The sequence below is a fragment of the Periplaneta americana genome, chromosome 1 (assembly GCF_040183065.1).
Source record: "Periplaneta americana isolate PAMFEO1 chromosome 1, P.americana_PAMFEO1_priV1, whole genome shotgun sequence".
Lineage (NCBI taxonomy): Eukaryota > Metazoa > Arthropoda > Insecta > Blattodea > Blattidae > Periplaneta > Periplaneta americana.
This window is the reverse complement of record NC_091117.1, coordinates 111,773,012-111,843,889: the sequence shown is the minus strand read 5'-3', so window position 1 is coordinate 111,843,889 and position 70,878 is coordinate 111,773,012. Positions and strand designations below refer to the sequence as shown.

General features: G+C 35.2%; 1 protein-coding gene and 1 pseudogene across 1 annotated transcript; one reads left to right on the top strand and one right to left on the bottom strand.

Moving 5' to 3' along the window:
• Positions 1 to 12,323: 12,323 nt before the first annotated feature.
• On the bottom strand, positions 12,324 to 67,624 carry LOC138706575 (coiled-coil domain-containing protein 170-like). The gene is made up of 3 exons (XM_069836479.1): positions 67,502 to 67,624; positions 31,657 to 31,776; positions 12,324 to 12,503 (listed from the first exon to the last, which is right to left on the bottom strand). Exons 1-3 carry the CDS (start codon positions 67,622 to 67,624, stop codon positions 12,324 to 12,326), a joined length of 423 nt encoding a protein of 140 aa, XP_069692580.1.
• LOC138708834 (uncharacterized) lies at positions 54,497 to 56,435 on the top strand (annotated as a pseudogene).
• Positions 67,625 to 70,878: the final 3,254 nt, after the last annotated feature.

The following is a 70,878-nucleotide window of genomic DNA, read 5'->3' as shown; positions in this document are numbered from 1 at the left end:
ACTTTTCCATCATTAAATAAATATAACGTGTTCAATTACACGTCTTATACGCTGCTCTTACACACAACTAATACTGCCACTGTACTGCCACTACCAGCCTAGCAACGCAGCGCCACGAACTATATCGAAATAATCACTACGATCTTAAGAAATATTGTTTGTTATACACACATCGACCTCGTATACAATAGTAATTATCTACACATCTGAATCATTATCCTCTGTGATAATGTGACTCTGTTACGAAGTGGACAGGGCAGAGGGTCCTTTTGCAGTACAAACATTTCACAACTGCTAGTTCCTCATATACAGGTGTTTCACAAATACTGTTTCCAGTGCTCAGAATTATTTGGAGAATTTTACTGAAATTGTTTATCTTCTTTTCTATCACATATCGACATTTCTACCAGGCATAGGGTAAGGTTGCCTATATCGTACCACTTTAGCATTTATAATTTTTATTGAACAATACAATTTTATTTTCTACATTCCTTTACAGAAATACATTCCCAGAACATTTACCTTTCATGTAAAAAGGAATCTTTGAATTTGATTTAATATTTTTGAAGTAGAATGACATTTTCGAAACACTTGTCAGTGGTGCCATTTAGGCAACTAGTTTCCTAAATAGTACCTGCAGTTTCTTAAATCGCACCTCTTTAACTGCAGGGAACACGATGAAGGGAAGCTTTTAATATTGAACATATTGAACAGTGTTTAATATGAATAATGTAATAAATGCAAATTACAAGTTTATTGAAATTAATGAAAGAGAGTAACACATCTTCAAATGAAATTGAAAAAATAGAGCGTAAATTATCTAACATTTAAACTTCCTGAATGCATTTTTTATTGTTACACATTTGCCATGTGCTTCACCAGGCAGTTCAAACTGTAAACTGCGTCACCTATTCTCCACGATTATCTCAAAACCTCCTAAGAATTGCTTCATGATTTAGCTGTCTGAAATGGTTTGAAGATAGAAACATCCAAAGGCTGGGCCTCTGAGTATTATGACGAGGAAGGAGCACATATTTTTCCCGAGATAATCTAGCTTCTAAATTTTTGGAATGATTCGTATAGGTGGACATACAGAAGCAGCACTTTTTTCTATGGCAGGTTTATGTGGCAAATAAAATGTTTGAGCTATTCGACAAATAGTTCACTGTTGATGTAACCTGAATCAGAGCAAACAAATAACGATCCTGGAAGAACACCAGCTGATAATGTAGGATGCACTGTTTGACGTTTAAAAATTATCGTAGGTGGCACAAAATATCTGGTGCGCTTGTACAACACACACTTGTATTAACGCCCTTTTACCACTTGATATTGTACCCACCTGATGCATTCCTCGTTCAGTTAAAATGTATGGGCCTTCTTTTGTACGGCTAGAATTGCTACAGTTGCTCATATCGCACAGGTGCGAATTAGGCACCTACAAAGTGATGCGAATCGAGAAACTACGTCATAAGTTATTATTTCCTTCATTCTAGCCTATAATCACCACTTGTTCGAAAATCCTACTAAGTTAAATGTTCTTTAATATTTCTTTAAACCAATAACTTCTTAAGATTATGGATTCCTTTGCATACAAATCCGTTATTTAGTTACAAAATGTTAGCTAAATATACATTCACCCGGGCGATTATATTAAATACACTATCATCACGCTGCTGACACAAAGAAGTGGCAGAAATTAAGTGACATGGCGGAAGTTCATGTGGTAGATTGTAACAATATCACTAGATCCAACACTACTACAGTAACTTGTTTTAAACTACCAGTGGTGCCATTTAGGAAGCGGTGCGAATTATGCTATTCTACCCTATATCAGCATGTCTCGGAGTTCGGGTGAACAGAACTGATAATACACAACAGAATGCATTTTTAGAACAAAGTCTACCATGTAAATTTCCTGCCGATTCCTGAGTAATTAATTTGGACCTCATATAATCTTCTACTCTACGAATCACAAGTACCAGACTCTGAAGATGATCTTTGCCATGTGAAGAACAATTTTTTTTAAGAAAAGTATCAAGAATATAATATGTCCAATTGACCAGCATTTGCGGCTATATTTGTAGGCAAGCGTGGTTGTTATATTGTCTAAAAATATACATCTAATGACTGTATATACGGCGTTGTTTTGGGTGGTATAATTTCCATTCGTATAGTTTTTCCAGCCAGCATGCGATTATTTTCTCATTTATAAATATATTTATATGTTTATCCACTCAGGGAATCTAAAGGTAGTACATCTGTACATCAGGAATGGAAACTTTCTTGAACCAAGTTTTTACATGGAGTTTAGACAGTTTACCCTGAGAAGCAAGCTTTACTCTGGGATCAAATTCTCCTTCGGTTCTTGAAAACGTATACCAAATCGCGAACCTAACACACCAGTAGAAGACACATGAATTTGGATAGTATAAGAATGTGTTGTGGATTAGAGGACTGCAAGCGTGTTTTTCAACTTGATGAGAGTGTGTTCTGCCAGAAGTCGTCTCATTCAAAACGAGATTGATCTGTGTTAAACACAATGTCGGAACTGTAATCCTTTTCATTGATGATTTTATTATTAACATATTTTACGAATTCATTGGCTTTGTCAATGATTCCGATTCATTTTCAATTTCTTTACAAGTTTTAAAAACATCCATAATTTCTTTTTTATGGTTGACAACAAATGATGTTTAGGAGGTTTCTTAAAATAATCTGCTGCATTATATACAAAATCAGTGGTACATCTAATTTTTTTTTGCAGTTGATAGTATATTAGGCCTATATACTTTTTAATTCTTATTCTGTTCAGTTTTTCTACGTAATCTTTAATTTTTCTCTATTTATTGATTACATCATCGGTTAAAGTGATTGTCTGCGCCATAATATTTCATACTCACTTGTTGATGGAGATTTGTATGTGTCATCGGGATTTACAGGTTCCACACTGCTTTCACTGTCAGATGCACTGCCTACATCTAATGAGCCATACATCACAACTGCATTTCTACATTGATATTTATTCTGAATCGGGTCAGACAGATCATAAGCGAAAGACTAATCATCAATACCGTCCTCCTGCAGTTCACTCTATTTTGAATTGACTCACATTAACTGAATTAATAGATCTCATTTTATCAAACTAATATAGTGAAAATAAAAGCAAATAATTTCAAATACCCACTATCCACAAACATAATAATAATTCTTATAGAAGTTTCCAAATTAAATTTAATGCCTATCACCTTTGGTATTATTCAAAACTTACTGACATTATATGAAAGTCAGGAGCTCTGCACTCTGGTGGTCGTATACCGGTACGTACAGATATGGAATTAAGACTTGGAGCGAGTCTTGACAGGAGTCCACCTGTATGTAGGCAACAATTTCACATGACTGTCCACAAGTAGCATATATACAGGGGCTCTTGTTTACTGCACATGCGCAATGTGTTATAAGCAAAACTTATATAAGGGAGCTACAATTTTATTTCCGTTTCTTTACACTACGAACGAATTCATAGCATACTGCGTAGAATGTGCTGATTGTGTGCAAGACAGGCGTATAAGACGTGTAATTACACACGTTGTATTTCTTTAATGAGAGACAAGCTAGATGAATGACTATTACCAGATTATTATTTACCGACGAAACTTAGGAATTGTGATAATTTTTATTGAAATCGCAGTTCATAGGTACATAATTCTCTCTTGTCAGAAAACTATTCCGTGAAAATGTTAAAATGAAAACTAAACATTTAATTTCTTAATAGGTATAGCCTACCTCTTAGCTGGCATATGGATGCTTCTTGTGAAGCAATGTTGTCTGTAGCAGAGCCCAGGCTCCTGTTGGTGTTGGCCAGTTTGTCTCTCAATTCCATCAAATCTCTTTCTGCAACTCTCTGTTGCATCTCCAGACATTCTTTTTCCTGTCTCAGTCGGTCTAGTTCTAATAGATGAGATGCTGTTTGTCTCTGCAACGAGTCTCTGTCTGCGACTGCTCTCTCCAAGGCCTCCCTGCAACTCCTGAGTTCTGTCTCTACAGCTGACAACGTGTCAGTTACAGTGGATGATCGAGTTCTAAGACGAGAAGTCTCCTGTCAAAAATGTGTTATTAAAATCATTTCGGAAAAAAATTAACAAAATGATCTTCCACATATGTATTCATAATATTGTAAGCCTCTTTAACAATTTCTCTTATTATGAACGTACAAGGTATAAACGATATAAACTGTCAAAATTATATACATAGATACATACCGATGTGTTCGACAAAATGTCTAGTGAAATTTAATTATTTCATGTAATTTTATATTTAAGTTTTTGAGATTAATAATGGTCTAATATTTGTTTACATTTCTACTGAATTGAACGCCATTTCCAATGACATTGCGCCCAACACATAACAGAGTAAAAAATTACTGCTCCAGCGTATGTATCGGGCAAAGTAAATAATGATTGTCTAGTCCCATTTTCAAAAAAGTTAGACTCACAAAACCCTTTTTTTCCGGGAAAACCTTGCCAGTTACAAAAAAATGTTATTTCACTTTTCATTTAGTTATTTATTGCTCTATGACAAATATTTTTTCAGAGTTGATATCGTTTACACCCTGTGTTTTGAGAAAATGTGATGCGCCATTATACTTCAATTCCGTAAATGTTAACACTCCAAATATGATAACTTTAATATAATAACTATTTAGACAAAGAGCTAGAAGTGTAATCCTAGACTACTTTTTTCGTTCAAAATGTGCTCTGTAACTCTAAGTAAAGTTAAAAAAAATCGCATAGACTGACCAATTCAGTGTGTAAATTGTATACACGGAAAATTGAAGCAATATAAGCTAAAAGCACAGGCATTTAATTGTCGTCAATGAGGCGGAGTACGCATCGAAAGCACACAAGTTCGATATTTCAAAAGTTTTAAATGGCTTTGAAAGCACACTGTTTCCAAAGTTTTAGATATTTTTTAAAGTGCACTATATTAAGATTCAACTTTTCAGAAAGTGCACCTGTGTTGGTGTCTATCTCGCTGAGTTTTTGTGTACAGTTGCCAGTGTGTTGTCAGTGGTCTTGCACTCTACCCTGCTCGGCCTTTGCTTACAGTTTGTTGTCAGTGGTCTTGCACTTTATCCTGCTCGGCCTTTGCTTACAGTGTGTTGTCAGTGGTCTTGCACTTTATCCTGCTCGGACTTTGCTTACAGTGTGTTGTCAGTGGTGTTGCACTCTATCCTGCTCGGCCTTTGCTTACAGTGTGTTTACAATGAGTTCACTATTACGGACTGTTACCAATAATGGTATCGAATGCGTTGTGTACAGTACTTTTAATACAGAAAGTTCCGTAAGCAAAGAGGCGATAATATATTTTGGAGATGTACATCTCGGAACTGCCCTGCTCGATAAACACGGGATCAAATGTAAGTACTGTTCTATCAGAAAGTAATTCGCATAGCCATGTCAACATGGAGGACAATGACATACTTACTTACTTACAAATGGCTTTTAAGGAACCCGAAGGTTCATTGCCGCCCTCACATAAGCCCGCCATCGATCCCTATCCTGTGCAAGATTAATCCAGTCTCTATCATCATATCCCACCTCCCTCAAATTCATTTTTATATTATCCTCCCATCTACGTCTCGGCCTCCCTAAAGGTCTTTTTCCCTCTGGTCTCCCAACTAACACTCTATATGCATTTCTGGATTCGCCCATACGTGCTACATGCCCTGCCCATCTCAAACGTCTGTATTTAATGACATAGAAAAACATATTATTCGTTATGTTTGCAAAAGAAAAGCGTGAGAAGACTTGGACCTCAGACCTCTTAAAATAATTAGAACAGACCTAGTGAACTAAGACAATTCTAATATGACACATTGTCACATTAACAACATAAGACAAACTATTTACTCTGAACGTAGAAAGACTTTACCGAAAAATCCTAGTTCATTTAAAAAGTTTTGAATCGATTTAAATGAAGTGAATACTGTTACCAGTAGGGAAGAGCGGTTTGTTTTCATTTTAATGACAGTAATCCTAACATGTGAAACAAATCTGCAGTTTTTAGTGAAATATGGAAAATTTGTTGTAATAGATGGCACATTTTATACTAGTCCGCAGTATTTCAAGCAATTCTACACCTTTCATGTGATACGTTTTATCAGGCTGTTTTCTGTTTACTAACGACAAATTCAACTGCATGCTATGAAAACATATGGAAACGCATTTACTCTTTATATAATGAATAGTTTGATCCTGATATATTATCCTACATTTTGAGTAACCAGAACAGTACAGTATTTCGGAACGCTACGCTTTATTGTTGCCACTTTCATCTAGGAGAAAGCTGGTACCGTCAAATTGCTGAGTTAGAATAAGCTCGTTTATACAAAAGTGAAGGTGAACCCATGAATTGCTGTTTAAATTGAATCGGTGAGATGAATAACTATTCAAGTCCAATTCTGGCCATTCATTTGAAATTAAATTTTGGATATTTCCACAAGTGTTACGACTTTAAAAGTTGGTACAGGGTAAACATTGGTAATTTCGTGGCAGTGGTTATATCGTGATACTTTTTTTTTGCCCTTTCGTGAACTAACCAATGGTGTTACGAGATTCAAATTTCCGCCAAGGGATTGCATATGTTGTCCAGTTTCCAGAAACATACAAGCTACGCTTTGTGTGACTATTGTCGCTGCTTCAGTGAGCTTTTATGTTTGGAGGGAGCAAGTTAACGTCGACTTCTCAGGAGTACAAATTTTGTGGATGTTTGTAATTACATTACAGGCTTCTTACTAAAGATAAGCATATGATATTTGGTACAAGGATTTTTTATATCTTCATGAAATTTTAGGAAATATTTTTGGAATTTTAGATACAGCTGTAGTCGCCATATAGGCTTAGCTTTACTGATAGAAATCTTAGCTGTTTGAGGCGAAATTTTGTTGAGCATTAAGTGTTACAATTTTTAAAATAGTATAAAATGTATTACAATAGGAATTTTAGAAATCTGAAGACAAGATGTGATAACAAAAAAGAAAACGGTGACGCAGTGAGTTCAGTGTAGATTCTGTTTGATTTGTTATCATGCTAAGTGCCAATGATAAGTGCTAGATGACTTACTTGCAAGAATTGTGACAGAAGATGAAACATGGCTCCACCATTTTGGACCAGAGACAAAGGCAGACAATGGAGTGGCATCATGCAAATTCACCAAAGAAATAGAAATTCAAAAGTACACCTTCGGCAGGAAAAGTTATGGCTACTGTGTTTTTCGATTCAGAAGGACTCTTGCTTGTGGACATCATGCCACACGGAACCACCATTAATTCTGACGGGTATGTTGCAACTCTCAAGAAACTTCAAGCTCGACTGAGTAGCGTTCGACGACATCGGGAGAAGCTGGATATTCTGCTATTGCACGACAACGTACAGCCATATGTCAGTCACAAGACCACAGACCAGATCAGAAAATTCGGATAGACAACACTGAAACATCCGCCTTACAGTCCTGAACTGGCACCGTGCGATTACCATCTCTTTGGTAAACTGAAGGATCCCTTCGCGGAACGAGGTTAGAAGATGATTCCCTTGTGCACGCTGCTAAAGAGTGGCTCAGACGTGTTGGTCCAGACTTTTACCGTGCTGGTCTACAGGCCCTCGTCCCTAGGTTACGTAAGACAGTTGAAAGGAACGGAGATTATGTAGAAAAGTGACATTTTGTTCCTAAAGGATGTATCTACATTCTGTGAAAATAGCAAAGCTGTAGGATAAAACTATAATTTTTAAACAAATGTTTTGCATTACTTTTGGAGTTACCCTAGTAATATAGGCTATAGTAAAGTCCGTAATAAAAGTGTTCACCCTTTCAGGGCAAAGAAGATCCCTTTTCAATTTCAATTTTTACTTTGATTTCATTCTTATTATTTGTTGCTATTTCTATGTTTTCTTGCTATGAATATTAGACGGAATTACTATGTTTGAAGTCTTGTAACAATAAATGAGAATTTCATTTGACTTTAATGAATTTTTCCACAATTCTTCTACCTCTCACGAAATTATCAATGTAATATCACGAAATTACCAAGGTTATCACGAAATAACCAACCTTTCAGCTTAAGTTGTAAAAGTGGTTTTTGGCAGATATTCAAGAACGTATCCAATCTTTTATGCCTCCAGATTTGTACAGCAAATCATCGTCTTTTAGATGAAAAAATCGGGAATAAAGATATATTTACACATTTGTATTTTAAATTAATTTTCATGAAATTATCACGAAATTACCAATGTTTACCCTACTACTTTGTCTTTATCTCTAAAACAACCAGGAATATTACGTGCAAAAATAATAATTAGGTAAGGAATAAACAAAGTTGTCTTGCATTTTTCTCGAAACTTGTGTAAATGGACTTAAATGGTTATTGATCTCACTGCTTCAATTGTTCTTTGGGTTGCCTAATTTGAGTTCAGATGAAATTGAAGAAGCCTTTGTAGACCTTATTAGTGAGCAGTTTATGTGACTATATTCTTGAAACTTACGTGTCCGAAAACAGTAGGCCTACCTTTCCTTTTCACTGTGGGCTTCTACTTCTGGTATCCACGCACAACCAACGGAGCAGTCATTTCATAAAGATTTTAAAGATAATTTTTATAAGTCACATCCATCAATCCACTTGGCCATAGATGTCTTCATAAAAGCTCAAACAGAAATCTGTTTGAAAATTCGATGAACAGCGCAAAACAAAGAATGGGGAAACATATGCCTACATTAGAAATTATCAGGAAAAGTATAACAGAAGCGATATTACCAGACCGAAATTTTTAAAGAAGACCAGTTTATTTAACTCACAAACACGTTGAAGCTAATAACGCAATTGAAACTAATTTTAACTATGATAGATTAATTAATTTGTCCTACAGAATAATATCTGTAATATTCAAAATTAATATTTGAGGAGAAAAATTCGCTCCGGCGCCGGGGATCGAACCCGGGTCCTTGGTTCTACGTACCAAATGCTATGACCACTGAGCTACGCCGAATTCAATCCACAGTACCGGACCTAATCCTCCTCCTTCAATGTTTCCCTTTGTGGCCTGACTCCTTGTTAGGCATATATTATGTTGACGTATAATATGTCCAATGTCAACTGCCATTATACTAGGAGCGCACTCAGCTGAGTGACTTGTTTGGCCGGGATTCCGCAGTTACGTGCACAGTAATCTATACAAATATATGCACTGCAGCTATGAGAATAATATAGATTTATTAATTTGTCCTACAGAATAATATCTGTAATATTCACAATTAATATTTGAGAAGAAAAATTCGCTCCTGTGCCGGGGATCGATCCCGGGTCCTTGGTTCTACAAACCAAGCGCTCTGACCACTGAGCTACACCGAATTCAATCCACAGTACCGGACCGAACCCTCCTCCTTCAATGTTTCCCTTTGTGGCCTGACTCCATGTTAGGGATATATGTTGACGTATATGTCCAATGTCAACTGCCATTATATTAGGAGCGGACTCAACTGAGTGACTTGTTTGGCCGGGATTCCGCAGTTACTTGCACAATAATCTGTACAAATATATACACTGCAGCTATGAGAATATTATAGATTTATTAATTTGTCCAACAGAATAATATTTGTAATATTGCCAATTAATATTTGAGGAGAAAAATTCGCTCCGGCGCCGAGGATCGAACCCGGGTCCTTGGTTCTACGTACCAAGCGCTCTGACTACTGAGCTACGGCGAATTCAATCCACAGTACAGGAATGAACCCTCCTCCTCAAATATTATTTGTCAATATTACAGATATTATTATGCGCTCAGTAACGCTGAGGGCTGATTTCGAGGTGTGAAGCAAGAGCGAGGGAAAGCAAAATTCTCAAATATATATCCGACAATAATTTGGTCTCCAAGATTGTTTTGAAGACATTTTAAAGTCAATAAAGGAGTCAATAGGTCTACTATGTTCGGAAATTCGATTACGGTGGGAAAAATACTGAAGAAATTAGAAAAAAAATATATTTATTAAAATACAATGCACTATGGTTGGGCCAGGATGTAAAATTTGAGAATGAAACGAGTAATGATTTACCATATACTACAAAACATAGAGTTTGAGTTTGAGTCTGCCAGTAAAAGCAGTCGAGTATGTCCAGGTAAACGTTTCGGAGAACTGAGCGAAAGATCAAAAAGTAGAAAAAATGGAACAATTTTTGAAGAAAGGTCGCCAGAAGAATAACTTTCTGCTAATCAGATGAATCTTAGAGCTTCTGGGAAAAGAGATGCGGCCAATATTGTAGGAAAACTTTCACTTGCATCATTTCAACTTGCGACAAAATGAAAAAAATAAATAAAGAAAGAAACAGCGAAAATTTATTTTGCAGGAAAGAACAACAATGCCACATAATAAGGCTCTGGCTTGATTATTGATTTACAATTGTCCCCTAATCGGTATTAAGAATTAAGAGGAAATGCAAAATTTTATAACAATAACTTACATCGACCATAATATATAGTGAGAAAAATAGGATGAGTTCAAGCAGGAAATGGGACTACTTGTTGACATGCTAAATAAAAGCAGATGCAACAGAAACGATGGAAAAACAGCAAGAAAAGTTTTCAGGAAAGTTTTCACTTCCAGAGATATTACGGGAATAGATATAAATCTAATAAGCTATCTACATGTAATATTATAAGTCCTTTCTTGTGAGTTTGCAATTGATAAACAGATATTTGGTATGTCGCACCTTGGTAAGAATAGGGCCACAAGTGCAAAAATGTCATGTATTGAGATAACACTGCTGCCTAATGCAAAAAAACTTTATCTCTTTGTTTCTACATGACCAAAAGCCGTAGGTTAAAATTTGTAGGCAGGGCGAAATTGTGTTCGTATGGAAGTACTGTAAATCAAATGGACCTATTACACATGAAACTTCAAATATCTCATTAGTATGGTTTTGCACTTGTAGTCGTCTTCTTTCCAAGGTGCGATGTAAGCAAGGGACACAAGGTAATTTTATTTACCCACGTACAGATGGTATTACAGTATATGCCTGCAACCTTTTATAAACTCTTCGTTCATGGAGAGCAGAATCCTATAAATTCAAAATCCCTTAGATCCACTTTCACAAATTAAAGGATTTTGACAGTAAGTGGTGGCAAATAGAGGAAATTTTCAACCTAACAGTGACTTTTAACAAGCCTTTTGCTTTAAATTCAGTGGCTTTTTTTAATTCAAACTATATAAATCATTAGACTTCATTGTTAGAAAGCAATATGTGGGCATAATTCAATTATGACCAAAATGGTTTTTAGAGGGTATTGAATATAGAGGATTCAGCAGATCATAGGACAGTGTATTATACATATTGGTCAGCTATCTGTGGAATACCAAGAATAATAACAGACGTTTCAGAGAAGTCTTCACAAGAAAAATATCAAGAAAAAACACAAATATCGATCTTTTCCACAAGCTACTTATGTCTTCTGACACTTATATTACCGCTTAGGGAAATTGATGAGGGAAAATCGTGGCGGTTTTCAAGAGAAGTGCTGCAGTTACTCTTCGAGCTTCCATTACTCGGTGCTGCCGAAGAACAGACTGGCAGCGAGGATACAGATTCTTATGGGGATGCATCTGACTTGTGAATGAGTATCGTAAATAAGAATATTCCCTCGTTTTACTCTTTCAATTTTAGGTGCCCGTCACATTATGAATATTAATTTCTTTTCTCACTGAAATCGAAAAAAAAATTACAATAATTGCTAGTTTTATTTTTTTTTGAATTAAGACCTGTTTTCATTCACATTGTGTAAAATTTACTTACTATCAATAATTGAAGATAGATAAAAAATTGTATGAAAATTGAGCAGTTAGTTTTCGAGCAATAATTTTTGGCCTGCTAGACTCTTTAAATTACCACTGTGGCATGTTGGATTATCTCTACTATAGATGACGTCGTTAAATAATATAGTAGTACTCAAGTACAATATCAAGAGATCAGGGCGTTGGCTATCACTGTGACGAATTTTCTATCGTCATAATGAAAACCTCAGAAAAAAAACTCAACCTGGTAACTTGTCCCAACCAGGATTTGAACCCGGGTCCGCTTGTTATACGGTCAGACGTGCTAACAGTTTCTCCATAACGGTGGACTCAACAAGTTATACTGAACGCTTTGCATTTTGAATTCCTGCATTTTTAACATTACTGCTCGAAAATAAAGACAGACACAAACTATTGAATCAGAAATTAGCCTACTCTAAGATACTACACTGTAATATTACTAAAAACTGATACTCTGCTGCAACCTAACTAACCTGTACCAGTTCAGATGCTTTATGTATAAGGCCATCCGGAGATGACAACATGGCTTCACTGTATTCGGTGCCCAGGGCTGAGGACAGTCTGCGAACTAGATCTTGCATTGCCTTCCGCTGAGCCTCTTTCATAGCTTCCTCAGAATTGCATTCCAGTTCCAGAGTGCGTACCTGTGGTCAGTTTGTAATTATTTATTCTTACCAGCATAATTGAAAAGAGTTATCTGATATTTCAACAACGTTATAGTATCCCGCATATATGAAACAAGTTATTAGAAAGCACGAATGAAGAACGTGTTTACACTATTAGTGCGAAAGTACTAATTCTGAAAAACTCATTTTCAAATTTTCACGAAAATATATGTATTCAACATTCCAAACACTAAAAATTCTACAGAGGCACAGCTTTTCTATGCTGCATACTGTATCTTTACGCAGAAATTAAGTGTGGGTAATGCGAGAAATGAAACAAGGACAATAAAAGGAATACAAGAATAACAAGGGGAATACAATGGGAATAAGGGGAATACAAAGAGAACAAGAGAAATACAAGACGAAGGAGGGAAGATAAAGAGAGAAAGGGCAAGAAAAAGGGAACCTGAGGAAAGGAAGGAGAAAAAGAGTATAACAAAGAAAACAGTGTAAATGCAAGGACAATAAGGGTAAGACAAGAGTATCAAGGGCAATACAAGAAGAACAAGGCGACTACAAGAAGAACGAAAGAAATGTGAGGGCGATGAGAAAGAAGGAAAGCAAAAAGAAAACAATGAGAACAAGGGAAATGTAAAGAAAGCAAAGGGAAGTGAAGAGAAATTAGAGAATAAAAGAAGAATGAAATGTACAAAGAGAACGAGCAAAAGACAAGGAGAACAAGGCGGACTACATGGATAACAAGTGAAGAAAAGGAGCACAAGAAGGAATGAAAGAGGAGATTAGCAATGGGAATACAAGGAGAAAAAGTGAAATAGAGAGAGAATGAGAAGAAAAGTAGATCAAGGAGAATACATGAAAAACAAGGAAGATACAAGAAGAACAAGAACAATACACGGAGAATAAGGGAATACAGGGAGGAAGAGGAAAATGCAAGGAAAAAGTGAAGGATACAAGGAGAACATGAGAGATACTGAATACAAGAAGGCCAAGAGGACGAGAAGAAGAACAAGGGAATAGACCTGAAAGGATAAAAAAGGAATACAATGACAAAATGGAGGATACAAGGAGAAAAAGAGGAATGCAAAAAGGGCAAGAAGATGAGAAGGAGAATAAGGGGAATACAAGGAGAGAAAGAAAAATACAGGGAGAACAAAGATAATACAAGTAAACGAGGGGAATAGAAAGAACATTTACGTGAACTTACTTACACTCAATACACAGATATTCAAATGTTCTGTCGAACCAATCTGTCAATATATTATGTCTATCATGCATATTTCTAGAACAAGGTGGATACGAGAACTAGGAGGACAAGGTGAATACTACGTGGTGAACAATGAAGGGGGGTTGCAGTTTTACGTGTCTCAATTCTCAAGTCACTTCCATTCCTAGTGAGGAAAAAGACGTAGACGTAATTCTACGTCAAAAGAATTTTGACTCTTCTTGTATCTCTGTTTCCATTCCCTGGCATTGCCACCTTTATACGATGGGAACTAGTACATTTTGATGATCCTAAAGATGTAACTAATTGAAACTTCGACTCATAACATAAGTAGTTATCCATCTTAATACGGTGAACTAAGTGAAGTCAGACTGAAGAAAAGTTAGCGTGTCCTTTTTTAAGGCTACAACTCCATCAACAGAATAGCTGAAAGCTGATAATAATTAAATCAGCTTATGTTTCCTATCAAAGAATCATTATAAATGCAGTCAGAAAGAAAATATGAACGACGACTTTGGGCTTTAAACCTAAGACAATATTTGAAGCTTTAAATTTTCTTGCAGCGTGAAATGTACAAATAGAAACCGACATGCTGAATCACAAGAGCGCACGTATAGACAACAGTGAAACTCGTTGAACTCCAATACGAATGTATTATGTAGAAATATAGAGGACGCACTGTATTGAAAACATAAGTTGACTGCACAGTAAAATGAATATTACAAAACTAGGCAAGAACTGAAGCACTTTTAAACTTGTGTACAGTCTTAGCAATGCCTTCGTTTCTTTATAATCTTAGGTGCGAATGTAGGACACTGATCGAAAAGGCAAAAAGACGAATGGGAACTGTTAGACTTTAAAATGTTTGGCAAAATACACAATAATATACAAAGAAACCAAACCAGCTAGTATGAGAGCAATTAAAAATATAACAAATTGAAGAGTCCAATGCAAAAAGGGGGAATGGCGAATTTATTTCGTTTTGCAGGATATGAAATTTAAACGTTGAAACCATATTACAGAACATACAGCAAATATAACTCGTGTATTTCTTTTTTTTACACAACTCAACACATACTACAGAAATGATATGTAGTAAACTGTAGCTCTTGCTAATCAATCATTGTCACCAGAATAATTTTTCATCAATAAATGCAAACAATAAATGACAAAAAGGAGGAATGTCAACCATTAATGCAAATAATAAATAACAAAAAGGAGGAATGTCAGTAATCTTAGAAAGGTCTGTTTACTCTGCTATTTCAAATGGAAGGACTTTTGCGATAGAGTTTGTTGTAATATTCTGCTGCATCTGCACAACAAAACTGCTGGAGGAGTTGCAAATCTTTGAATTTATCCCATAAAATTGGTAACACATCTGAAATAAGAGGATCTGTTATTGGTATCATAGATGGGGGTGATTAATCGAAGCAACAATTTCAGTGATAGGTCTTGTCGCAATCGAGCAGGTCTTCTTAAACAAGGGTGCCAAGTACAGTGTCCAGTTACTCAGCATAGCTTGGTCAACATAAGTTAAACAATATGGTAAGCAGATGGCTTCATGCGAGCACTCTCAAGTACTTCTATCCAATGTTCTGGTAATTCTGTTGGATATTTCTGGTTTATGAGAGCCATATTTCGGTCGCATTCTAAATAAGAATATCCGCGAACGGGAAATGTTACTTTAATGCAAACCAGTCTCCGAGTAGCATACACCACATTATGGGAAAACCGGAAAACACAATGCTTTTGTTTTGACCGGCGCATGCATCACAAAGCACCTCAAGATTCTTCACTTTGGGTTATAAAATATTAAAAATTGGACGATGAAGGAATGAGGTCACTTCATCAAAACTTTTTTTCCTACTGTTTCTTGATATCAGTAGAATAGTAAATATCCCGGATGTTGAAGGAATAGAATGATAGTTGTCTATATTATACATCGTTCATTGTAAAGTTAGGCATCATAAGTTTTTTTTCTGAAAATCAAAAGTAATAGCTTCGTGCATGCCACTCTTCATGCTGTTCTTCCTTGCTTTTGGTTTTCTGTTATAAAATACTTCGGCTTTATGTTTATGAACTTCATTTTCCACTTGTGCTGTCTTTATCTGATTCTCAATGTTGTGTTTTTCATCTCCTGATAAGGAAGAATCGGATAACTTTTGTTGAAGCACCTTTGCATTAGCCTGGTACTTATCACATGCACTGCATATATCGAAGCATAGATAGCCAAATGCGATATTAAATCTCGTATTGAATATCTTCGTGTAATATTCATATGAAACAGGTGGCGGTTTTTCTTCTTCGTACATTTAATACATCTATACTAATAATAAATCAGTGGCCGAAATTTTTCTGGTAATTTTCGATTTTCCAAAAATAATTGGTCCTAAGATATATAATTAACCACCCTGAAACCGAAAATCGCTTTTTTGAAATTTTTGTTTGTATGTCTGTCTGTCTGTCTGTCTGTATGTTTGTTACCTTTGCACGCGATAATGGCTGAACGGATTTCGATGAAAATTGGAATATAAATTAAGTTCGTTGTAACTTAGATTTTAGGCTATATGGCATTCAAAATACATTATTTAAAAGGGAGGTTGTAAGGGGGCCTGAATTAAATAAATCGAAATATCTCGCTTATTATTGATTTTTGTGAAAAATATTACATAACAAACGTTTCTTTAAAAATAATTTTCGATAAGTATTATTCCTCGAAAAATTTTGATAGGACTGATATTTAATGAGATAAATGAGTTTTAAAATTAAAATAACTGTCATCTAAGGCCGTATAATGAATTAAAAAACAAATGACTTTGTCTATAAGGGGCCTTGGACAACAACAATCGAAAGCTCTGAAAGATAGCCTACAGAGAATGTTTCTGTGTTTGTATGAAGTAATATCGGAAGCTAAATTAACCGATTTGTATAATTAATTATTATTTCACCATTGGAAAGTGTAGTTTCTCTAGGTGGACATAATGCTATAATGTTATTACAGTAACTTCTGATATAATATAATATAATATAATATAATATAATATAATATAATATAATATAATATAATATAATATAATATGATATAATATAATATAATATAATATTATATTATATTATATTATATTATATTATATTATATTATATTATATTATATTATATTATATTATATTATATTATATTATATTATATTATATAATTTAAGTTATTTGAAGGGTTCAGAACCATAGTGGGCCAAGCGCCATTTACTGAATACGTAGAAAACAAGGGTTAAAATTAAGTTACTACCATAATTCAATGGAAACCTATAACAAGTAAAATAAAGTATAGGCATTAAATCTAAATGATGTCAATCTTCATTAAACTATGGTTGCATGTAGTAAAAATTAAGAAACATGTTAAAGGAATTGTCATTGCACCAAATGAGTGTCTCTGGACCAAAATGATCGCATTTTAATTATTAAAATACAATTTAAATTAAGTAACGTATTAAACGATTTATCCTTCTATCAAACACGAATGCTCCCTGGATCAAATGTCCTATTTTAATTATATAATTACTTTATATTTATTTCTAACGGGTGCAGCGGAGCGCACGGGTGCGGCTAGTTTTATTAATATATTTAATGTATCTGGAAGACTATTTCGTTTATATGACGTCATTCTATTTTCGGCAATTAAGTGTAATAAAATTTTGAATTCCAACCAATCACAGTCATACATCACGATAATTTCTGCAGCTCGATTTATCACTATCAATTTATCCCATGGTCGTTCTTTGTTTAGTCAATGTCGCCAACTTTTTCCACGTAAATCGATGAGCATGAATCCATTGTACTAAATGAAGTGCGAAATCCTACTTCCTCATCTACATCTTCATCTTCTAATTCCATATCCATTCTATCTAAAGAAAATGGCACTCCTTCATAACAATAATTAATGTATTAATCAGGTTATTTGTAATTATACATACTATAAGATGTTTAAATTAAGTTATAATTTCAGCAGATAATGAAAATGTATTTCTGTTATAATAACAAGAGGAACGCGCAGTATGTGTAATTAACATTAATTTTTAAACCTATATTAAGCCGGCCCGGATGGCTCAAGCGGTAGGGGAACGGCATGACTCTATCACTTGGTCCGAAGGGTTGTGGGTTCGAGTCCCGCCTCGGGCATGGATGTTGTGTTTGTATTAGTGTAAGTAAAACAAAGGAAACAAGTGAAAACGAAAACAGAAAACAAAAATAACTTTTGTTAACGGCCTCTGGTCGGCCTAAATTAAAAAAGAAAAGTACATGAAAATTTTAACGCTCATTTTCGAGGATCATAATCAATTTGACAGAAAACTAGCTAGACCAAATGATAGTACTCCCTTTCCACTATAAGATGGCATTATTAACTCAATTTCAATTTTTGATGGACCTTGATCGTTTTTCCCGAGTACCCGTCGTTTTTAAACCTGTATTTTTCTTCTCTCAATTGGCATTACTGAATAACATTCAATTTATTTATTGCAGTAGTCGTTATTCACCTATTTAGACTTCACAATGTCTGAATAGGTTAATTATTCATAAATATATAATTATTAATATTTTGTGAGCGAATTTTAGGGATATATTATTTACGTTTTTATTTTATTCACGAAATAGTTCTAATAAATGTCACTCGAGGTCTGAGATTTCCCAAATAGGCTAAATCCACTCGCTTACTATACATAAACTCTCTCACTTTTCTTCCTACTGTAATGGCTCTGCCGTCCCTTGAAAGAGTTGATATGTTTGACCACATTGTCTGCGACATCTTTTGGTTTTCTGTAGTGATTGTGGTCATATAGGCCTCGTCGATCTGTCGATTGTGTCCCAGTAGTTTTACAGTTTTCTGAATACGTTTCTTGGTAATGCCATGTAAAATGTCTTATAGCATACAGAAATTCCTTTGGTACCATCTTCTTTGACGATTCTCATTCTGTATGAATAAAACTTATCAGGAAATAAAGCATTTTCTTCTGGGTTTCGTGGTCTACGATACTGAATCGAATGTTCGGTTATTAATCCGCATAGATATGCGTTTTGTTCATCCAGAGATCCTAAAGAATTAAAATCTTTAATAATGCGTTTAATTTCTTGTTGCGAAATGACCTCAAAACACCGATAACGTTTGCTCTTGCAGTCTGGTCCAGTTTCATATGTTGATAACCTCAAAGTCTTCATTAAATCACTACTTGTAACTTCATGTTCCCTTGTACCAGTGTTTATCTTCTTAAGACTGATGCACTCACCTTCACTGTCTTCCGAATATGCCATATTTAGACATAATTTTCAAACTTAAAAAATAACAGCAAATTATAGAGGCATTAGTGTCATGGCAAAAATTAGTAGGATTTTAAGTACCATTATTAAAATTGGATTGGAGGAAATAATGGGACATAAAACATCAGAAGATCAGGCAGGCTTTACAACCGGTAAATCATGATTGCACAATATATTTGTGATCAGACAAATTATTGAAAAAATGGTGGTCAATGGAAAGGAAGTACATATGGTATTTATCGATCTTGAAAAGGCCTATAATTCTATACCTATCAACAGATTTTGAGTGTCAATGGAGCAATTTGGAATCCCTAAAGCTCTCATTACTTTTATTAAAAGAATGTACGAATGTAAGCCATGTGTTAAAGTCGGAAATCGGTTATCATCAGAATTCATTACAACAAAAGGACTAAGACAGGGATGCGGATGTCACCAACACTGTTTATGAAAAAATGCAGAAAAGGGTGTTGGCGACAGAAATGGATGAATTGCGAAGAAGTATGAGGATATCCAGACTAGAAAATGTAAGAAACACATATATTAGGGAAGAAATTGATGTAGATGAAACTGTTATGGACAGAATAGAAAATAGGTCTTTACAGTGGTATGGACATGTACAACGGATGTCGGAGGAACGGTGGCCTAAATGTATCCTCAATTGGACTGTGCCAGGCAGAAGAAAGCGTGGAAGAGCTAGAAAGACATGATATGAAGGAATACACACTTTCATGGTGAAGAGAGGGATGGAAGAGGGACAGTGGGAGAATAAGAAGCTCTTGAAAGCAGGAATCAAAGAGCGAACTGCCGTAAAGTGGAAAGCTAGTAAAAGTGAAAGTAAGTAAAAAATAATAATACATAATACAGCAGAAAATGTCTACGCATAACTATGAACAAATAATTCTCGTAAACAAACGAGTTCTTAGTCTTTTCATATAGATGCCAATGTAAATACATGACATTCTCCTGTTTTATACTGTTTCGCTCTGACATTCCCCCTTTTTGTGTTGTAAACCAATTCGTCAACACGATGTACATCTGGAACTATCTTCTTTCTTGCAGTGCAACAAAGTGTATTGTATTCTACTCTTTTTCATCTATAGTACTGAACCTTGATCTCATTTTTCACAAATTTACGACAGTCCCCCTTTTTGCAATGGACTCTTCAATTGTATACAATATGGAGAGATCAAGAAAAATAGTTTCCCTATTTAGCCTACACCTATATGGATGAATGACATAGGCACGAAATAGTGTAATGATTGAGGTGCTATTCTACAAAAACCAAAGGTCGCTGTTTCGATTCCCGATTGGATCGTGAATATTTCCAATAATTGACCAAGTCCTTTCGGTTGCACTATGACTCTGGGACCTACTCAGCCTCCGACAGAAGTAAGTACCATGGAATCTTCCTTCGGAGTAAAGGCGGAAAGCACATAGGACTAAGATGCCTATTGTTATTAACGCTCATTGTCTTCATAAAGGTCTGCTCACACCAACGCGGGACGCGAGAGCGTCAGCGAATGCGAAACCGATGCGAATTATAGAGTACAGCGGGATAGGGATTCACTCACACCGCAGCGACACAATCCCGCCTAGGTGGCGGGACTGCAGCGTTCTACTCGCAGTTCGCTGCAACCAGCGTTTTCCCGCGTCTCGCATTCATTTTGGGAATGGCGACTGAACAGTTAATAGAGTGTGTTACGAGCGTTGCGTACGAGATTATAAAAGCTGGCGCTTAGGATGATAAAGAGTGGGTCTCGGAGCGTTATTACAATTTCTGCCGCTAGGTTCACCTCGCAATGATGAATAGTTCCATTACTACTATCGTAAAAATTCTTTGATTAATTTTGCATTACTCATCGAGTACGAAGATTACAAACATGCCAATAATATTACAGTCTTATTTGAGATTTATTAATGACTTGTCAAATAATAGTAGGTATGCAGATTTTCAATTTGATTTAATGGAATTTACAATTTTGTTTCTCGTAAGTTTGGATTTGTTAAATTAAAAATTTTGCTTTCATTCAACATTCTTCATCTGGTTGATTTACTTTGGAAAGTTGATTGTTCTCAGTTTCGTGTTTTTCCTTCAGATTTCGTTCCCTCTAATTCGTTTTAATTGTAAAAGTGATCTACCGGTGTCTTCTATTTTCAGACATTATTATTATTATTATTATTATTATTATTATTATTATTATTATTATTATTATTATTATTATTATTATTATTATTGTTATTATCATTAATATTATTATAATACAATAGTTATTGATGCAATAATAATAATACTAATGATTTACGCAAAATGTTATTCAAGCAAAGAAAAACAAAAATTGATATTGCAAAAGAAACTATAATATAATGCAATAATGATCAGCAAGTATAATAAAATAAATACTTATGTTACCATTTTAACATACGTAATCAAGACAACCATAGATTGAATACCACTGTATTAGAAGATGCGTGCTAGAGAAAACTGATTCGAGCACGTACTGCCTTCCTGAGTGGACGTACTGTACTTAGACGAGTGTTTCATACACATCGCTACTGTGCCTCTCAAGTATATAGTTCGTGTTATTGAGTGTTTCCTTGTGTTCTTCAATTATTATCAGAGTATATTGTTTCATTATACTAATTTTATCATGACTGTGCAACATTATAAGTGATTCTACCTACGTTTTGTTTACTTTATTCCGGACTTCTGTTTCGGCGGGACTGCCCGCTTCCGCTCTACTTTTCTTCACAGAAAGAAGATTTAGTGTTCATCACAAGATTTAAACCGGCCACAACTGCTTCCAACATCAACATCCAATACTACGATGTCGTCTCCAGAGGACGACGATTTGCAATTAATACCGCATGTTTCAGGTAATGAAACCATCTTCACGATACAATCATCTAGTCTCAGAAACTTCTCGCGAACGTCAACAAAAAACAAAATGGATTCGAAAAAACTTCATTTAACTCAACAATATTCCGAAACATCAGTAGAAACAACACTGACAGAAGGAAAAAACAACTCTGAACAGTCAACGAAAAACAGCAAAATTAATTCCCACTCAATAACAAATTATTGCAAATTCAGATACAATCCTGACACTTCGCAAGAGTCAATTATTCACCCAGACATTAACCTAGAGAACAGCTTTGAACCTCTTGCGTCTCATATGGACACTGACGTAACTTCACCTAATGATGAAAACCTACAGCATACAACTAATACCAACCAAAATACAAACAATCCCACTACTCATCTCAAACAAGCAAGAATGCCACCAATCGTAGTTACAAACATTCCACCAGACATTTCATTCGCTAACAATGAAAAGCCGCAATCACTCCTCACTCAACCAATGAAAATCGGCTACTCTTCTGAAGGGACCAAATACCACACTGCTTATCATAAGGACTATGATATACTATACAACATTTTCCAGGCTGAAAACCTTAAATTCCACTCACATGAACCAAGGGAAACCCGGCGCCGGAGAGAACTTTTCTCCGTTTCATTACTCTTTCATCGTATGATGACGCAGAATATCTGCATGTAAATATCATATGTACTTCAGTACATTAAATAATATATATGATATGCGTAAATCATTTGTGATTTAAGACGGCGCTTATTCCGTCGGATCCCGGCCAATTACTCACTCATAACGAGTGCACCTCAGCACATGTGTGGACTTCAGTCCTCCGTTCATAGACATCTATGACGTAGTGCAGAGGGCGGCCACTAGAGGGAACCCAAGATTTGGAACTTAAAACTGAGACGATTCTGTCCGACGCCGGGGTGGTATCCGATGTGGCTTAGTAGATAAAGCATCAGCACTTAGAGCTGAAAACCCGGGTTCAAATCCCGGCGCCGGAGAGAATTTTTCTCCGTTCCATTACTCTTTCATCGTAAGAGAAACCAAATTTTACAAATTGTACTGAAGGGACTTCTAACTTTCATCGAATCAGACGTAATAAAAACTGAACTCGAACTTCTCAACTTCAAAGTAGAACATGTCCGACAGATGACAGTACCTCGCAATGACACCGAAGGTGCACCCATGAGATGACCTATACCAATATGGGTTGTTACACTACCCAAAACTGAACACTCGAGAACAATTTATCAATTACGGGACATTAACAATCACACCTTTAAAATCGAAAGCTACAGAACAAGTCCTCATATAATTCAATGTCACAAATGTCAAGGATTTGGACATACCTCTCGTCGATGCAACTTACAACTTCGCTGCGTTAAATTCAGTCAAGAGCATTTATTCTCCGATTGGCCTATTAAGGGACCTCACACACCCATATGTGCAAATTGTAAAGGTGCACACACAGCTAGTTAGGGACAATGTCCAGTCCAATTAGAACGAAAAAAATGCTTTGCTAGAAAAATTACGCAACACTCAAAAGTTTTGTCTTGAAAATCGAACTCAACAACCGGCCTGGACTTCCTCTGATTTTCCACAGCTTTCGCAACCAGCGCAGCCGCAGGCTTTTGAAACAACGTTTCGTCATTCTACAAACACCACTCTTCCTCCCGACTCTCCTGCTGAATTTTTTAAAGACATCCTACACCTGCTTCGTTCCTTTAATATTTTTAATTGCCTTCGAATCATCCGATCCACTCTTCATAAAATACAGGCAACCTCCGATCCTCTGTCTAAACTAATAACGTTCATAGAAGGTATAACAAATCTAATTACCAAAACAAATGAACATCCCTAGATCATCAGTATTACGTCGTAACCTCAAAGTCTTAAATTTTAATTCCAACGGCATAATTCGCCAGACATTCGAACTGCAAACACTACTCCACAATTACAGCGTGGACTTAGCCTGTATTACAGAATCTCATCTCAAACCCTCAACAAAGCTCCGAATCAGAAACTACAATATCATACGAACAGACAGAGATCAATGTCCAGGTGGTAGTACTGCCATCCTTATCAAGCGCACAATTCCGTACAGAGTAGCGACGCTGCCCATATTTCAAACACCTGAGGCCACTGGTGTGTTCATAGTACTCAATAACACTGAAACTGATTGCTTCCGTATACTACCCGCCCTATGCCAACATAAATGAAAACGACATTAAATCACTGATAACTCACCATCAACATTTTATAATCTGCGGTGATCTAAATGCGAAACATCGAGACTGGAACTCCAGGATTACTACACAAAAAGGAGAATTTCTACTAGAACATTCCACACAATTCCACTACGCCATCAATGGACCATGACAACCTACAAGATATCCATAGATTGCAGCCCAAGAACCTGACGTGCTAGATATTTGTCTCCACAAAACAAAACACATACCACTTGAACAATTCTGTATCAGTGCCCTAGATTCTGATCATATTCCGGTTTTACTTACTTTCATGGTACCTCTACTGCTGCACTCACCTCACAAACAAGCAACATGAGTCACTAACTGGAATGAATACACAAAACGGCTACATAACGCACTAGAAGGAAATATCCCAAAATTAACACCTGACGACATATATATGGCAATAAATATGTTCTCTACAACTATAACAAATACATTTTTAGAAGTCTCATCAACATCAACTCCAGTAAGAACAAATTACATCCCAAATCAAGAATTAGAACTTTTATTAAAGGCCAAAACAAAAGCTCGGAAACGATGGCAACAGTATGGAGATCCGCAAGCAAAAACTGCATTTTACAGTTACCAACGAGGACTACGTAGGAAATTCCAAATGTACAAAAAAAAAAACATTTTGAAGACACTGTACAACAGTTACAACCAACGTCCAGACACTTCTGGTCCTTCACGAAACGTATATTAGGTAAAATCACACCTTCAACAAAAACCCACATCCAGGATTCTACAAATACTTTCATCTATGATCCCTAACAGAAACCCAACCTACTTGCCAAATTCTTCGACCTACAAGGAATACTATTCCATATGCTCATCCTCAAGAAATCAAAACTGCTATCAATATACTACATCTAAACAAGACATCAGGTCCAGACAGAATCTCTTCAGATATGTTAAAGCATTTACCTAAACGGGACATTACTCATCTAACAAAAATATACAACTCCTGTCTACAACACAACTATTTCCCTCCAGCATGAAAACTGGCGCACATAATAGCCATATCGAAACCAGGAAAAGATCCGACTGTATCAACAAATTATAGACCGATTAGTCTTTTGGATTTTCTTGGAAAAATTTATGAACGACTGATACTAGCACGAATTCAAAGATACTTAAACAACCCTCACTATCTCCATCATGCACAATTCGGATTTAAGCCTCATCATAGTACCAGAGAAGCAATTCACAGACTCACTTCACATATCCAAAATGGTTTCCAGCGTAAACAGCACACAATAGCAGCATTTCTTGTCATAGAACAAGCCTTTGATACTGTATGGTACGACGGTTTGTTATACAAACTCGATAGCATACATATCCCGTCCCCCTGCCTTAAATTAATTCACAGTTATCTACATAACAGAACCTTTCTAGTACGGGATGGACCACTTATTTCAAATCTTCACCCCACCAAAGCAGGAGTGCCTCAGGATGCAGTTTTAAGTCCCTCCCTATTTAATTCAAGATATACCTACACATCCCAAGTGTCAGCAAGGGCTATACGCAGATGACACTGTCATCTACTCACAGCATGTCAACCTTCACTTTGGATGTCTCCAACTACAGGAAGCTCTAGATTCTATCACTCAATGGTCAACAAAGTGGCGCCTCAAAATAAATGGAAGAAAATCTCATGCTGTAGTCTTTACTAAACGCTTTCCACATCGAATTGACTCTCTTTCCATTCAAGAACAAGATATACTATTTGTCACAATAACGAAGTACCTTGGAGTATTTTTGGACAAACGACTTACATACCGACAACACATCACATCCGTCCGCGACAGTACCTTCCAGAGATTCATGGAGCTTTACCCGGTGTTCAAAACCTCCACTTCACTCGAGATCAAGACTCTACTGTATACTACACTACTCCGTTCAAACATGATGTACTGTTGCGACATATGGTCCCAAGCACATCCGCGTCACCTATATGGACTTCAGAGGGCAATCTGCAGAACCATAACAGGAGCAGATTATTGCATTCGCAACACCCTACTATTCGAAATACTAGGTATAATGAAATTCACAGAATATATCAAGCTGATCCGTCAAAATTTCCTATCCTTACTACTTACTCATCCCAATCCATTGTTGAATACTCAAATCATCTAGCTCAATAGCAATTTCCCTCCCTGATGATTTTCTCAAACACATTCCTTACACTTTAATATGAAACCAACACTGTCCATCTGACGTCTGCTGCTAGTAAACATTAGTTAAGCAACAATAATCATTATCCAACTAACCATATGCCACCCTTCAGATTCTTTATAAGGCTAGGGTCCTAAGTACAGGACCTGGTATTTAATCACCCACTGCTCATTTCCAAAAAAAAAAAAAAAAAAAAAAAAAAAAAAAAAAAAAAAAAAAAAAAAAAAAAAAAAGAAGGGAAAAAAAAAGAAAGCTCTATAAATTTTTCACGATCAGTGAAAGGAAAGACTTTAACTAACAAGACGGACATCTTTGTGAAATATTGAGCGACATGTACAACAGAGCCTCTAGCGGCTTGACCTTGCGGAGAGTCAACTGTGTTCTCTGCATATGTCATTAAGATTCAGCTACTATGTAATTAATTTCAATGTATTCATATTGTTTGTGGTAGTGTAGTATTGTAGTGTGTACAAAGAAGATGCGAAGTATCCCTGGAGAGTATTATGAAGTATACGATTGCAGTGATCAGGAAATACAAAAGGATTTCCGATCTTTCTTTCGATTTCTGAAGAACAAGCCAGAGTAAGTATCTTGCCGCTTTTGTAACGATTTTAAATAATAATTATAACAATGAAATATAACATTTATATTTAGCCCTACAGTTTCCATGTAACTCTGTAATTGGTTCATTTAGTTAACTTTTTTCTGCTAATTTAGATCTTCCTTGTAGTAAAATACAAATGAAAAGTTAACATTTTGTTATTTTCTCGCTTATGCCGTAATGCGTTGGCAAATAGGGTGAAATGCAGCAAGGTCACAACACTCAAATTTTCTATAAAGAGTACCGTACTGGAAATATGTGCTTCCCAAACAGAAATGGTGTTACAATGTAGGTACATTGCAATTTCAAGTTTCACAGTTACTTGAGTTTTTAGAGAGCAATAAGAACAATATAAAAGGGAAGTTGAAACAGTGCATCCAAATTCGTACATGTGTAAATGTTATTTCTTGTTGAATGTTTTACTGACAAATGTGTCAATGTACTAAATCAAAAGTCACTGAAAATGGAAAAGGAAGAAAGAACACAAAAAAGTGCATCAAAGAATCGGAAAGCTAAACAAGTTATGCATGATTAATGTTATGCATTAGAATCAATAAAGTGAAGAAGAATTGTGTAACTTTTGCCTTCAAAATGATTTTCCTCTTACATTTAAACTAAATACTGGACAAAATATGCTCCTTTCGAACTCTAATTTCCTCATCCAGTACCATAACTTAAATGAAGAGTTTGAATTTCCGCCTGATTTGAGAGGTCGAGCCGTTAGGAGCGCCACATGCAAGAGGTCTCTCTATTATATCGTGCGAAATACTGTAAGATGCCCGTCTTGTTAGTATTATCGGACCATCGGATCTGTGCCCCTTCAGCGCTGTCATTATTCTTGAAAAAGTTAACGCCTGTACTCACTCCATTCCACCCGCTTTCCTCCCACCACATTAAACAGCAAGCCACGAACCTTGCGGAATAGGGATGTTGCCAAACTTCCGTCAAACGGTATAATAAATAACTGGTCCTCCATGCTACAATATCATTTCTTTAAATCAAAACACATCTTGCATTTCTACATTTTTTAAACCTAAATCCCATGTCTCAAATCACTTTCCGCAGCGTTTCTCTCCAAGCTTGAAAAATATTGTCTCTCGCAATCTTCAGTAATTTCTTCAATGTCGGAACTTCATTCTACACAGTATAAAATTCTTGTATCTTTCTTCTTAAAATACATCGGTTCATATCATCTACAAGAATTAAATGTTCTCTTGGTATGTTTTTCCCTGGTGATTCTAGCGTTTCGTCTCCTGCACAGCCTCCCTCTCTTCTGATTTTATTTGTTAGGCGCTCTGACCTGCCTATATAAGTTACATAAAATTTTGTATTATTTGTATTAGTTCAGTAAGTAATTTTAATACGTAATCAATTGAAATAAAATAAGCCCCACCTATGATCGCAGCTGCTCTTATCGTTGCTCGATTTATAGGAAACAGATATTGACCTGTTTGTTTCTCTTCATCGCAAAATGCTATTACATACTTGCTTAAAAATATTTCTTTCGCCACTCCGTGCTACAATGTTCATGTTGAGTTGACAACACTGGACTGCAAGTGCAAATAAACTGTCCTGCAAGAAGGCTAAAAATGGTGAGTAGTGGGAGAGAGAAAGAGAGAGAGCTAGAAAAGAGGGAGCTAGGAATGCAGGGAGAGAAATGAATTACCGAGGCTGAGAAGGAATTAGAGTTCAGTTCGCAAACTTACGGAGGCACAGATCCGATGGTCCGACAATATAAAATCTTTGGTGTAAGCCACAGAAAGCGCAGTAAATAATGAAAACATACTGTATGAAAAGAATTTCTGTTCTCTTAACCGGAGTTTTGGTTCTACTGTGACAGTAAGAGTGTAGTAGTATGAAGGAACCTATAATCATCTACGGGAACTGCAAGAAGCAGAAGTACTTCTTCATCAGAAGAATCCTATTCGCAACTGCATCCCGCTTTGGTGTGAAGACAACGACGAATTTCGCAGCGATCGCGAGATTACAAGTTTCGCTGTCGCTCCCGCGTCCCGCGTTGGTGTGAGCAGACCTTTTTAACAGACGGACTATATAGTGTTCAAGGAGTTGGCATGCACGACGCAGACTCTGCATTGAAGCTACTCTATCGCCACCCTGTCCTCTCATTTAATTGAAATTAAGCTTTTTTTATTCTCGATCATAGTATGAGCAGAAGCTGAACCTGGTACGTCATAAACCATGTGCAAAAGAAAAATATCTTCTCATAAAAGCATTCATTCCTCTTCAGTACATTGAACACAGAGAGAGGACTGTTACATTTGGCTGATATCAGAGCTTTCAACGCTCAAGACCAAATAAAAGGTTTATTTTATTAACACTTCAGATTGTTGTGCTTGTATTAAATTGAAAAACATTAATTTACAGTCCTAATCTTCTGAAATCATATTTACGTCTTTGTTACTTGCTGCAAAGACTGATAGTTTGGTTTATCTTCCTTATATTCTTAACTACATTTATTTTATTTTTGGAATAAATTTATACTAATACTCTAAATATTTTTAGTGACGACAGATATAATATAGGTCTAATCAGTGGAAAACATCACATCTATACATAGACCTACGGTACTCTAAATATTTTTAGTGACGACAGATATAATATAGGTCTAATCAGTGGAAAACATCACATCTATACATAGACCTACGGTACTTTCATACACTACAAGAACAAAATATATAATATGTTAGACAATATAAACATTGTTGACCTAATGGTTGGGACGCGAGAAACTACGAGTAGGCCTATATATATACCCAAACTTTTGGTGCAATTTTGGACTTTCACAAGATCTACAGAAGTCATACTTTCAAGATACTGCAATTTCTGCATTTAAGTGGTTTAAATTTTGTAAGTAGGTAATTATAAATTTTAATATTATAATGTAAAATAAAACCATATTGTTCAGTTTCTGTTACTTTGTCGGAAATTTGTATGGATTAGGGCTATTGTTTTATTTTACATCAGACTGTCATGTTAATTATATTTTTTTAGTTAACTGTATCACTTTGTCTCTATGACAAACCTCTAATGAGGGAAGTTTTTTTTTTAATAAATAAATAGTTACAATTATCATGTACCTTCATCAATTCTGTAGTTTTTTATTTTAGTTGATAAAGGAATTAGTGTGAAATTCTGCAAAATTAATAACTTGGATTTATTCAGGCAGACAACATTTTCACCAATGAAATAAAAAATATGTTACGTATTGGCATTACAAAATGTCTATTGTGTGCAATCCAGAAAACAAAAGTGTATTTTCTTATTTCGACGTAGGCTATTGCAAATGTTTGCACAGTCTGCAATATTCCCAGATAGGTTGTTCCGGTAAGAAATCCTTATTAGAGGAGAGTAAGATAACAATATTGTGTATTGTGATTGATGTACTACAATTAATGGTAACATGATTAATTTTCTATGCTTTACAATAGAAATGTAATAACTAAATCAATATAAATAACTATAAAGTTCTTTTCTAAACATATAAAGAAGTTTTCATTTACACTGTAACATAATATTTCCTGAAAGTTTCATAGCCATAGTGAACCAAGTCCTCATTAATTAAAAAAGTATAAAATATAAAATAGAAATATTAATTTGTTATTTTCCAACGCAGGGTATTATAAAGATAATAGTTTAAAATCATTTTTTTTCATATGTATTTTTACATTAAAACTCAACCCGAATTACATACTGAAAACTTCAAGGTTTGATTTCTCAACATATTGTAAGATGGACTTGGTCTACTATGGTTCTGAACCCCTCATGTGTCACTAGCAGTTTTTTAATAAACGAAATCTAATCTGAGTTCTGTTCTTGGCAAAAAGTAAAGAAAATAGTGGCTAACATTACCTAAAAAAAGTACTGGATACCAATCTCGAAGGAAAAACCTCCATCCCACAAAAATATTTATCTTTGTCTATGGGAAAATTAATTTCATGTAAATAAGCTCCAATAACCTAGTGCGATTGGAAACAAGTTTTCACGATACAAACGCATATTCAGACACAACAGACCTCAGCCACGCGTTCGACATACACTCTTATTTGCTTCAGTGTCTAATGAATAATGTAAGTTCATACTCATTAGCATTCGTACTGTTAGTAAATGTAATTTCTCTTCCTTTATTAGTGGATATTTGTTGGCATATTTTGTACTTTTAAGAGCATATTTGCAAGCATATGTAGTATTTTTTTAGAATGTGAACTTCCGAGCCCAAAAATTATTAATTTAATTTGTTACATATTACATATTTGCTTTACATTTAATATTACCTTCTTTCCCCATAGTAATTTTATTAACGATTTTAAGCATTTTTTTGTGTAGCCTATATACGCACTTCTATAGTTTTTTTTTCTGTTAAAACGTTGTTACATATTTTATACCCTTACTTGCTATCAGAGATGAGAGTAAGTATATTGTCAAATGCCTGAAAAGTATATACGTTTGCCTTAAAGATTGAAACGTATTATTCATATACCTTCAAATTAGTCAAATGATAATAAAAAACACATCAAAATGTATATGCGTAAGTGTCCCTAGTTCTCTCTCAAGTAAATAAAATGCGTGATAGCTGCAATGATGCAGCTTTCAATTTAATGTGAAGTATTTTATATCCAATGTTTCTTGGGATATAAATGAAATCATAAAAAATAATGGAATATCTTTCCCACTTCTTTCCTCTACAATACAATACAATACATAACGAATGACATTACCTTTTTCTCAAGGTCCTTTATTTTGTCTTCTTGATAGCGGTTTTCTCTCTGAAGGGTCTGCATTGCCATATCAGCCCGTCCTTGAGTTGCTGTGAGGTTTCGCTCCCTCTCTTCCAGGTCCTAATAACAAGAAGATATTCTGATGTATAGGATAATAACATTTAGAAAAATTTATATTATCGATACTTGTCAATAAGTACGTTATGTGAATATCAAACACCCCAACACAGAGGCTCACAGATACACACGTAAGTACATGCAAACATGAAGTTACATTGTACGTATTAAGGCCGTTCACATCTACAGACATTGAACGTGTCAGACGCGTAGTGTGGCACACACGGCAAATGAATAGGTCATTTGTAAAACCACATGATTCCAATTTTTACAAAAATGAGTTACCGGTACTATAGGAAGCACTATGGGTAGACGCATCATTTCCAGTTAAAACAACATGAGTCCGATCATTACTAAGCACTCTATAAAATCTTAAAATATTGAGTTCTTTCAAAACCATGTCAGTCCCGGACTTATGTGGCTTTAACGCTTAACGCCATGATTCACCCATGACGCATTTGCTATCATGCACTTCTTTGTCAAGGTGTTGGACAGTGAATGTAGTTCCAAGAGTTCTGTAGAATAAAAATAATCAACAGTGTTCCATTAAAGTACCTGTACCAGATAGAATAGATATTTTTAACAAAACAATGTCATATGAAAGCAAAAATGAACAAGATGTGTACCTGTGTACCTTCAAGGACTTGTAGAAGTGCATGACATAAAGAGAAAAAGTCATCAAAGAGCGGTCCCAAAGTAAGAAACACCGTCTTTTTTCGAAAGATAATATGTAATTTATGTTATTTTTTTGTGAACTAAAGATATGTCTGTACTCACACATTGCCATTAAACATGTGACATATTGGTATCAAAATTAATTATTCTTTAATAACTTTTTTAAGTCGGCTATGATATTTTGAATTTAATTTGTGAATGATAGGAATAATTTGGAATATAAAATAAAAATAACAATATAAATTGATTTAAAACTATATGTATGTATGTATGTATGTATGTATGTATGTATGTATGTATGTATGTATGTATGTATGTATGTATGTATGTATGTATGTATGTATGTATGTATGTATGTATGTATTTATTTACACTGCAAGTGGGCAAGCACCCGGTGGCAGTGGTATATACAACATTAACAAGACACAGTTAAAATGATAAGCTATACACAATAAAATTTACAATACATAATACAATTTACAACACATATACAATTTTATACACAATACAATAAGAATACACAATACAATTTAACACAATAATAATAAAACATAAAATAAAACACCTAATTTTACAACACAACCTACATAATTATGTATAGGTCCTACATAAGTTTCAATGGTCTTTCACTTTACTCTCATCTCATTCCCTGTAGTGGCACTATGACGCATTTCACTGACACTTTAGCACACATTTCACTGACACTCTGTAACACATTTCACTGACACTATAGAACACATTTCATTGACGCTATAAATTATCACTGATCGGAACTGTTCACTCCACTGTAAAACCATAACTTCACTGACTCACCTCGCTTCACTGATACAACAGTTCAAATAAGTCAAATAATTGCTTTCTTATGCATACTTATAAACAGAACTACATTTAAACTAAATATTTCTAGTCTAAGGCCCTCATACACGCTATTTTTAAATAATTTACAATTCAAACCAAGGAAGTAAACTCGTCAGGCTAGATAAATACATGTCACCTTAAAAAATTAAATGTTGAATGTCACCTTAATTTTAATTTTCACTTTATACACAACTCCTTAAATTATTCTTCAATCTCCTTAAGGAAGGACAACCCTCAAAGACCGCTGCAGGTAGGTCATTCCAATCATTTATAGTTCTATTTAAAAATGAGAATTTACCTACATCCGTTTTCTGTTTCCTACATTTGATTTTAAAATCATGATCGTTCCTACCATAGTACGTTGGCTTTTCTAACCGAGCCGTTATGTCTACCCATGCTTTCTGACCTAGATGTGCTCTATACAATGATGTTATTCTAGTTTTCCTACGTCTGTTTTCCAAAGTTTCCCATTTAAGTTCTTTTATCGTATCGTTCCCATTTCTCTTTTACCTTTAACAAATTTAGCTGCCCTATACTGGATTCTTTCTAAGGAATTTATCTGATATATTCTATAGGGATCCCAACACGTAGTTCCGTATTCCATTAACGGTCGCACTAATGTTAGATATGCTATTTCCCTCGATTTGGGGCTAGCCTTTCTCAAGATTCTCATAATAAAGTGAAGTGCCCTCCATGCTTTGCCTGTAACATTATCAACATGCTCTCCCCAAGAAAGTTTGGAGTTTAAATACACTCCTAGGTATTTACAACATTGTTCTTGCGGAATTACAACACCACTGAATTCGTAATTAAGACTAGTCTCCTCTCGGGTTTTACAAAATGTTATAGATTTACTTTTAGAACCATTTATTTTCATCCTATGCTTTAACGCCCAGTTGTAAATGTTATTCAAGTCTGTTTGAATAGACTCCACATCTGAATTATTTCTAATCTTTCTATAGATAATGCAGTCGTCTGCAAATAGCCTCACATTTGATGTAATATTCTGGCATAGGTCATTTACGTATATTATAAAGAGTAATGGACCCAGAACGCTGCCCTGTGGCACCCCTGAACTTGTATTTCCAATTTCCGATATTTAATGACCTACTCTAACTCTCTGGGTTCTACCTTTTAAGAATTCTTGGATCCATAGCACCACTCTTTTATCTATTCCTAGCCTACTTAACTTATCTATTAATATGTCATGTGGCACCAAATCAAATGCTTTCAAAAAGTCAATCACAACTGCATCGATTCTTCCGCCTCTATCTACCTCTTCAGCTAGATCCTGAACCAGCGACGTAATTTGACTATCACATGAGAAGCCTTCCCTAAAACCATGCTGGCGGTTGTAAAACTAGTCTTTCGCATTTAGAACATGACGAATATAATCCGATATCAAATGATCCATGACTTTACATACGACAGATGTAAGGCTAATCGGTCTGTAGTATCCGACATCTAATTTATTTCCACCTTTATGTATGGGTACCACTATAGCTGATTTCCAGTCACATGGAATAGCTGCATTGTTTATGGAAACATGAAATATACGCATTAAGTATGGAATTATGGTCTCGGAATCTAATTTAAGAATCTCTGTAGCAATACTATCTGGTCCTCGAGACTTCCGATTTTTTAATTTCGTTATTCTCTCTCTAACCCCTTTGGAAGTTATTTTGAAAGTCGAATTTGGTTCACATTCACGGTCTGTGACACAACCACTCCTATCAGCGGGATTATTGTTATTATTATTATTATTATTATTATTATTATTATTATTATTATTATTATTATTATTATTATTATTATTATTATTATTGAAAACCGAAATGAAATAGGAATTTAATAAGTCGGCCTTTTCTTTGTCATCAGTTATACTTTCTCCGTTCTGATTTCGTAAAAGCACTACTCCTTCATTTTTCCCTTTTCTCCTGCGTACATAATTATAAAACTGTCTCCAATTGTTACTTTCATCTTCTTTTAAAATAGTTTTTAGAAAATTTTCCTGAGCTAACCTTTTTTCACACTCAAGTTTCTTAATTAATTCGATATATTTTTCCCAATGCTCATGGCTCCGTTTACGTTTGCTAAATGCGCGCCTTGTCTTTTTCTTTAAGTAGCGAATATAATTAGTGTAATATTCTGGGTCCGGATTTTTCTTAATTATTTTAGAAGGTACACATTTTACTAATGCCTCGAAAATTATACACTTAAATTTATGCCACACATTTTCCATATTTCCTTCAGTCCTTAGAAAGTCATCATGCTTTTGTCGTAGAAACGTTTGTAATTCATGGACATCGGTTTTGTTAAAATTCCAGACAGACAGTGGACTTGACCTCGGATTTACTGTGTTTTCCCAGAAGATTTCTAATAAGACGCTATTGTGATCACTTATTTTATGAAGACTTTCAGAGTTGACAAAGAGAGAGACAGGTCTTAGTAGGTAAACATCTAAGAGGGCATTGTCACGCGTCGGACCATTTACTGCCTGCTTGAAATCTTTACGCCAGATCAATTCATTAACAAGGGTCTGTGCATCTGAATTTGTATCTGAAATCCCGTTCCAGTTAATTTCGGGAGGTTTAGATCCCCAGCAATTACTACGTTTCGGTCTTCTGATACTGTATTAAGATATTCATTTAATTTGTGCAAAGTTAAATTGTTTAATTCACTGGGTGGTCTGTAACATGCTATTACATCTAAGGTTTCCCGCTCATTTCTTATCTGAACATTCAATATTTCAACTTCCTCATGTATCCACAGAAGATTGCTACTTATTTCTATCTTAGTACAAGCGAAAACTCCCCCTCTCTTTTCACTTCTATCTTTTCTGAAGACTCTATAATCCGACCTAAAAATTTCCGAGTCATTTATGTCTTCCCTAAGCCATGATTCCGTCCCAATTATTACATCTCGATTATAAACATCGACCAAGTTGCAAAACGGAATAAGTTTATTTCTAATACTTCGGCAATTAACCTGCAGTAGTCTTAGTAGGCCTGTCCTTACTTGAACATTCTGAATCCCCGTGACACCTCGCCGTCACTGAAGGTCTACGCCGCCCGCGGATAGGTCTTCGACCGCACCGCCCGCTGGTAGTCCCTCGACCCCTCCACCCGCTGGTAGACTCACACCCCCGCTGACCGCCGGTAGTCCCACGCCCCCGCCGTCGGCTGATGGTCCTTCGGTGCCGCTGCCAGCTGATGGATCCTCGATCCCGCCGCGCCATGTTGTAGTAACTACCCGCGCGAAGAGGGATCCCATGTCTGCAGCTCCCCTCCGATTTAGGTGGATTCCGTCTCTTCCGAAGCATCTGTCGTCTATCCAGGAATTTGGATCGACGAAACGCGCACCAAGACACTCCGCTACCCACTCGAAAGCTTTATTCACACGACCCACTTTTCTCCAGTTCACATCCCTCCGTCTGACGATTCCACTGATGACAATCCCAGCTGCCGGATATTTCTTCTTCGTTTCCATCACCAAGTCATATACATCTGCCATGATATAATCAACACCTCTTCGCAAATCGTTTGTTCCTACGTGAAGGACGATGTTTTTCGGGTCCCCTCGTTCCTGATTTTCGATCACGCTTTTCATTTCTTTCACTCTAATCCCAGGGTAACACTCTGTCGCCAGCTCCGATTGTAGATTCCCTACGTGTCGAATGATGGAGTCTCCGATGATAACACTTGCCGCACCATGCTTCTTCTTCTCCTCCCTCTCTTCGCCATTTTCCTTTTCCCCTCGCAACAACTTATTTTCGTCCTCCAGAAACTTGATCCGTTGCTCCGCCGTCTCTAGATTCTCCCGTAGCTTCTTCACCTCGTTCCGAAGACCGATGAGCTCCCTGCTGCCTGCCTCATTCCCGCAGTCCTTGCACAGCCACGTTTCTTCTACTATCTGTTCCCTCTTGATCTTCTGACAAGTCAGATGGAACCACTTCTCGCACTGGTTGCACAGCACGCCTACTCGTAGGTTCTTTCTACAGCTGCCACACTTGACACTGATCACTCCGTTGTCGCTTGCAGGTCCTGGATTCAAACGCAGGTCCTGGATAACAATGTATTTCACACTACAACAAACAATACACTCCATATTTTGTCAGGATACTTGAGTTGTTATTATTGGTACTTGTTAAAACAACATGAATCCAAGAAATTTAAAAAATATTTTTTGGTGATATGAAATGAGATAATTAAGATACAATGCTTTTGTAATCAGACATACTAATGTATGGTCCTTCTGTAAAAATTTCACAGACATAACAGAAAATCCATTAACTATACGTAGTTTATTCCATTTTTCTCGAAAATTATTTTCTGTGACTCATGTGGTTTTACAAATGACCGAATCAAATATTCTTTAGTGCATTATGCATAGGAGCGTTTATATCTAGCGTAGTGTAGTCGCACAAACACGGCCTGTGCCCGCAAGACATTCACGTGGAGAATATTTTGTCTTTGCTGTTACATGTCTGTACTTGTCTGTCCCATCCATGCGGCCTGTGTGAATACATGTCCCGAACCGTACAGATGCGATCTGACATAATATTAGTAACAAATAACGAAAAATTAATACATTTAGTTAGACAACATGTATTCCAGAATGATCCAAGACAGTAGTTCTCAAAGTGGGATCCGCGAACCCCTGGTTATTCTCGAAGCTCATTCTGGAGGTCCGCGAATGCAATAATGTCAGAAACGCATTCGTTCAATAGTTTTCAACAGCCTTCGTTTGTTATTAAACAGTGTAAGACTGTAAAGAAGTTCTTTTTTACTATGGCAATAATGTCAAAAGCACATTGGCAGTTGTTGTACAACTTAATTGAGGCTGTGACTTTCAAAACTTCATAAATACACTTGAAATCATTCTTCCGGAAGCAATAAAAACGTACTTCTTATAACAAACTGCAATTTTTTAATTATTTACCACTAAAATAAAAAATTATGTAGTTAATGAGAACATGTAGAGAAAAAGAAATTATTTCCTCATATGCTCTAACGTAATAAATAACACATTGAAATATGCATGTATCAAGTTTTGATGTAAAAAATCCAATCTAACCAGTTTTGATGTGAAATTGTTTGGAAATATGAAGTTTTGTTGCAACTTAAAAAATAACAGAAAATTGAGTCAGTTATAAGTAATGACTAAAACAAATTATACTTTTACTCTTACAATTATTAGTAATAACGAAGGGATTACATTTTTAATCAATTGTTAATGAAAATGTGTGTAGTTGTACCGTTTTTTATCATTTCCACCCTCAATTCAAAATCATCTTGATCTCCATATTCACCAAGATCACTTTCCACAACACTTTCTTCAATAATATCAATTTCATGATCACTAATGCCCTATTAGAACTTAGCTACATTTTCACGCCACTCATCACAGAAATGTTTTTTTCAGTAGAGCATCAACATCTTTGAGTTTTGCCGCTGGGACTCAATGTTGTCAAATCAAACCTCAAGAAGAAATATAAATTCACCCTAAAATTACAGGAAAAATATAAAGTAAATTGTTGTTTGCTTTAAAATTCCATACTGATATTGTACTCGTACATGCATCAGTATGGATGGAGTATGAATGTAAGTTTCAGAACAAACTGAGCATTTGGGTCATCTAGATAAATAAGAATGTATGAAGTTTTAAATTCAAGATAGATATTATTCGCGTATGCAGTTTTGAGACAAAATGACTAAATGTCTTATAAAGTTTTGGAACAAAATCCATATTATAAATTAAAAAAAAACCCTAAATAATCAGATTTGACACAAAACTTAGTGTAATATGATGCAGGTGTACCATCTGAATTGACTGAAAAAAAAAAATATATATATATACACTACCAGTCAAAAGTTTTCAATCACCTATCACAACTATGGATTTGTAGTTAAAACAGGGATTTCGTTTTGAATATTCTATCATATCATAATGCTAGAGAGAGAAAATATTTATTTTGTTGATCAATTTAGTTTTTCCTATGTGTTTGTACATTGACATAAAGTATATAGTTCTTTCATAGCTGATCGAAAACTTTATATATATATATATATATATATATATATATATATATATATATATATATATATATATATATATAATTTTTACACTTATTAAGTTTTGGAATTCATCGCTTCTTATAAATTCGTTCGATTGTTGTTGAGGGACTTCGTGTGTTATTAAATTTATTTAGTTATTGACATATTAAACAGTGTAAGACAAATTTAGACATAATAATTCGCGCGTGCTCGTGTAAAGGGGGTTAAGTATAAATTGGCTAAACTGGAATAAGTACAGTTTTGAACTATCCACAATTACTTTTTTCTTGTGTAAAAGGGGTTAAGTTATTCTTCCATTTATGATGCAGTTACAGTGTTCCATAGTTTGTGACAAAGGGGTTTTGTTCAGTACCAAAGGAGAGAAGTTTACATACCTTACAATTTGGCTTAACCCCCTTTACACGAGCACCCGCGAATTACAAATAGTTTATAAGTTTTGTATATAAGTGATCATTCGTTTAAACATAATAATAATAATAATAATAATAATAATAATAATAATAATAATAATAATGGTTTATTTTATCTGCAGAGTTAAGGCAATTCAGCCTTCTCTTCCGCTCAACCAGTATGATACAAAATTACTACATTATTATAAACGAGACATAATTGACATAATACAATACATAATACATAATTAATATAATACAATAACAATTCCTTTTACCTTCTCAATACACCAATAACATAATTATGTAATAATAATAATAATAATAATAATAATAATAATAATAATAATAATAATAATAATAATAATAATTTAATAATAAGTCCCGCGCCGTGGCGTCGCGGTCTAAGGCATCCTGCCTAGGACTCGCGTTACGGAATGCGCGCTGGTTCGGGTCCTCATGGGGGAAGAAATTTTCTCATGAAATTTCGGCCAGTGTATGGGACCGGTGCCCACCTAGCATCGTGATGCACTTGGGGAGCTACGATAGGCAGCGAAATCCGGTTGCGAATGCCAGCTATAACGGCTGGGGGGATCATCGTGCTAATCACACGATACCTCCATTCTGGTTGGATGATCGTCCACCTCTGCTTCGGCATGTGGGCGTGAGGCCAGCAGCCGGCTGGTCGGTCTTGGCCCTTCAAGGGCTGTAGCGCCACGGATTATTTTTATTGTTAATAATAATAATAATAATAATAATAATAATAATAATAATAATAATAATAATATATAAATATAATGAAATTATTAAACTCGATCATGATTATAATAATTATTACAACTTCAATTTGACTACGTCCATAAGAAATCTTTTAGCCTGTTCTTGGAAATAGTTGTTGTCTGGCAGCTCCTAATTTTCTGAGGTAGAGAATTCCATTCACGGGGGACCGAGACAGTAAAAGAGGATGAATAGTGGGATTTTCTATGAAGAGGATTTGCTAGGATTTGGCTCTGCTGTGACCTGGTGTTTAGACCGTGATTGGAGGATAAGTACATAGTTAAACCGGGAACCTAAATAATTTGGTGTCGAAGTCTGGAGAACTCGAAACAGAAAGGACAGCGAATGAAGTGTTCTACGGTTACTGAGTCGCAGCCAGGATAAATATTTGAAGGAGGCTGTAACTATTATGGTCGAATCTGCGAGTATTGTTGATGAATCTGACACACATATTGTGCACACGCTGCAGCTTCCTCGAAAGTTCAGTTGTCAAATCTGTAAGTATTACGTTGCAATAGTCAAACAGTGATGAAGATGAACCCTGTGATTATTTTCCGGTTCCTAATTCTAACAATGTGTAGATTCAAAGTCCCTTTATCACGGAGACCCAAAAGCTAACCTAAAAGGAGGAAGTTCAATTTGTCGAGTTATTGCATAACGCTGTTTGGAAAAAGGTTTAAATGAAAGTAAGTTTTTTATTTTTGGCTGAAAGTTCAGGTGAAATATAAAGAACGCTCATAATCAGAACGATCCTTAAAACATTTAATGCCGTTTTCTCGACTTAAGTGTGAGCAGACATTTTATGCTCTTTCCTGTATAAAAACTGTTTGAAAACCGAGTAAATGCGGCGGCAGACTTAAGATTAACAAAACTAACATTGATCCTAAATACAAATATACTTTAAGCACGAAAAACAGTTTGAACATTCTCACTGAAGTAGTGAAATTTGATTTCTTTTTCAGTACAAGGATACTATATCTACATCCACATTAATGACGTATCAAAGAACTTAGAGTATTGTCGATGTCACCTCTATGCCGACGACCTACATCTTTGCATACAGTTCAGACCCAATATGCTCAGTGAATTAATTGATAAGTTGAATTGTGACTTACCCACTGTTTCCACTTGGCCAGTCAAATCCGGACTAGCACTTAATCCAAGTAAGACTCAAGTTATAATAATTACACTAGGGAACAATTACTGTTCTGCGGTGAAAAATAAAGTTGGTTATTGATATCGAAACCGATGCCCTGAGTTTAAAAGTAATTTCTTTTTTTATGTATCATGTCTAGTTTTGTCGCAATTTCATTTTTTCGTTATGTATCGCCGTGCAGTATTCACTATACCTTAAGCCGCGGTGCCCCCTCGCTGATGGCACTAATTATCCACAAATAAATATTTTTGTTATAATATTTATATCAGAATAATGTTTCATCATCCCATGCCCTATCACCCCACCTCCTTTCTCACTTTGCCGGGAAGTTGTTTACAGAAAACCCTAATATACAGTTCTTAAATCTTGTCACTTGAGTAATTGGCTTACTTCTGTGAACACGTGTGAATATTAGTAGAGTGATGTCCCTAGAATCGTAGAGCAAAAGCGTGATTTTAAAAACTGAATATGGCGAGTACATCAGGATTGTGTAGGAGACAGTGTGTACAAAATCATCAGAAGTTTTGCTATATTTGTGGGTGTTATATGTTCAATGGAAAAGTACTTAAAATGGATTCGTTTCTAAAGAAGCCATATTTTGTGTACTTCAAAGTAAAAGTTGGTGACATAGATAAATCATTTGCACCTCATAGTTCGTGTAACAGTTGTGTAGAAGGATTGCGTTACTGGTATGCAGGAAAACGCAAAGCAATGCAATTTGCTATGCCAATGGTATGGCGTGAGCAGAGGAATCACTATGATGACTGTTATTTTTGTACGTGAAATGTTACTGGTTACAACAAGAAAAACAAGAAAACCCATTAACGCCCAAATTATTTTTATTTAAAAAAAACGAAAATAATATATCTATTTCATAAATTTAATCCATAAGATGCCAAGAATATATTTTTTTTTTATTCTGCCGTACATCAAGTAGCTGAAAATCACCCGGTCTATAAATAGACCGCTGGGCATTTATGATATCTTCGTATTTATTCGCAATAAAGTAAATATATTTTTTGTGTATTTAATGTAGTAAAACCAGAAACATTTACATCAATAAAATAAATTTATTTATGACAGTTTTAGTATTTAATGGAACAATACAATTCTGCAGCAATAATGAAACATATTTATTTTAGTAATATCTGTCTTTACGGAGTGTGGTAAGGTTCAAAGCATTTTTGACAGAGAGTTTCAACACACTTCTTGCGGAATGTTACTGGTCTGCATTTGCACCATTCCATCCGGCAGTGTTTCTGAGAGGGTCGTTTTGCCATGGAATGACCTCTACTATCTATCCTCATACCAAATTTCACTTCTCGAGGTGATGAAATAGGGCGCTCCATTCTCTTGCAGTTCGAAAACGTCTTGAGATATTGAACAGCCAAGCATCGTCGGAATTCAAGTAGGTCCAGGGAGTCTCGTCCATGTATTTCTCTGTAGACAATCCAATCATTTATTATAGCCATATCCAGCATTCTGACAAAGAGATCTCAGTATCACTTTTTTCCATGGATTGAAGTGGCATATTTCCCTGCTAACCAATCATGATGGTCCGCTCCACCCATGTACTTACCGTATTTCTTTATGACCTGTGAAGTAACGGTTAGCGCATCTGGCCACGAAACCAGGTGGCCCGAGTTCGATTCCGGTCGGGGCAAGTTACCTGGTTGAGATTTTTCCGGAGTTTTCTCTCAACCCAATATAAGCAAATGCTGGGTAACTTTCGGTGCCGGACCCCGGACTCATTTCACTGGCATTATTATCTTCATCTCATACAGACGCTAAATAACCTAAGATGTTGATAAGGCGTCATAAAATAACCTACTAAAAAAATATGACCTGTGGTTGTTGCACACTTATATTCTGTCTCACATTTCTATCCCACCTGCTTGCAGAATCCCCTACATCAAAGTTTGATCCTACAGGTACACATCTGTTGTCATCCCACTTCACGAACAGAATTTCATTATTAGTGTCAAATATAGGCCTATAATCGTAGGACTCTCGTACTGCATTCTGTAGTAATTTCGTATCCTGAAGAGTAAAGGCAGCCATTCAGTTTACTCTCACAATTTCTGTAACCCGGAAACCAAGATCCTTAAAGTGGAGCAAAAGGTCTCTGCATATAAAAAAAAATTATCAAATTATGTGTCGTGAGTATGAGGATGTGCAATGCAATCGAGCACATTCAGCACATCTCTGCTGCCTAAGACTAAGTCGTGCCTATTACTGACGTCATTTCAGCTGTGTCCTTACCAGAGATTTTTTACACAGGGAATAGAAAATCTCAATGTGATGTTGCCCACAGAAGAAATTAGTCAAAAGTGATACCGTCTGACATAATATTACGAAAGAAAATGAAGCAGTATATCGTAAAAAAGTAAATCCTTGGCGCTACAGCCCATGAAGGACCAAGGCCGACCAGCCGGCTGCTGACCTCACGTCCACATGCCGATGCAGAGGTGGACGATCATCCAATCAGAATGGAAGTATCGTGTGGTTAGCACGATGATCCTCCCAGCCGTTATAGCTGGTTTGCGAAACCGGATTTTCGCTACCTATCGTAGCTCCCTAAGTGCATCACGATGCTGGGTGGGCACCGGTCCCATACACTGGCCGAAAGTTCATGACAAAATTTCTTCCCCCGTGAGGACTCGAACCAGCGTGCATTCCGTAACGCGAGTCTAGCTGATATTCATAGTCGGCACTTTGCAAAGTGACACTTTTGACGAAAGTGGCTCTTTCATATTAGTGGTATTCATAGACGACTGAAGAAGTGCACTTTACAAAGTGTCACTTTACACCAGCAAAGTGTAGAGTTACAATTAGGTTGGTAACAGAAGACGCACAATGCCTTTCGAAACAAGTGAACAAACGATAACAAATTAATGTATAACCCACAGATTATAATGCTTGTGATTTGAGTTGGGAGTCTAATTGATCGCGCGAGAAAGAAAATATATATTTAAATTTGTTTTATTTCAGTTTCTAGTTTCTGTTGCCGATAGTTTAGATTATTTCAGTCAGTTCAGATACATAATATTTTATTAAATAGGTAGTGATACTGCTAGTGATATTAGGTTAGGTTTTGTACAGTTTTAGCTGATTCATTGATTTATATAGTTAGATTAGGTTTTGTGCATATCTTTTTCATTGATTTATATTGTTAAATTAGGTTTTGTATGTATCCGTTCCACTGATTTATATAGCTAGGATATCTTTTATTGGTTTGTATAGTTAGGTTAAGTTGGACTGAGTAGGTTAAGTTATATATTTTTCATTTAGGCTATATCGTTAGGTTAGGTTTTATACGTATCTGCTGCATTGATATATCGTTTTATTTCCTCTATTTTCATTTTTGTCTTTTTTGTGAATAGTGAATGGAAATCATAAGAATGAAATAAACACATTACTACTGCTATTATTATTACTTCTCTCTCTCTCTCTCTCTTGCTCATTATTGCTTGCTCTTCAGGAATATTTTGAATGCCAAGTTCTTCTACAATGCAAAACAAAATAGGCCTAGTCCTGAATGCCAAGTTCTTCTACAATGCAAAACAAAATAGGCCTAGGCCTAATGGTACGAGATCTCTTTTCATGGTGAGGTTATGACTGCACATGAACTAGAGACAACATCTCAGCAGAAGCAGCCATATCAGATGTATTTCTTACCGGCATAAAAATATATATTATCAAAACAGCAATGATTATATCAAAATCAAGATAAATATTATCTCAAAATACAGGTAATCAACAAAAATCAAAATCATTTTAAACCCAATATAATTATGGAATCTGCTTAGAAAGCAGGCACGTGAGGTCTCTCAATGATAATTTTTAAGATAGTTACGCCTACATTAGATTGAAGTTAAATATTATTTAAGTTAAAAAATTCATTTCAGTAATAAAAAATACGTTACATATAGGCATATCTACTTACATATCACTTCATCGAATTGAGGTTATAAATATACGAATCTTACTACAGAATTACCTAAACTATAATATTATAGATATTAATGTATGGTACATGTCTGTAGCATAGTATTTTAATGTAGTCAACAACTGTATTATTGGAGGCACTGACAAACCTCTGTTATTAGTTTTTGTCAACCGGCCATCGAAAAGATGTGTAGTCTCAATAACAGTTTCTTTATCAAATTGGAACCGTTTTTTAATTCTATAGCATTATAAAATTCCACGGGATTGTCTTTAGACATATCCCTAATGTAACGCTTTCGTACATTATCCAGTAATTGTGCCACCTCTTACGCATGTTCTAATAAATAGTTCGACAACTTCCAAGACGTCCGCCATTTTTCTACAAAGTGACACTTTTCGGCTCAAAGTGTGGTCGGAAGTACACTTTCATCCAAAGTGTTCTTTTGCACCAAAGTGTTGACTGTGCAATGGAAAAGAGATACTTTGCGTCTTCCAAAGGACACTTTAATCGAAAGTGTCGACTATGAATACCAGCCTTAGACAGGATGCCTTAGACCACGACGCCACAGCACGGGATAGCAATGTATCGTACCAATACAATATTGAATTTTTTCCTGTTTACTGTTATAAAATGTTGGTGAAAATAGGATGCATGATTTTCTTTATTGGTCGAGAAGTATTATTGTATATTCTATAGACCACTGTACTTAGAAGTAAAAAGGAATATATCTATTGTTCAAAAATGCAGACGTACACCGTATCACATTTATTTCCAATTTAGGGCATATAATAACACGTTCTGGGGATCGAATAGGTGCTAATCATCTTTCAGATGCTAATCTACTTGCAATAGCACAGTACTACTGCCGACAGTCACTTGCTGATATCAAATGTTTCGGTACAGAGTGCAATGACACACCTTTCTCCACTGTTATTTTCACGTGATATCATAAGTGCCCAGCGGTCTATTTATAGACCGCAGCCGTTTCAGTTCATATTGCTCCAATCATTTTACATACATCTGTGTTTTTCTTGTGCGATGCAATAGTAGTAATCTTGACACTACTAAATCACAAATCAATAACAACATCGAGACATTATAATACGGAAAATTAATTGTATTCTTTATACAGTCCTACATCATTTTGTACTTAACTAATTCGAACTAAGATACCTTAATGAATTCTTATTTTTGAAGGAGGATAACATTTTGGCAAGTTTAGTTAACATCTTACATGATATATTTATGATGATCATTAACCCTCAACTGGTATCGCTTTTTAAGTGTACATTACGATATCAAGCAATATGGGTCTATATTGGCCCATAGATACCAGTTGAGGGTTAATATTCAATCAATGGGGCACCAATAAAAAAATCTAATGTAATCGAGTGCAAGGGTCTATAAATAGACCACTGGGCGTTAATGGGTTAAGTATCCAAATCTTCAATCAGCTTTGAGACCTGTTCCTCATGGGCCCGACTTACCTGTACCAACACCACCAGCAAACTTGGGTGACAGTGAATCTGAAAGCAGTTCCCTAATGCAGATACTGAGATGTCTTCTGATCCAGACGAATTTGACAATTCACCGAAAAAAAACTTAAGCAAACCGGAGCTGAATGATATGGTAAGGGAATTAGGGCTCACCAAAAGGAAGTGAATTAGTAGCCTCTAGGCTGTATGAGAAGAACATGTTGGCACCTGGAGTTACATTTTCGTGGTACAGCAATCGTGAAAAACTTGTCCGGAAGTACCATACAAGGAAGATAGATTGGTATATTGTACAGTTGTGTGAAATTTACTAAAACAGTTGGAAGAGGAGGTATATGACCCCAAAAGTTGGAAGCTTTTATATTGATTCTTCAAAAAGAAGCCTTAAGCAGTAATGCTTCATAACGGCAATAAATTAGTATCTATACCACTTGCAAATTCTACAGTCCTATCGAAACCATATAAAACATTAAGGTTGGTCCTTGAGAAAATTAAATATCATGAAGATGAGCGGCAAATATGCAGTGACCTGAAGGTTCTTGGTTTACTATTGGGACAACAGGGAGGATACATAATAGTTCTGTACTTTCTGTGCGAGTGGGACACCAGGGCCAGGGACAAACATTGGAATATTGTATACTAGCCTGAAAGAAAGCAACTAATGCCAGGAGACAAAAATACTAACAATGTAAGTCTCGTTGCTCGTAGAAAATTACACTGTTCAACAAATTTTAACTTTGAAAATTGTGCCGAAATGAAACATCCATATCTGTGCCATGCTGAATCCAAAAATGGAACTCATTTTTCAGCAGGGCCCTCAGATTTTCAGTTATTACCCTTATTACACTTCTGAAATGTTCGGTACTAACTAAGCAGTTCCATATTTTTAATATCTAATGCAGAATGCATAAACATAGTCTTCCACTATTATAGTGGTGTTAGTACTAAAAATAAAGTATCCTTCTTGTTATAATGATGCAAATGGTTACTTATATTTACGTAGTGGAATGCAGGCATCGCTTTAAAAACTTTTGTGTGTGTGTGTTGTATTATTCTCTTTTTGTATGAACCAGCAGTAATCACTCACCATAGATGGATCCCATCTCCCTTTATAACGCTGTTCCATCTGTAAAATGTCTTGGTGAAAGCATTCCCCTTGTTCGTCACTCACTTCACCCAAGATTTTACGAAAAAATCTAAATGAGAATGCAGGAAGTGAATTTTGACAGACAACCTGTATCCAAAATTCTTATAATTTTGAAGCAGACTCTGAACTAGTTCGTCATTATTTTCTTCCTTCTTGTTGCCAAAGAACCCATTCACAACATTTTTCAATGATTCCTATGCTGCAGCCATCACTTTTTTAATCTAAGGTCCAATGAATATTCCTTCGTTTAATTTTGCATCATTCAAGCCAGTTAATATTCTTCGTAGATATTTGAAACCTTCTTTTGTTGTATCCATACCTTTCATAAAGTTCTTCATGAGCCCTAATTTAATGTGTAAAGGTTGGAGATATATTTTTTGTGGGTCAACTAAAGGTTTAAATTTTACATTATGTTTCCCAGGAGTGAAATCTTCTCTTCTTGGCCATTCTTTGACTGTATAGTGATGTTGAATATCTCGGCTGTACCAAAGGCACAGAAAAAGGATATTTAGTGAATCCACTCTGCATTCCATGTAGGAGATTTTAATATCCCTCAAACATGCCAACAATGGTTTTCACATTCTAATGGCTTCAAGAATACGATGCATGATTTCGTATGTTTATTTCATTGCTGCACTGTATGCTACAGGTACAAAGGGAAGTTTATTACCATTGTGTAAGAAGAAGGTTCTGAGACTAATTTTAGAAGCATCTATAAATAAGTGCCACTCTTCAGCATTATGTGTAATACCTAGTTTTAATCAGTCCATTTATATCGCTTCATGAACATACTACTGTAACTATGAAAAATGGTAATAGATCCTTATTTATGTGTCTAAATATTGAAACATTAGTAGGCTATCTTTATCCAGCACCTTCCATTCCTGAAGACGAGATCCTAGAAACTCAGTCAGCTGTGTAGTTAAGTACAAATCACGTACCAGATCGTTGAGTTCCACCTATGTTATTAAATGTGACTTTTCTTCTCTCTCTTCATCTGGAATGTAGACGTCATCCCTTGATGTAGAGAGCTGCACATCATCAGACGACATTATGTTAGATTCCGATTCTTCTTGCCATGTAGAAGGGGGAATGAGAACAGGTAAATTTTTTCCATGAGTTATTGATCTTATAGCTGACGGGAGATTAGGATACTGAATGAGTCTCTAATTTTTTTAAGAAAATCCAATAACATTGGTTAAGCAGAAATATCAGTCACCTTCGTGGTTCTTTGTTCACGCCATACTATTGGTTCGCAAAGTTTTTACAACTACGTCTTTGCTTCTTCATTTCATTTCACACAGAATAGCTCACACTACTAACAAAACCTCTACACCTGAACTAAACAAAGTACAGACTAACTGTCTCTGTTTTCATTACCAGGCACTCTGTAAGTCTATCTTATTTTTCGAGTATCGACAATCCATGATTCAGATATGTCAAGTGAAGAGGGACTTGGTATAATGGATAGAAGTGCTACATGTATACTTGTATTGAAAAATATGTATAAATTCTATATTTACAACGCTAAATTATTGAAAATTATTTCATGTGTACCTTGTTAAATGGGAATACGTTTGCTAGATCAAAATTAAACGTAAGCACCTGTGGCTTCCACCAATTTATTCAAGCGACCGGTAATGGAATCCACAATCTTCTGGAGGAAGTTGCGTGGGGTATTGGTTATAATGCCTCGAATCCTTGCTTCCAATTCTTTATTGTCTCTGGACGAATTGTGGCATTTCTACCTATCTTCGTATGTCACCATCTCTGAACGAAAACAACGTAATTCCACACTTTATAGAGTGCAGCAATCTGCGTTCGCTCGCGAACAAACAGGTGATCGACCATCTTTACAATTGTTGCGCGAACCACCCCTCACGGCCACCATCTATACTACGGACGCGCAAAAGTTCAAACTCTATTTAATGATCTATATGTACACATAATTTTCGTTATGGTTCCATCGATATTAAAAATTCTAGAGCCGATTAATAATACCAAGTTACTTCCCGCCCACACTGTATTAATGGCTATTCATAAAATATAACATTGTTGCAGTGCTCAGAAACCTAACGAGATGGAAAAAATCTGATTACATATTCGTAATCAGCACATCAGACGTAGTAATAATCAGCATTGTTTGCCGGCACAAAGATGTTGTTGACTAGTGTTATATTCCCTCCGTTACTATAAAACTGTGAGTTACAAAGCAGTTTGTCAAGGCGCTAGACAAAAATATTCCTCGCTTCCAGAACTTATGTACGAAGTTTTCTTCATTATCACACGCTAAAATCAGGGAGGGAATATTTGATGGCCACAAATTCGAAAGTTGATGGTGGATCACAATTTCACCAGTACAATGAAAGAAACAGAAGAAAATGCATGAAACGCATTCAAAGAAGTTATGAAGAAATTTCTTGGTAAGTGAAGGATTCACGGCAGAAAGAAATTGTAGAAAACATGTTGGACAAGTTCAAAATTGTCGGTTGTGACATGAACCTAAAGCTCCGCTTTCTAATGGCTCATATAAATTACTTTCCTGCGAATTTAGGAGCCCTTAGCGAAGAGCAAGGTGAAAGGATCCACCAGCATATAAAAGAGATAGAGCGATGCTACCCGGGACATTGGGATGTAAATATGATGGCCAATTACTGTTAGCGTATTGCACGTGGTGACTCTTCCAGAGATTACTCGAGGACTTCACACACACCAAGATTCCATGGAAAGAGAGAATGGAAAATCGAGGACGTATAACATACATTGTGAAGGTAAGCGTTCTGCTCTTATAATTTCGTTTAGTAAGATATTTTTCCTTGTATATAGGCCTAATGTTTCTTTTATTGTTATACAATTTAGAAAAAAATAGACGGACATGTTAACGAATCAGATACACAAAATAATTATATGATTTCAATTAACACGCTGTTACTTATAATTTTATTTTCCTGCAAAATAACGTTTTGCTAAATTTCCAAAAAACCTGACATGGCAGGGCAAAACAAAATGCATTTTTGAATTCAGCGTACCGCAATGAGTAAAAGTGGCACATTTATATTTATACAGCAGAAAAAAGTTTTCACTTGTTCTCTGGTGATTATTGGACATAAACGTTTAGTTAACTCTCTTAATAACAGCAATCTTCCAGTCATTACACGTGAGAACACACCAATTCTCTATTCATCTCTTGTAAAAAAAAAATCTTGGCTCCTTTTTAGATAACAGTTTAAATTAGAATTTTCAAGTTAAAAAAAACTATAAAATAATTTTGTTCCTCCATTCGCTCCTTGAGTCGCTTAAGAAAGTTCTTGCCTCAGTAACTAAAACTCAACCTAGTGCAAACCTTAGTAATGCCGCACTTCGATTATTGTGACGTCCTGTTAAGTACCCTAAGTTCTGAACCGTCAGACAAGCTACACCGAGTTCAGAATATGTGTGTCAGATACGTGTCCAACGTCCGCGATATGATCACATATCAACGTCCTCAAATCTTTCATGGCTCCGACTCAAGGAACATAGAAATTTACATTCTTTGTCTTTATTCTTTCGAATTTTCCATTAAATTATCTTTCGTCTCGTTTCTATTATCTATACTCTAACCACGATGTAAATACCAGATCACTTATCTGTGACACGCTAAGTATACCTGTTCATACAACATCTTATTACTTCTCAGCTTGTACAATCTCCACCTCAAGACAATGGAAATCCTTGTCACAAAGTATTAGGGACTGCAAGATAATAAACACTTAAAAATAGCATAAAGGATAACCTTTTTAGCAATTCATTCTAATTATTATACTGGCGGATGGTAACTTCTTTCTTTAGACATTCATCCTGAAAGCGCTGTATTTCCACAATTGAAGGGTTCGGGAGTAAAACATGGTACGTGACGTTTTAGAGTTTTGAAGTTATAGGTAGGTAAACATTTATACATGCAACAGTTTGTATACTTATCAGGAAATTAAATCTATATACTTTTGCTATCTGTTGAGATGTTGGAACACTAACTACTGGAATAGACGCAGAATGTAAGATACTATAAATTATACACTACATATCTCATTTTGATCAAAATGTTAGTTACCATGTTTTACACGCGAATCCCTCAATTGTCTCATAATAATTTCTTCCTATTGTCTAACATTATTTGAAAAATATTAACATTCTATGTACTGTGTATTAGTATAGTTTTGCTACTAAATTTACATCTCTTTGTTTAATTAATGGTTCGTAGTATTTTACTGTTTAATTCATAAGTAACGCTTGTATACACGTAACTTTTATCTAACTCTCTTTGATATGATCTTTGTAGTTTGTAGTAGTTTTTTTGTAGGTTATTTTACGACGCTTTATCAAGATCTCAGGTTATTTAGCGTCTGAATGAGAGGAAGGTGATAATGCCGGTGAAATGAGTCCGGGGTCAAGCACCGAAAGTTACGCAGCATTTGCTCATATTGGGTTGAGGGAAAACCCCGGAAAAACCTCAATCAGGTAACTTGCCCCGACCGGGAATCGAACCCGGGCCACCTGGTTTCGCAGCCAGACGCGCTGACCGTTACTCCACAGGTGTGGACTGTAGTTTGTAAGTTCATTCATAGGTATGCATACTTTTTGCTGGTTGAGTGGAAGAGAAGGCCTACGGCCTTAACTCTGCCAGCTAAATTATTATTATTATTATTATTATTATTATTATTATTATTATTATTATTATTATTATTATTATTATAAAGTACAGAAATTGTTTTGTTTTACTATTTTGAATATCAACACATAAATGAAGGCCACCTACTTCTTTCAGGACAGCATATTATATTATTTACGTTATGTTTAATTGAAATAGAGAGTTAATAATGATTCTATTTGGAAAATGCAACAGAAGTATTACTACTCTGATTCACTTTCCATTGTCCCCAAAATCTAACTTACCCATAATTCCATTGCCAACTCTGAAGGGGTCCGCGAAAATAATGATCTATGGAATGACAGTCCGCAGTGATACTCTTATCACTATCACTTACATCAATAATTCTCAAACTTATTAGTTTCAGAATTATTGATGTAAATGATAAGATTATTACTTTCTTTTACGGAGTAGGGGCTCGAAGGATTGCACCGCAGCCTAAGGCCTATTGTAGGGGAAACCCGGGCAAAGCGGATAAGCTAAGAATAAACAATGCCACAGACTATATTTTGGTGCTCCCGAAATAAAGACTTAATGACTTTGGTTGTTACACATGTTGTCCACATATCTATAAAACTGCAAATCGTTTCTCGTACCTACGGAGAGTGATATGATTTCAAAAAGAAAATATAGTTAATTATTCGCTTTGCCCGGGTACCCGGGCAAATTGAATATCCCTATAACATTTTCACCTTTCTATTTAATTTCTATTCACTGATAATAAAAATAAATCAACACATAAACACGATGTTAATGAATGTAGTTGATGTATTGAATATTTCGTCAATCTCTGAAGATGCCGACATCACAGATGTGGTTGATTCTGATTGAGCATTAACTGTTTCTTCAGCCGCTGAAGAAGCTGGCACTGCAGAATTTGTTAAATCTGAGCCTGCTGTCGTTTCGCTGATTTCTGTCTCAAGTGGGCGATCTGTAAGTTCATCTGGAGCAAATTCTTCATCAACAAACACATGATGGTTGTATGGCCAGATAGCAGAACCACTGATTGGAACATTTTATTTCTTCAAGTGCTTTCTTCATGGCTTCTTCAGACCATTTGGCTTGCTCCGTCTTCCGTTTGAAAAATTAAACCATCTGAAAATATATTACGACCTTTTTAAGTAAAAATTAAGACCAGTGTTGCTTATTTATAATTTAAATAGTGTGGCTTAATGCCTCCACTATGTAAAATGATCTAACACGCTTTATTACAATAGACAAATATATACAAAAATACAGCTGACACTTATATAGTGGATAAGTTATCCACTTTGCCCTATTCACTTTGCCCGCAGACGCCACTTCGTTTTTCATTTTAAGCTATGGTTCGCTACGGCGATCATCGCCGAGCGAACAACGTCAGCTGAGGTGTTTCCTTTAACAGCTAACTTCGCCGTCTTTGCTATAGAGAATAATCGATTTCTAAGAAACGACAATCGGTCGATCGAGGACATCGTAGATTAATATCGATTGTCTCCAGCTGTTTAAGAATGAACTTGTGAATTTACAAGTTATAAAATGGCTTTGAGTAAAGAAAAACTAATGACTATATTACTTCTTGAGGAGGAGGAAGATGATGATGATCGAATTAAATATATGTACACCAATAGACAGAGACTCCAAACCAATGATATGTTTAAAAGCAGACATACAGAAGGATGTTTCAATGCGCTAATTTGCAGACATCTACTTTGATCAAATTAAATTCAAAGAATATTTTAGACTTAACATGGAGCAGTTTAATTTTATTTTGTCTTTAATTTAAAGTGATGTGAAGAGAAATCCTACCTCATTTGTTGAAAAACCAATAAGTCCAGCAGAGAAATTGTATATTACTTTAAGGTACCGTAAATAATAATGCAATTATAATGTTCGAACAACTATTCATGTTTATTAAATTATACCATTTTTAGAAATATGAAATTCTGTAATAATTTTAGTCCATACATAATTTAATACATAAGTAACAATTTCAATGTTGAGAAGCTTGCTTCATTCTTATACTTCGAATTTCTAAATCTGTTACAATTTTACATATTTGAGCCTTCTCTTCTGCAGTAAGTTCAGGGGGGGAACTTGTAACTGTTTGTGACATAGATTCAAAGAAACTTCGTACTACATTATAATCTTTTTCTGGGACCATAAGTTTTTCTAACAAGAGAGTCCGTTCGCGATCTCGTTTTTCCATTGACTCCCAAAATCTTTCATCGCTGTTTCGTTTTCTCTTCTTAGTACTTTCAGGAAATGATGTTTGTTGACGAACTTCACATTGAACGTTTTGTTCGGTTGAGAAACCATAATCTTCGTCTACTAGCAGTACGCCTACATCAGTTTCTTGAGGCTGACTTAAATCGGTACCCTCTTCGTCTATAGGCAATGGTACAGAAACATTGGTTATAGTCCATCTTTCATTTTCAACTGTATCCAAAAATGCCATACTTTCGTAGTGTTCCCATCGGCTACTAGGACCAGCTGACGAACCTGTGCCCTGCTGCAGATTTTTCTTTTTCCTATTATACGTATCCCTGACATTTTTCCACCTAGTTTTGCATTCATTTACTGAAATTAAAAAAAATACAATTAGGCCTGCTTTCTGTTTCAGGTATATGGCTACTGGGGAATCATTTCGCTCTTTGGCCTTCACTTTCAGAATTTCACATTCCTACATGAGCAGAATAATTCGAGAGATTTTGAAGATACTTTGCGAGAAATTAGCACCAATTTATCTGCCAAACCCAACTAAAGATAAAATGAAAACTATTGCCAGTGACTTTTATGAAACGTGGGACTTTCCTAACTGTTGTGGAGCATTGGACGGTAAACACTGTCGTATTGTGTGTCCCGATAATAGTGGATCTTTGTACTTCAATTATAAAAATTTTCACTCAATAGTATTTCTTGCATTGGTTGATGCTAAATATAGGTTTATTGCTGTTGATGTAGGATCGTATGGGAAAGAGAGCGACAGCGGCATTTACCAGAAATCCAATATTAAACAAATGATCCCATCATTGATCCCAGATGATTCGCGATTACCTGGGACAGATACAATTTTCTCTCACGTAATTATAGGTGATGAAGCATTTCATTTATTACGAAATCTAATGAGGCCTTACCCAAAATCGCAGTGTATAGAAGATGAAACCAAACGCGAATTCAACTATCGCCTATGCAGAGCACGAAGAACTGTGGAAAATGCATTTCGAATCATGAGCCAGACTTTCCGAGTTTTATTCACTCCAATTGCAATAAACATAGAAACTGCAGACCTGTCAATTATTGCGTGCTGCTGTCTGCATAATATGACATTAAGGGAGAGGATATTATTATGCCATCAGAAAATTTGATAGCACTAACCAAGTTTGGTGGCAATAATTCTGCAGAATCATTTAGCGTTAGGGATAAATTTAGGGCTTACTTTTCTAGTAGAGAAGGAAGAGTTAAATGGTATCAGTAAGATACAGTGTGTAGCCTACTTATACCACTTCTGACACAGGGACGTATATTTAAATTATTAGTAATTTTCCAAGAAAGCTACATAAAAGAAAGCATACTTTTCTCTTTCTTAACTGGCTTTGAGATTATCTAATATATAAAAGTGAATGTGGGTATGTATGTATGTATGTATGTATGTATGTATGTATGTATGTATGTATGTATGTATGTATGTATGTATGTATGTATGTATGTATGTATGTATGTATGTATGTATGTATGTATGTATGTATGTATGTATGTATGTATGTATGTATGTATGTATGTATGTATGTATGTATGTATGTATGTATATTCCCTATACAACTCTACACGCTTTGACCAATATGTACCAGAGTTTGCACATTTAATCTTCATAACCAGGAGAAGAACATAGGCTATATTAAAATTGTTAAAATGGACGTTATATTAATTAAAACAGTAAAAAATAAAAATAAATACGATCAAACATTCATGTATGATACTAAAATGCAATCTTCTATAGTCAACTGTTCTTTATTATTGTCTGTTGTATTCAACATCGACTTTCATGAGCCCATGGAAAAAGCAAAACGATATAAAATAACATTGTAGATACATCATGAAGGCCAAAATGTAGACAATTCATGCAGTAAATATCCTTATGCAGTCCAGAACCGTATTATGTATTTCTCGAGACAGTTGTAGATAGTGAACAGACTGTGTTTTATCAATCTTAATTCTTAAATTCTTTGAAATCACAAGAATTGCCAACAGATAATTTAGTACTTAATACTGAATCACCAATAGTACTATTGCGAAATATTCATCCACAAGAATTATGCAATGGAATAGGAATTGGTGTGAAAAAAAAACTCATGACAAACGTAATAGAAGTGACAGTATTAACTGGCAAAACGAAAGGAAAAGATGTTTTTATCTCACATATTCTTATGATAGCCAGTAACATGCCATTCGATTTTAAGCAACTGCCATTTAAGTGCAACTAGCATTCGTAATGACCATAGTAAAATAAAGCTCAAGGATAGTCCCTCAAAGTTGCAGACATTCACTTAAATCTCTGTGTTTTTCACATTGTCAATAATTGCGTAACTTGCTTTCAAGTGAGCACACCTAAACATATATACACATTTATACAAAAGACGGGAAAACGAATTGTATGCATATCAATGATACTTTTGTCATGTTCCTAATGTAGTATGTGAATATACGTAAGCCCACTGAAAATAAGACATTAATTTACATTTTCTCTATTTTTTGTTTATTTGAATTGATTGGGATGCCGATATTTTTTGGACGGCTATCATTTCGATATACTACTTAATTCTAAAATATATATCTTTCAAAATATTATTGCCCATGTCCAATAAAATTTTATCTGTGTATTCAGGTTGCCAGTGTAGTATGTCAAGCGTTGTGGAAAGAACGGTCACTTCATTTTCTATAACATAGGATGTCTTTCAGAATATTATTATTTATGCTGAACAATGACTTCTTACAAAATTATACTCTATCTGCATTCTGTATATAAAATAAAAAGTAATATATTTAATATGTTCTGAATTTGTTAGATATAATATCTCAAGTAATATTTAAAAAAAGGCCGGGTATGATATAAGCGGGTGTACAGCTGTCAAGGGGTAAAAAATATTCCAATATAAATTGAATTACATACGTATATATTGATTCTTTGGTATGACCGATAGATAAATTTAGGCTCACGATGACACCCCAACGATTCAGACTGGGAACAAGAGAATTCACTAATCACCATCAGAAGTCTCTGAAGTTCAAGTGAAAGCACACATAGACATGAAATTACGTGAAATGTATGTCAGCACAGCTTCAGTTAAATGTACAGATCTTATAATTATTTTTTCTCTGCCTCTGTACAACGTCACAATTTTGGCGGGGAGGAAAGGAGACGGCAGAAAAATTAATGGTGTTTAATACGCTGACAGCCACGACTAAGATGAAGCACTTGAAATTTAGCGGCATCTGACCGGCAGAGATAAATAAACAAAACAAATAAATATATAAATTTAAAACAAAGTTGAACGTCTTGTACATGATGAAATATTTTCTTTTCGGTACCTGATCTACAATTGTTTTAAATTTAGTTAAACCTGGCAGGCATTTGGGTAAGGAGTATTAATTCATGTAAGTGAAGTTAAGTAAAGATTCATCTTTATGTGCGAGGAAAGCATAGTAAAACAATTCCTTTTGGTTGTCTATAGTTGGGTTTCCTAAATTTCTGAAAATTTAACAACCAGTTCATTTGAAAACAGAAGCAGAAAGGAAAACCCGGGCAACGACAGGTACTTTCAGCTAGTCTTATATATAAAAGTCAATGTGGCTATGTATGTATGTATGTATGTATGTATGTATGTATGTATGTATGTATGTATGTATGTATGTATGTATGTATGTATGTATGTATGTATGTATGTATGTATGTATGTATGTATGTATGTATGTATGTATGTATGTATGTATGTATGTATGTACTCAATACAAATCTACACGCTTTGACCGATATTTGCCAAAGTTTGCACATTTAATCTTCATAACCCAGAGAAGAACATAGGCTACATTAAAATTGGGCAGATGGACGTTAAATTATTGAAAACAATAAAAATTAGAACGTAAAAAGGCCTTTATGATATTAAAATGGCCTCTTCTACAATCAATTGTTTTTTATTGACGTCATCCAGTCACGTCTTCTTCCGTTGTAAAAGCGGCCATATTGTCATTGGAATATGAAATAAAATAATATTAAATTAAAACTACGTAAATGAGGTACGATCTCTTGATTGAATGTATCATGGGCAATAATATACAATACAAAATGAGATAAATCACATATTTGTTTAGTTTTTATAAATTCAAAATCAAACATAATAGACAGCAAATGTAAAACATTCATAATACTTAAATTCAAGCACTTCAATACGTAGCTTTCTGTAGCGTAGTGGTAAGATCAATGAATATAGTGTAAGTGGTTATAGGTTCGAACGTGAGCTCAACTCCCCTTTTTTTATTTTGATAATTTATTTACATTATTTCAGATACGTTATTTTATTTTAACCCGCCATAAAGGGAGTTTTACTACATAAATAATATGCCCGTAGTATTTTATTTATGCTGTCTCAAACAAAGTTACCATACAATTATACTGATATCTTATATATATATGGTAAAAGTGAATGTGGGTATGTATGTTCTCTATACAAATCTACACACTTTGACCGATATGTGCCAAAGTTGCACATTTAACCTTCATAACTAGGAGAAAAACATAGGCTATATTAAAATTGTACAAATGGACGTTAAATTAATTAAAATATAAAAAATAGAAATAAATACGACCAAACATGTAATATTAAAACGCTATCTTCTATAGTCAATTGTTTTTTTATTATTGTCTTTTGTATTCAACATCGACTTTCACAAGGCCATGGAAATTATAACACGAATAACATTGTTGGTAAACATCATGAAGGCTAAAACTAGATAATTCGTACAATAAATATCTTTACGCAGTCCATGACCGTATTATGAATTTCTCGATGCAGTTGTAGATAGTGAGCAGGCTGTGTTTTATCCAACGGAATTCTAGAATTCTTTCAAACTACAAGAATTGCTACCACATAATTTACTTAATATTGAATAACCAGACGTACTACTGCGAAATACTGTATCAACCCACCAAAATTATGCACCAACGTGAATTGGTGTGAAGAACCCATGCGAAACGTAATAAAGTCGCAATATTAACTGGAAAAACGAAAAGATAAGATGTTTTTATCTCACGTATTGCTATGATACCCATTCTATTTAATGCAATTGCAATTCAGTGCGACTAGCATTTGTAATGGCCATATTAAAATGAAGCTCAAGGACAGTACCTCAAAGTTGCAGACATTTACTTAAAAACTGCGTGTTTTTCACATCCCCGACTATATTTTGTACAAAGGAGTGGGGGGGGGGGGGAAGATTTTACACATATCAAAAAGCAACTCAATGATATTTCTGTCATGTTGCTAATGTAGTATGTGAATGTACATAAGCCGACTGACAATAGCATTGTATTAATTCTAAAATATACGTCTCTCAAAATATTGTTGTTCACGTCCGAAAATATCTTACTGCGAAATTTTATCTGTATAATCACGTTGCAAGTGTAGTATCTTATGGGTTGTGGAAATAACAATCTCTTAATTTCTAAAATACCGTCAAGCCTATACGTCTCTCAGAATATCAGTCTTTATGTTAAAAAAATTACTTATTGCAAATTTATATTGTATCTGTATTCTGTGTATAAAATAAGAATTAATATAATATGTTCTGAATTTGTGAGATATAATTTTCCAAGTCATATTAAAAAAAAACTGGGTATGATATAAGTGGGTGTACAGTTGTCAAGGGGTAAAAAATCTTCCAATATAAATTAAATTATATATGTACATATTGATTCGATGCTGAAACTAATCAGAAAGAGGAAAAGGAATCATATTATTCTTGGGTTTTACTTTGTTCATAGTTCGATTTTTCTATTATTTTATTTGTATTTCTGGCGGTGTGGAAGAGAAGGCCCAATGGCCTTAACTACATCAGAATAAATAAATAAAAACAAATATATAAATAAAAAAAATTGAACGTCAGGCACATGATGACATGTTTTCTTTTCGGTCCCTGATTTACAACTGTTTTAAATTGAGTTAACGCTGGCAGGCATTTCGCTAAGGAGTTCATCAATTCATGCAAGTGAGGTTAAGTAAAGAATAAATCTTAGCTTAGTAAAGGCAATTCGTTTTGGTTGTCTATAGTTAGGTTTCCGAGATTTCCGAAAATGTAATAAGCAGTTTAATTAAAAACAGAAGCAGAAAGGAAAACCCGTGCAACGCCGGGTGGTTTTAGCTAGTATATTTATATTATTTAGTTTGCAGCCACATACATTCAACATAAAAATCGTTTGTTACCTACCTATAAATTAACTAATGCACTGCAGTAGCCTCCCTCCGTCTACAATATTGTTACAAATATAATACTCGAGAAGTCCAGGAGCAATGCTAAGGAAACTGACCACTTCCCTAGTACAGTTTCGTCCTGTGTCTCTCGTATGTTGTGTTGGTAATTATTAAAAAGTGGGGTGGAGCTACAACAGTGCATTAGAATGTATAGATAGGTATTAAATGACTTTTATACGGTTCCATATTGAAAATATTTGTGGCTACAAACTAAAACCACGTAGGCCTATGTATCAATATATGTAGCCATATCTCACAGAAGTTAGTGAAAGGAAAGAATATTGTGTCCTCTTTGTTGTAGCTTTTCTGGAAAAATACCTTTATTTTCCGAGCGAGCAAACCATATCAATATTTAGTGATAGGACACACTTCATTTGAATTTTAAAGTAGTATCAAGTAGGCTAATTAATTAGCCATACTATAATCGTCATTAAAGATTGAAATTTCGGGGAAAAGATTCTCTTGATACCCTATTTATATGTCCCTGCTTTAAAAACACTCAGTTCAGCATTTTTATAAACACTGTTATTAAAAAGTTCATTTGTAATATATTGTTTTTCGTATGTATTCGCATATTACCCTATCTTGAAAACAAGATAGATAGATAGATAAGTGCATTTATTGATGCATAATAAATTATACAAACCCATGTACACAAGATCCTTCGCACGAGCTCGTACGGCCATTCGTGCTATAACTATGCACAGTTTGATTTTTCAAAACGAAAATAATACCTACTAATAATAAAATAGTGAAACCACAGTTATTATTATTACTACCGTTATTATTGATTACCACTATTATAACTAATCTAACTTTATACCAAATTTCACAAAAATAATACAAATAAAATAAAAGGAAGATATGAAAAACACACACACACACAGCGACACACACACACACACAGATATAAACAATTCAATTTCTTGTTGAAGCTGCACCAAATAATTCAAATAATAAATATAAAGGTAATCTTGAAAACAAGATACTTTACCACTCTTCCCTATAATTTCACCAACTTCATTCCACAACATTTCTTTTTTATGGGCATCTCTATATTCTTTCGAACCCATATCATACAGGGCAGAATGATTGGAAACAAAATTTATTAATATATCAACATTTATTGTTGAAAAGTTGCTAAATATACGTTTTGAAGCCATATTGCTTTGTCGTCATTCTTTTGTTTTCTAAGTGAACGACGATCATCGCTCTCAATTTGAAGTCAAATCAATCTAGAGCGATGAACGCCGACGCACATCGCTGCAGCCAGAGATGAATGTCGTAAAGAAACCAGCTGCGTATATTTACACGTAGAGCTAATCGACCGGCGTTGTTCGCTCGGCGATGATCGCCGTAGCGAAACCATAGCTTTAGGTTATACAAACATAAATGTGAATAATCTTCTTCGTAAGTACGGCATTTTAGAACTAATTCTATCGCCTATATATTACTAACACATAACAAAGAGTTTCTGCAGTACTGTATGGTGTACATATGTTTCTCTTACCTTGAAATATTTTAAGAAAACAGTCAATTTTCTTCAAACACACGCTGACTTCTTCTCTTACTAGCTAGAATGACGACAAGTCAATTCCGGCAGCAAAATCTGGTAAGGATTCTTCCCCAACACAGATTCCGTGGATATCCAGAGTACCGCAATCGTTTGAGCCGGCAAATGCCGACAAATCCGCCATTGTTAGTCTAGCGCGCGCTATGCAGTATACAGGTGTATAGGGAAAGAATGGAATTTAAATGCGAAAAAATGCAGTGCTGCTGTGTTCAGAACTGTTCACAGAGAACTGAAAAAAGAGCACATTTGTTTTCTCTGTGACAAGGTGAAAGAAATAAGGAAAAAGAAAAGAAGTGACTATAAATATAAAAAGGAACGATCCGCTACCTAACCGAGCATACATTGTGAGATTAATGAATGACTGTATTTTGATATTTATTTTTTTTAAATTTGGGCCCCAAAATATTTTAATAAAACTAATCTAGAATTTAAGTTGTTTCAGCAATGATATTTCTACATAAAACAAATGAAAATCACGTACCAATTAGGATCAATGTCAAATGTTTACCATTTTCCCCATTTCAAATCAAGCATTTCTGAATTTAATGTTATTTGCTATTTGCAAGAATGACATATTTTCGAAATTCTGAATTCATTCTTGGGACAAGATTGTTTTGTTTGGCTCGATTGGAAAATACAAAGACCGTAGAAACTAGAAACGCTATTAAGGTTAGACTGATGTGAAATTTCAATTTTCTAAACTATTCTAGGTAGATCTCTGAAATTTTGTGCTTTTAATTTGTAATTTTAAATTGTGTAAATTTAGGTTTTCAAAAATTGCTACTATTTTCGCCAGAATTTTTGTCTACATACGTGTCAGACCTTCAGAAACGAAACTTACTATACAATTTTCCTCTTTATTTTACTAAAAAAATAATTAAAAATATTCCATGCACTGAAAGTGTAAAAACAGAAAAAATTCAACTCCAGCGTAAAAAATTAATATTAAAAAATACCTCTTCTGGCTGATATATAATCAGGCAGTATATCTCACTTTACGATATGTGTCAGAGGAAGGACAATTGTTTTTAAGCATCTGAAGTCTGATTAGTGGAATATGTAGCTAATCGGCGAAGTATGCATTGGATGGGGAAAGAAACTTGTCACCCTACCCCATTATCTCCTGGCCTAGTTGTCTCATGAGTGATGCCTTATTGGTGGTACTTATGAGGTTCAAACCTGTCTTCGGACAGTTGACTAAACAACAACAACAACAACAAAAATGAGTGTTAGGTATAATACTGATAGTAAGTTTTGTTAAGAACATATTCAAAAACCTCTGCAAAAAAATCATGCATGTAGTACAGAATCTATAGAAAGAGTAGCATTTTTAGCAATGCAAAATTTACAAAAAATATTGAAATGGAGAAAATTGACTTAAAAAGTTTGGGATAATAATAATGAACCAGATCTCTGTCTTTTTTTTTATTTTCTAGGCCTTTTGAATCACATAGAACTAGCATATTATATACAGAACTTATCCTTATATACACTACCACGCTGTGCACACCTAACCAACACTAGTAAATAAAGATGACTAAAAAATTATGTAATCTTATGAAAACACTATAATAGGTAAATATTATTTACAATTCACTATGGACTGTAGACACTATTATAACACTAACAACAAAACTGTTAGAAACTTGCAAATATTTCTTGTATCACAAACAAAAACCAAGCATGGAAAACACGTTCTTATGGCTACTAGCAACAAGTGGAATTTTCCTTAAGACAAGAGTTGTGCTCTCCTTTGTAACTGAATATCTTTTAAAGGAAAGCAGCCTTTGAAGTAGGTCTAACACCTATTGGATTCTATGAAGAAATATTTCGAGAAGTCGAGAAGCTACACTGGCTCATTCGGAAATCTAATATAATTCATAATGTATGAAATATAGCGTAATTTCCAAAATGGTCGCAGAATTCAGAGTGGAGGTCGTGGACGGAGCATTTAAATTAACAGTCAGAGCCCGCAGCCTTTTAAAAATGTAACCCTAAATAGCTGATAGACCGGTCGTATGGTCATGAAAATTGGCAGAGGGCATCTTTAGATCATAAATGAATTTTTAAAGATAAAAACAAAGAAACGATTTTGTTTACCAAAAATGACAAAATCTCACATCAGTGGACATTACACTGAAATTATTAACTTCCATATTTTTAAAGCTAAACTCACGAAATATTTATCACTAGTATATCTGGTTGATAACACATGTACAAAATTTCGTCTCTCTCTATGATAACTGGTTTGCATTTTATTAAAAACTTAATTATATAGTGTAGGTATTGCGTCACAATTTACATTATTTTTCGTTGATATTCACTTATAAGATTCTTTATATACATTGGAACAAACATTACTATTGGAATTTTCTGTACAGCGAATGGGTAAATTACTAGGAATTTTTATGACTATTAATTTTTTTATTTTTTATAATAAAAAATTCTAGTAATTTGCTTATTAATTTTACAGCAAAACCTTATAGTAAGCTTTGATTCCATGTATGTAAGGAGCCATATAAGTGAAAATCAGTTGAGAATAATGCCAATTGTAGTGCAAGCGACTTTTTATATAAAGCGGTTCAATATTTTAATAAAATCATTAATAAAATGCAAACCACGAATCATAGGCGGATGCAATTTTGTACACTTGTCACTATTAAGCAGATATACCAGTGATCAAAAGTTGGTGAATCTAGCTTCGTAATTATGGTAATTATTGATTTCACTGTTGTGAACTCTTAAAACTAATGAACTTCGGGAAATTTCAGTATAGTGTCCCCTTATATGCGGAAGTCGAGAGTTTGCACGAGGAATGCAGTTGGAAATGTTTAGATTTATTGTTATTTTATTTGCAACATTGTTGTTTTCATTCGTTACTTGTAATTTATTAAGTTCTTGTTGCTGTAATACCTACAACTGTGACGTTTATGAAGGAGTGTATTGAACATTTAAATGTATATTTATGCTATTATAATTATTAAATGAAGTTTTTTTTCCATTAGTATGTTGACTGACAATAATGTTCCATAATGTAAGAAGATCCTTTAAACGCTTTTGCCCTTCAAATTAAAAATATCTGAGTTTTGCTTTAAATATTTCTATCCCACGCGTGTTGAAAAGGACTAACAATGGCGGCCGACTCGGTGATTGCGCTACTCTGGTATATCCACGGACTCTGCCCCAACATAGCAGAAAGCGCTACCTGTTGGCGTTTCTAAGAAATAGGCATTATTCTCTTTGCCCGGGTTATTCGTTTTTCCCGGGTCTCCCCTACTTACGACTCCTGTTCTGTGAATATTTGTCGCCGAACGGTTGCGCTCTTCTATGAATACAGAACGCTGCACCGTAAACTTAACCGGGGATATGGTAATAATGATAACGATATGTGAATAAAATGATGGCGAAATGAGTCCATGGTCCAACACCAGAAGTTACCCAACAATTCTGCTTCTATTGGTTGAGGGAAAATCTCGGAAAAACCCTCACCATGTAACTTGTCCCATCTAGGATTTGATTCCGGGGCCACTCGTTTCATGGTCAGTCATGCTAAATGTTACTTCACAGCGAAGGATTGTGATAACGATTCATATAAAAAATATAAAAATTTTAAATTATTATATTGTCACTACGATTAATCTTCGGAGTAAAGTCGTTTGCGTTGATTGAAAGATATCTTGTACGAACTGTTGACAGAATTAAGGTTCTTTTAGCAGTATCTAGAGCTCAACGTTGTCATATTTGTCTTCCATCTAGAGTTCGATCCCCGTCCGAGTCATACCGAAATTTGTGATGGACAACGCAAACGTTTCCCTATATAACTCCAGCATTCTTCACCTTCCCACCTTTTCATCTATCATATGCAATACTAAAAATAGGCTGGGGTGAAGTCTTGGGGACAGTGCGGATTTCCGATGCTAATATAGGAAAAGCTTGTAGCCCCGAGTGCTATTCGTCTATGGATGAGACTCGGTTCTGCCAGGACTGACGCAGAAAGGTCCACTTGTTAGGAACGAATGTTATCCAGGCCATCTGTCGGACGTGGATAATCATCGCATATAATATAGAACACACAATGACCAAAACAAGCCTAAAGGCAGATCAAGAAAGTGAAAGCTCTCAAAGATTACATAACATCTGAAAGTCAAGTAGGCTAATACGACATTTTATCCCCTTCTACTTCGAAATGTCCAAAAGTCCTAAGTTTGCCGAGTTATCAAGTTTTTAGATGGTCAATTTAACACATCTTGTAATTTCTAGGTCATGGCAGACGTATCATTTCATATTAACACTCTGGATATAGTATTATTGGTTTCACTATAACTTCCTATGAGGCCAGATTTCTGCTTCTACCCCATTCTCTATAGTACTGTGCACAGCAAATATTTCCAACTTTTGTGGTAGGTAAATGCAGGACATGTGTAATTTAATTACTAAGCAACATACTTGAATCCTCTTCTTGAGTGAGGCAATGATAGCATTCTGGCGAGCAGCTTGTTCTCGTAGTTGCTCAGTCTCCACTTGTAACTCCAAAGCTCTTTGGTCTCGACTGCGCAACTGACCTTTCATCTCTTGTAGCTACAATAAAGATTTGAAAACAAAGGCACATTTTATTTATGTGATACAAACCCACGCACACTGTAGGATCTTGAAAACAATATTTTAGCAACATTCAGACTAATTACATGTTACGAGCTGAGCTTGTTTCTACATTTATTCAAGGGTGGCGCACAAACAGCTGACACAACTGAAAATTGTATAAAAATTATACCTTACTTTGTTACATTATTTGAATTTCGTGCACACGTTTACTGTTTTATGGTAGTGCCTACAGAGGTAAGATTGTTGCTTTATCTCATTCGTCTATGTGTTGGTTAGTGTTTCGTCATGGTCAAGCACGGGGTCTATCTGTTGAGCAGCGTGCTTTACTTTAACATTATTATAACATTCATAATATTTCATTTCTCTCACCAGTGTTCTTCATATCATACAGTCTCACCTCGCTAAGAAGTCTATCTCTCTTATACTGAAGTGCAGCAATATCACTTCGAAGGGATGTTGCCACATCGTGGGACATTTCACCTGCTTCTTCTTCAATCTGGAAAGACATGACGACCAATGAGAAATCTTCAACAAACGAAGCGTTAGGCAAGTCTATTTTGACACATTCAACATATTCATAGCCATTGTCATCTCTGCGTTTATGCCGATGGGAACAATAAATTTATGTAATACATAATATGCTTTGTAGCTCCTTCGCAAAAGGTTTACCTATTAAAAATTTGGCAGACTTACGTGACTATATCGATTTTTAATTTCCTTAATGAACACTATTTATTTATATTATTTTATTTTATTTTTATTTATTCTGGCAGAGTTAAGGCTATGAGGCCTTCTCTTCCACACTACCAGAAGTAAAATACATAATACACAAAATACACAAAATACTATGTAGGTTGTAAAAAAATATATATATTATATGTTGAGTCAATTTTAATGAGATTTGCAGGCTTTCTTCAGAGTATATTGAGAAGTCAGGTTTCCAAGTTTCGAATTTCTATGGTGAAAAGTCTCAGAAAGATTCATCTCCTTTTTTTTTTTTTTTTTAATTTTTGGGGATTAACCCTAATCTCCAAGTTTTGAAGAAAATAGTCACTGAAATTCATGTTTATTTCAAATACTTGTTTTCAAATTTCAAATGCATCGGAAGATGCAATAACATGGTCAAGTACAAATTTATAAACTAATACAGAATAGAACATATTATACAGACAACAACAACAAATTCCACAATTTTGGACAGCTGGCCAAAATCTACAGCTGACCACTAGGATCCAGAATATAAAGCAGAGGTTAAATGAAAAATACAATATGATTGCGGAGAGAATACGGAACAATGATAAATTTAAAAATAAAGTACAATTTAATTTCGGAGAAACATGAGATGAAAATACATTGAAGAGTAATGAAATGAAGAGAAATAAATACATAGTATTGTACAAGTGATTGTATAAAATGGATAATGACGCTCTCAATACTATTAGACAAATTTTGTTAATGTCCTCATTAGAAAATTTAAGAGAAAGGAGAATGGTTTTGGTTAACTTAAATGAAGTTTCCCTAGCGCCAGAAAGAAGTCCTTTCACTTCCCATGTCTTAATATTCATTTTGTATCTCTCACTGAAGTGAGGAATACGTGGGTTGTAAATAGATTCTTTTCATCGTTAACGTTATTGGCTTGTTGATCATCTTTCTCAAAACGGACAGTGGGGTCCAGAATGAGGCTTCTTTGATTCCGGCGATCGATGGCTATAATGTCTGCTCTTCTCGTTGACCTATTCTCAGCCAAGCAGTGCACTTCTTCGTAAACCACTCACTTTGCCTTCCGAAGAGGGTTGCGATGGAGCTTCTCACTTTATGGTGGCGATTGTTCCTCAGTAGTTCCCTTTAGGGCAATAACCCAAAACATGGCCAAGGGTTTCTACTTCGCTGCATCCTGGATGACGACACTTTTGATCTTGAAAGGAACGACCTGCGATGTTTGTGGACATATTTATGGCATTGGTCCACTCTGAGGATGATATCCCTCTTCTATTACTAATCCAAGAGTTGTTTTTTGGATCTTCACTGTAAGTTACCACTCCTTTGCCTTTTTGTGGAAGACGACACCAATTATTAAACGACCTCCGCCGAAACTCAGATCTTAAACTTCGGCCTGTCATCGAATGTGTTTCTGCGTTGTTGGGAATGTTTAATTGTGAAAGAGCTTCTTGTTTTTCAGTTTCAAGATTCCTGCAGAAATGGAGATGTTCGTCATTTATTTTTAAGAGACTTCTGGCAATGTTATAGTGTTGGAGGTGTACTTTCCATTCAGCATTAAATAAACCAAGGCCACGAAGATTCTTCGGGGCATATAGCATGTCATTGGGACAATCGTGCGGTAAACCCACAATTTCCTTAGCACCTGTCCGGACAATTTTATCAATATCGTGTAAGAAAGATTTTGGAATCTTATTCAGTAGTGTACTTTGGAGCGAATAAATTATCTTAGGCCATATATACTGATTCATAATATTCAGTTTTTGATCAGGTTTTAGTAAATTAGTGGTGGTTAACTTGTCAATATCTTTACCAAAATTTCGAATAATATTTGGTTGATCAAATACAATTTCTGCAGAAAGTGTAATTCCCAAATATTTGACGATTTCACCCGGTCCAATAGAATTAATTATATTTCCACAATTCAAAGTGATAGTATCTTGGCTGAGATTACCATTTTTGGGGGTTAATATTCAAACCAATTTTTGATAAATTTTGAATCGTCAAATCCGTTAATATAGAAATTGACTCGAGGTCCTTACTAATGAGGGCCAAATCATCGGCGAAGGCAAGAATTGAGACAGGGCTAACATTGGGAGATAACTGGTAACCGTATTCTTGGGCTATTCCAGGATCAGTTAATTCTTTAAGAATATTATCAGTAGCCAAGTTGAAGAGAACCAGAGATAAAGGAGAACCCTGAGATACTCCTTTATTAAGGTGTCACCACTTTTATTTAAGCTTGTTTCTATTTTGATAATGTTATCTTCCATTAAATTAATAATTAAGTTTCTTAGATTGTTTGTCATATCCACATGGTAGAGAGATCGTTTTAAATGCTCATGTCCTATATTATCGTAGGCTTTACTTATATCAAGGAAAGCTACGCAACAGTTCTTCTCCAATTTTGCATCCTGAAGACACCCGTTGATAATTGATGAATTTATACGAGTGCCAGGTATAGATATAAACCCCCATTGCTGATTTGTCAAGTTAACAAAATT

Excerpts from the sequence above, each read along its gene's own strand:
- LOC138706575 (XM_069836479.1), bottom strand. The coding sequence starts at position 67,624 with ATGAAAGGTCAGTTGCGCAGTCGAGACCAAAGAGCTTTGGAGTTACAA. Across the intron at positions 31,777-67,501 it reads CACTCAAGAAGAGGATTCAA|GACCTGGAAGAGAGGGAGCG; the intron begins GTATGTTGCTTA and ends TCTTGTTATTAG. Across the intron at positions 12,504-31,656 it reads TAAAGGACCTTGAGAAAAAG|GTACGCACTCTGGAACTGGA; the intron begins GTAATGTCATTC and ends AACTGACCACAG.